This window comes from Phyllostomus hastatus, unplaced genomic scaffold, assembly GCF_019186645.2.
Source record: "Phyllostomus hastatus isolate PE091 unplaced genomic scaffold, TTU_PhHast_1.1 phas_contig_1048, whole genome shotgun sequence".
In the NCBI taxonomy this organism is placed as follows: Eukaryota; Metazoa; Chordata; class Mammalia; order Chiroptera; family Phyllostomidae; genus Phyllostomus; species Phyllostomus hastatus.
In genome coordinates this window covers 1,539,647-1,611,735 of record NW_025333513.1, presented here as the reverse complement: position 1 = coordinate 1,611,735, position 72,089 = coordinate 1,539,647, and the positions used below count along the sequence as shown (strand labels likewise).

Sequence of the window (72,089 nt, the reverse complement as noted above, 5' to 3'; positions counted from 1 at the left end):
TTGATTGTCGGACTTCTATGCAGTTCAATTTTCTGTCAGTATTGGCTGTTTTATTGTTTTTAAATTGTTGTTCTTCTTTTGGTTGTGTGAGGAGGCAGTGTGTCTACCTACACCTCCATCTTGGCCAGAAGTCCCAAACTTCAAATATCTTAATGACCCTGTGACCTCTGTGTAGAGAGGTATTTGAGGCAGGACAGTAAGAAGCTAGGAAAATCCCTCGGCAAGTGGAATAGGGAAACTGAGACAGACAGCTGAGCAGACTGGTCAGATACAGAAGGTCACCCCCTTGGAGTTAACGTCCTAGGCCTCAGTTGTGTTTCAGCTCCATACCCAGAAAGGCAGCAACACCAGGTGGGAGATGCCAGGACCAGCTGCAATGACTAACGACCCCCCAACCTGGCGCTGACTGATCAGTGGAGCCTGCGACCCTGAGAGAGCACACCTGGAGGACCGATGAATATTCTGCTGAAACTCTCTCCTGAGACCTTTCCTAAGATTCCTGCCTGTAGGAGAGAGAGAAAAACCTCAAGACAAAGGACCCAGCCTGCGTTCTCCCTGTCCCCTGCCACCCTCCACCCTTCCTCCCAGCATGCCTGTGCCTTCCCCTTCTCCCCTTTCTTTCCCAACAGGGACACATCTCCTAAACTCTAAGGGTCCCCAGGGACTTGCAACCAGGGGAGTAATGGGCAGCATCGGGTAGTCCCAGGCTAACCCCCCTAAACCTTTTCCCCCAAGGCCCCCTTTTCTCTGACTTCCCAGTGGGCTAAAGCAGCCCTGCCTCAGCTCATTTCTTTCCTATGACATCTCAGAAGAACCAAAGCAGCCCAGCTCTCTTGTTGCTTCTTCTGTGCCAAGCCCTTCCTTGTCCCACTGTCCCCAGCTTTAATGAACATACCCTCATAGTCACCTGGATTCCTGTTGTGAAATCTTTCCTGTGCGAAGTCAAGGACCCACACACTGCCGGCCAGCCCTAGGCAGATGCACTCAGGGCCAGATCCCTGTCTGGTAACACACTGAGCTGCACTGGAAAGCAGGTTGTTGTCATCGAGGCCGTATGGCGCCTTCTCGTGGTCTCTGCATGGGTTCAACAGAAAGGACACGTCGGCTTGCCATGTATCCTGATCAGCAAGTTAGAAAATATCCTTGATAAATATATCATTACCCCTGTGTCTGAGCATTATCTCCCACCCCACCAAAAGATGATCCCTAAGCCTGACAGTAGGGCGGTGATATAGGGTTCTCTTGGTTAAGAAGTCTTGTGTACAAGGAGACCTTTTGTACATGTACCTCCAGAGGCATCTCTGGATCCCAGCTCCCACGGAAGGCCTGAAGTTAAGAGCTATCTTTAAGTATGATCTTCCATGCATTTTCCCATCTCAAATATGGAATCCTGGAATCAAAAATTTGATCACGTTTATGCTATAAAACTGCCCAAAAGTAACAGGGGCACAGTGTTCTGTCTGATCTTCACAGTGGCACCCATGGCAAACGTGGAATGAAACAGCCATTAACCTGAAAGGCAATTTTGTTGCCATTAATCTATAGCACCTTCCCCCAAACGGGAGCCGGGAGCCAGCCATCCCTGCAGCCTGCAGAACCTGCTGTAAGATATCCCTCAGCCATGTACAGTCACCGTTTGCTAGAAGGTGCAGAATCGCGCTGTCGTAGCCACGGTAGCCATGAGTGGGTAACAGGTCATTGTCCCGCTACTAAACATTGAACCTATGCACAACCAACCAACCAGATGCTAGTGGCAGGTACCGAAGATGCTGAAGTTGCCTCATGAGCACTGACGCTGCTGCTTAAGTCTTCTGAAAATAGCTTCCAGAACGGATGACGCACCAACTCACCTGTTCAAGAAGCTCAAAATACCCCAAGCACTGTAAATGAAAAGGAAAACACTAGATATACCCTGGTGAAACAGCAGAATGTGTAAGAGAAAGAGAATATTTTAAAAGCAGCCAGGGGGGTTAAAATGCAGATTATCTTCAAAACGGGAACATGAAACTAACTGCTGGCTTCTGGCAGCGATGACGGAAGCCGGAAATAGTGTCGTGCTCTCCTGGGGCCCGTGAAAACAACTGCCGGCCTGGAGTTTTATACTCAGTGACTAGATCTTTCAAGAACGAGGACAACATTTTTAGATGAATCAAAATCAAAATCATTCACCAGCAGCTGATTTTAGAAGAAAATTCTAACAGATGCACTGGAGGCAGAAGAAAAGTAGCTCCAGATAGGAAGTCTGGGATGAAGTGAGAAGTGAAGGAAGAGTGGTGAATCCTCGGGCCGTCCAAACCACACCACTGATAAAACAACTGAGATGATCCTGTGGGGCTTAAAGATAATATATCATTAAATACCCCAAAAGAACAATATAAATTTGAGAGAGTGTAAGATGTTAAATCATTCTAAGATTTGTGCGTTATCCAAGAGTTGGGTAAAGATTTAGAAATCAGTTCAGAGACTTCTTTCCTCTTCTTTGCAAGTGATACGTTAAGGACATCAGCTAACAAACAAGTTGGTTAGATTAACTTCCTTTCCTTAAGAACAGAGATTTCCTTTTCAGAATTCATGTAATTTACTAATTAACATGACAGGCAGCACTGTAGAAACCTGAAGTTGCCTATGTGGTTGTACGGAGCTGGATCTCACCGGTGACAGGCAGGGCCTTGACCCCTGTGACTGACTCTGCAGCACAGCTGCACTGGGTCGCTGACAGAGGAGTCACCCTGGGGCCCTGGAAACCTGAGTGTCTCAGAGAAAGTGTTGTCTTGTTTTGCCTTCCAAGTGCCCTTCCCTTGCCCCCGGCTTCTGAGGAGTTTTAGAAAGTCAGGTTCTGGCCTTGGCAATAGGAAATAAGAGAAACAAGCTGAGACGTGCTGTGCCTGAGACTCCGGAGGCCACTGGGAGCATTTAGCCAGGGAGGTAATAAAAAGTGTGGGGCACAGAGCTCAAAACAGTCTGGAGAGAGGATATTTTATTGGAAAATAAATCTTTTATACGCCATAGAATGAAAGACAATGGAGTAAAATGAGAAAGCAGCATAATTATTGCTAGGTTTTAAAAATACATTTTGTTTGTATTTTGAGAGAGGCAAGCTAAAGATTTAAATTCTTTCAAAAATACTTCTGGCTGCAGGAAGGGGCTATGAGAGTGTGGGTGTCTTATCTGAAAGGATATTCTCTCCAGCGATCAGCCACACTTCCCTCTGGAAAAGCACACTCGCAGCTGCAGGACAAGCCTCTGTGTCCTACAGCACACATCCCCAAGATGCTTAAGTTATTGCAATGGGTATGTGTCATTGTACTTTTATGATCAAACCGCCATTAACAGAATCATATAGAATGAATTAGGGAAGAAATATTAATAAATATAACAGAACCCAAGATAATAAGATCACTGTGCACATCTTTAGTTCTAAAATTTCTGGGGACCAAGAAAATTGGAAAATATGATGGATTATGAACTTTCTCTTATCTCTCAAGGAAAGCATATTCGTTTTTCAAGAGGTACTTCTACACTTCCAGTTAAAATTTCATAAATGTAGGCTCTCCACTCCTGATGTTCCACAGACAACTGCATCTTCCTGCGCAGTGCCAGCCTCAACCCTGAGACACGGTGCTGAAGGTAGGAGTAAATGGATTTGGCTGTATTGGGCGCCTGGTCACCAGGACTGCTTTTCTCTCTGGAAAAGTGGTTGTTTGGCATTATTAGTCCATGCTATTATTGCCACCCAGGAGGTCAATGACCCCTTCATTGACCACGACTACATGGTCTACATGTTCCAGTATGATTGTCCTCATGGCAAGTTCAAAGGCACAGTCAATGCCGAGAATGGGAAGCTTGTCATCAATGGAAAGTCTGTCTCCATCTTCCAGGAGAGAGATCCTGCCAATATCAAGTGGGGTGATGCTGGTGCTGAGTATGTTGTGGAGTCCACTGGTGTCTTCACCACCATGGAGAAGACTGGGGCTCACTTGAAGGGAGGAGCCAAGAAGGTCATCATCTCTGCCCCTTCTGAGGATGCCCCCATGTTTGTGATGGGTGTGAACCATGACAAGTATGATAACTCCATGAGGACTGTCAGCAATGCCTCCTTCACCACCAACAGCTTGGCCACCTGGCCAAGGTCATCCATGTCAACTTCAGCATCATGGAGGGACTCATGACCACAGTCTATACCATCACTATCACCCAGAAGACCGGGGATGGCCCCTTTGCGAAGCTGTGGTGTGATGGCTGAGGGGCTGCCCAAAACATCATCCCTGTTTCCACTGGCACTGCCAAGGCTGTGAGCAAGTTCGCCCCTGAGCTGAACAGGAAGCTCACTGGCATGGCCTTCTGTGTGCCCACCCCCAATGTGTCAGTTGTGGATCTGACCTGCCATCTGGAGAAAGCTGCCAAATACAGTGACATCAAGGAGATGGTGAAGCAGGTGTCAGAGGGCCCCCACAAGGCCATTCTGGGCTATACTGAGGACCAGTTGTCTCCTGTGACCACAACAGTGACACCCACTCCTCCTCCTTCAATGCTGGGGCTTTGCATTGCCCTCAATGACCACTTTGCCAAGCTCATTTCCTGGTATGACAATGAATTTGGCTATAGCAAGAGGGTGGCAGACCTCACGGTCCAGATGGCCTCCAAGGAATAAGAGCCCCCTGGACCACCAGCCCCACAACAGGAAGAGAGGCCCTCAGCTGCTGGGGAGTCCTTGCCCCAGATCGATCCCCCAACGCACTGAGAATCTCCTGACCTCCAGTTTTCATCCTGGACCCCTCTGAGGAGGTGAGGGGCTTAAGAAGCCCTGCCTTGTCATGCACCATCAGTAAAGTTCACTGTACACCCCCCAAATTTCATGAGTCCAAATTATAGTCATAACAAATAACATACAATTGTTGAAGAGCCACACATCTATTTTCTAGAATAGAAACATTTAGAAATGGCTATGTCTTTTATTAAGCTTTGATGAAAGACCACCATGTGAAATGAAAATGTAACTCAGCGAAGATTTGACTGAGTGCTCTATTTATCAAGCCTGAGATAAAGAGATGATTTCCTTGTACAATAATAAAACTTATTAAATATATTCAATGAATCTAAACAATTTTTTAATCAGGAAAAAGGAAATGCAACCAATACATCCTATCAGATTGGGTCTGGCCCTTAACTTCTCACTGTTCTATTACAAGATTCTGAACTCCCCAGAGAATGCCTGCTCTCTTGCAAACAGCTTTTGATGAAGCCAGTGCTGAAATTGGTGCATTACGTGAAGAGTCATACAAAGAAGCACGCTAATAATGCGATTACTGAGAGACAACTTGACATTGTGGACATTGGATGCCCAAGGAGATGAAGCTGAAGCAGAGAAGGAGGAGAAAATTAACTGGCCTTCCAACTTTCATCTGCCTCATTCTAAAATTTACACAATACACCATCTGTCAGTTACTCTGTCCCACAAATAGTTTTTTGTTTATGATTTATGACAGGTTTATGTTATTTCTATTTGACTTTCTTTATTTCTTGTGTGTTTTTTCTGTTTAATATTAAGGGAGTAGAGCCAGTTGACAATTAGGGAGTTATATTTTCATCTTGAGGTGACCAGTATGGGGATGTGGGATTCCTATACAGTTACAAATGTTTGACATAGCATTTTCTGGTACATTGTGGCTTCACAGGGGCCAGTGTTAAAATCGCTCCCATGTCTAAGCAAAGAACACTGCCTACTTCTTAGCTTGTCCTGGTGGGGAACAAAAGGGCTAATCGGCTCAGGTGGAGCTGCTGTGGGTACTTAGAGGGCCATGCTAGAAACGGGGCTGCGGACCGTGCTGTGGAACTGCGCGGGCATCTGCGGGGCACTCAGTCGCAGTGCGCACACGTCCGTGCAGCTGCAGGAGTGCTCCTTCCCTCGTGACCTGTTTACTCTGGATAAGGGCAGAAGCGGCTCACATCCCACTATTTGTAAAGGTACCTGCTGTCTGTTTGCACTGTTTTTGCTACATGCATTTTATTTGTATCCAAGTGTTTTAGGCAACCTAAGAACAAATATACAAGTGAAGATGCAGTAAAATGAATTGATAGCCATTACTTCATGTACATCAAGCACAACAGTAAAACAAAAAAGAAAACACATGTATTTAACTTCTTAGGGTTTTTTTTCTTTTCCTTTCCTTTTTTTTTTTTGCTTTTGTGATTCTGTTTTGCATTGCCTAACATGCATGCATGTGCTCTAAAAATAGAGGGGAAATAACTTGAGATGATGACTAGCTTTGTTTAGTGTCTTATGAAATTTTCAGGAACCATTTTAGGATACTTGTTAAGAACACGTTTATTAAGTTCATGGGATAGGATAAAAGTTCTATGAATGGACTTTCAACTACTTTTCTATGGCTTTTCATGTCAATTAGTTTTTTGGTTCTGAAACTTCTCTAAAGGAAATTGTACATTTTTGGAAATTTATCCCTTATTCCCTCTAGACGGCTAATAGGCTTTTACCAGGTTTAAATACGAAGTTTATCAGAAGGATCCAACAGGGCAGGGGAGTGGCGGGCAGCGCTGCTCATCTGCTCCCAGACACAAAGCGGAGAGCAAGTAAAAGCGTCTGTGAGTGAGCGCGTGCGCACAGGAGAGTGTGAGGAGTGCGCAGGGAGCCGCCAGCCTGCTGGGCGCCCCGGGGATGATGGCCTGGGCCTTTTAGGCAGACCCTTACCACTGCCCAGCCCAGCACTGCTGGCAGCACAGAGTCGGGACAGCTGTAGATCAGCTCAGGACCTGCGAGCTGCTAGGGCGGTGAGAGAATACCTGGGAGGTGCAGGCTCCAGAAACAGCACGGTGGGAGCAGGCATACCCGAGGCTGAAGATCTCTGGAGGGAGTGGGGTCAGCATGCCACTGCCACTGCCCTGTGTTATAATATAGCTACGGGGCTCTTCCCAATGCCATCTGGGAAAGATTGAGAGAGAAACTTTATCTAAAACTGTTGGAGGCCCTGAAAGGAGGTGACCAGCCCTGAATGTGAGAGACTGTGTTTTGGGGGAAGGGTGGAGTGTGTGGAGAACAGGCTCCCCAGAGACCGGTGCTACAGTGTGCAGGCCACACAGAAACTCTCTTAAAAGAAGACCTGAAAGGAGATCGGAAGCTCTGCAGGCCTGGGCACGTGGGCGGGGTGCAGCGGTTTTGCTAACCAAAAAGTCAGAGGCAGAAATACACTATAAGAATGAAAGGACCCGACCTAGCATAGTTCCTGAGCAGAGCGCAGCTCAGGGTGAATTGGAGCTGAACCTCTTGTGAGAGAGTGGCAGGCTTGGTTCTGGAAGGCAGGGCCTGGGATTGGCTGCAGTCAGCCAGAGCCTTTCACAGACTCTATGTTCCCCTACCTGTGGCAATACAGGCTTGGTGGATTGTGAGATCAGGCTCAGGAGCTTCCTGCTGCATACGTTTACCCAGGGGAAAGAAGAAAAAGCGTTGGCAGGGCCCTTTGCCAGACACTATGTGCTACACTGCTCCTCGGGCCTGATTTACTAAACCCAGCAGAGCAGAGAGAATAGAGACAGGTGCAACAAGACACTTTTTTCTCCCCTGCAAAGCTGTTTAACATTCATGTCATATCCTTCAAGGTTGGGTGTAATATGGGACCAGGTTTTATAATATAGTTTATTTCATACCTCATGTATTGCTCTTCCTTTCTCTTACTCCATACTATTCCCTTTCCCCCCTTCATATTTTTGTTTTAAATTCTATTTCTCTCTTGCTGTGACTTATTTCTATTCTGCACTCTTACTCTTGCTCCCCCCTCCAGCCTCTCAAAGACATTCGTGATTGTCATGAGTGATCTCACATTCCTTCTCCTGTTCTTAAAATGCCCCTATTCTCTCCCCACCTTTGTCAATCTTTGCTCATAGGTTGTGGAGAAGGTTGCTGTTGTTACAGTTCCTCAATCTTATTTCTACATAGTGACTCTTTGCATTTCTCAAATTTCACTGTTCCCCTCTCCTACTCCATTTTGCCTTCCTCCTGACCTTTTGTTTTTTCATTTTACCCATGTTAATCTTTCCCTGTCTTAGCCAGGTTTTCTCCCATACTCTTAGAATTCCTTCTCCCTCGATCCTCTCAAAATAACTTCTCTTTCTTCCAGTCATCTCTTAAGCTCTTTTTTCTTTCCTTTTGCCCTCTTATTCCCTTCTCACCTATATAAATCTTAGGTCATTTGTTGTTGATATTTCTGTGGTGGAGCTTTTTTCTGCAATTAGGTCCATATAATTTTATATATATATATTTTGTGGTGGTTGTCTCTTCTCTCTCTCTGCATATATATATACACACACACACACTTTAAATTTCAGTTTTGACCTAGTAGTATAGGCTTCCCCTCTCTTATTCCATTCTACCTTCCCTTCTCCCTTTTTTAGTTATAAAGTAAATTTTATTTGCTTTCCCACTTTGTCTTATCTCTATTCCTTGCTTTTATTATTGCCCCTCCCTCTAACCTCTTAAAATATCCTTTCTCTGAGTTAGTCATCTCATATTCTTTTTTCCTTTCTTATAGTAGTCTTAATCTCTTTACACCTTTATTAATATTGACATATTTGCTTTTAGTAGTGTAATTGTGGGTGGGGGTTAGTTTTGCAGATGTGGGTCTGTTTCTTGGGCTGTTTGGTTTTTGTAATGGCAGCACCTGCACAACAGCATAGAAGATGTGGTGGGCAGAGTGACTCTCAGTCAGCTAGAAGGAAGAACCCACCAAAGAACAACCCAACAGGAACCCAAACCCAATTACATCCAGAGAACCAACATAAATGGCATAAAGGGCAACCCAAGAGCATCAAGTTCAGGAGATCAAGGAGACTGCACCACTGGATCTCACAGGTCTTCTACCATAGGAGATAATACCACAAAGCCAGGTAGTGAAAGCAGATCAATCTAATACACAGAAACAAACAAGAAGAGTCACCTAAAATGGGGAGAAAAAGAAACAACATCCAATTGAAAGGAAAGGAGAAATGCCCAGAAAGACTGCTAAACCAAATTGAGGCAACCAAACTATCAGATATCAAGTTCAAAATAAGGGTTATAAGGATGCTCAAGGAGCTCAGTGAGAACTTCAAAGAACTCCAGGGAAGATTCAAGGAATTTACTGAGAACTACACTGGCATGAAAAAGGACATAGAAACTATCAATAAGAGCCAGGAGGAAATGAAAAATACAATATCTGAAATGAAGAACACAGAATAAGGAATTAAAAGCAGGTTAGATGAAGCAGAGGATTGAATCAGCAAGCTGGAGGACAAGATATAAAAAAATTCCCAGACAGCAACAAAACAAAACAAAAAAGACTCAAAAAGAATAAAGAGGGTTTAAGGGAGCTGCAGGACAACGTGAAACATAATAATATCCATATAATAGAGATACCAGAGGGAGAAGATGAGGAGCAAGGGATAGAAAACCTGTTTGAAAAAGTAATGACAGAAAACTTCCTTAACTTGAGAGAAAAAGTCACACAAGTCTAGGAAGTACAGAAGGCCCCAATCAAGATGAACCCAAAGAGACCCACTTCAAAACACATCATAACTGAGAGGCAAAATTTAAAGACGAAGAGAGAATATTAAAAGCAGCAAGGGAGAAACAGGAAGTAACATACGAGGGAGCCCTGATAAGGCTAGCAGCTGACTTCTCAGTGGAAATGCTCTAAGCCAGAAGAGATTGGAAATGAATATTCCAAGTAATGAAAACCAAGGGCCTGCAACTGAGACTACTTTATCCACCAAGGCTTTCAATTAAAATGGAAGGCCAAATAAAGATCTTCCCAGACAAAAAGAAATCTAAAAGAATACACTCCACCAAACCAGCTCTGCAAGAGATGCTAAAGGGACTGCTTTAAGAAAAGGAAGAAAAAGAGTGAGATAGAGAGGAACACAGGTACAAAGGAAGTAAAATGGCAATGAATAAGTACCTATTAATAATAACCTTAAATGTAAATAGATTAAATACACCAATTAAAAGACATAAGGTAACTGAATGGATAAGAAAATATGACCCACATATATGTTGTCTACAAGAAATCCACCTCAGACCTAAAGACCTACACAGACTGAAAGTGAGGGTTGGGAAAAAATATTCCAAGCCAATGGGCAGGGAAAAAAAACTGGGGGGTAGCAATGCTTATATCAGACAAAATAGATTTCAAAACAAAGGCCATAAAAAGAAACAAAGATGGACACTTCACAATACTGAAGGGTAGAATCCATCAAGAAGACATAAACATTATAAACATATATGCACCCAGCATAGGAGCACCCAAATACATAAGGAAAATCTTGGAGGACTTCAAGAAAGGTATAGATAAAAACACACTTATAGGAGAAGATTTTAATGCCACAATGTCAACAATGGATAGATCTTTCAAACAAAGAATCAACAAGGATATTGAGGCATTGAATAACACTCTAGATCAAATAGACTTAACTGACATATACAGAACATTTCCCCCCAAAGAAGGAAAATATACATTCTTTTAAAATGCAAATGGAGCATTTTCTACTTAGATAGACTATATGATAGGACACAAAACAAGCCTCAACAAAAGCAAGAAAATTGAAAGCATTTTCTAATGTCAAGCATTTTCTAGGATCACAATGACTTGAAACTAGAAACCAACATCATAGAAAAAACTCAAAAACAGTCAAACTCATGGTGATTGAAATAACATGTTATTAAACGATGAATAGGTTAACAGTGAGATCAAGGAAGAAATCAAAAGTTTCTGGAAACAACTGAAAATAATCAAGCAACAGCCCAAAGCCTATGGGGCACAGAGAAGGCAACCCTGAGAGGGAAGTTTTTAGTAATACAGGCCTATCTAAAAAAAGAAAAAATTTCAAATAAACAACCTAACCCTACATCTACAAGAACTGGAAGAACAACTACAAAGTACAGAGGGAGTAGAAGGAAGGAAATAACAAAGATCAGAGCAGAATGAAATGACATAGAGACTAAAAGAACAATTCAAAGAATCAATAAATCCAGGAGCTGGTTCTTTGAAAAGATAAACAAAATTGACAAGCCTTTAACCAGACTCATCAAGAAAAAAGGAGAGAGGATGCAAATAAATAAAATCAGAAACAAAAGAGGAGAAATTACAATCAATATCACAATCCTTTGTATAGGATTGTAAGAAATTACTGAACAACTATATGCCAAGAAATTTGAAAACCTGGGCAAAGTGGACACATTTCTAGAAACATATCATCCAAAACTGAATCAAGAAGAAGCAGAAGCCTGATTAGACATATAACAGCTAGTAAAATTGAAGCAGTAATAAAAAAAAACTCCTGGCACACAAAAGCCCTAGACCCAACAGCTTCACAGGACAATTTTGCCAAACATTTAAGGAAGAGCTAATTCCTATTTTTCTCAAACTATTCCAAAAAATTCAAGAACACAGAAGACTCCCCGACTCTTTTTATTAGGCCTGTATCATACTAATTCCAAAACCAGATAAAGACACAATGAAGAAAAAAACTACAGGGCAATATTGCTGATGAACATAGATACTAAAATCTTCAACAAAATATTGGCAAACCAGATCCAGCAATACACTAAAAAGATCATACACCATGATCAAGTTGGATTCATCCCTGGGATGCAAGGATGGTACAATTTTTGCAAATCAGTAAATGTAATACATCACATAAACAAAATGAAAGACAAAAATCACATGATTGTATGAATAGATGCTGAAAAAGCATTTGGTAAAGTACAACATCCATTTATCATAAAAAACATTCAGCAAAGTGGGAGTAGAGGGAGCATACCTCAAAATAATAAAGTCTGTATACAAGAAACCTATAGCCGACCACCTCATACTCAATAGGCAAAAACTAAAAATTTCCCCTTTAAGATCAGGAACAAAACAAGGCTGTCCACTTTCACCACTTGTATTCAACATAGTATTGGAAGTTCTAGCCACTACAATCAGACAAAAAAAAAAAAGAAATAAAAGGCATCCAAATTGAAAAGGAGGAAGTAAAACTGCCACTGTTTGTAGATGACACTAAACTGTACATAGAAAACCCTACAGCTGTTGCTAGTGCCAGTCCTGAGGCCATTTAGCAAGAGGTATGCGGGGCTGGGGGTTCACTGAGGCCAGCTGTTGCTTGTTTGAAGGGATTTAGGAAGTTGTGAGGCTTGAACCAAGACCAACCATTCACAGGGAAAAACTACTGTTAACAGCTGTAAGGTGGGTGGAACAGAGCCTCAGAGGATCTCCAGGGCAGGAAAAACAGTGTTAGCCATGTTAATGGAGTCTCAGATATGGCACCCACCTGCCTGCTCTGTGGCTCTGCCCACCCTCTGTCTGGGACAAAGCTCTCTCCCAGCACTCGCCTTGATGCCAGCCACTTCAGTTCTGCCCTGTATGCTGCTGGGGCCATTCAAGCTACTACTCGAGGGCTGGAGCTCAGAGAGAGTGAGTCTGATAAGTTCATGTGTGGGTTCTTCAAGAAGAACTGCTTGGGGCTCCAGAATTTTCTTCCACTGACTGAATCCCCTCTGGGTTTTGTAGCCAGAAGTTATGGGGACTTATCTTCCTGGAGCTAGTACCTTGGGCTGGGGAGCCTCATGTGGGGCAGGGACTCCTCATTCCTGAGATATCCCTCCTGAATTTTTATCTACCACACATATACGTTAGACTAGCTCATTCCACATCTCTGCCCTCCTACGAGTCTGGATGGATGTGGTTTCTTTAATTCCGTAGTTGTCAGACTTCCGTTCTATTCAATTTCTGCCAGTTCTTAGCAATGGTTGTTCTATAATTTAGATGTAATTTTGATTGTTGTGTGATGAGGCAAGTCGTATTTCCCTGTGCTGCCACCTTCAGTATATGGCATTTTCTAACTTCAGAAGCCTCAATGTCCTTGACCCATCATGACATTGTGTAGCATTAATTAAGTTTTGTGCTTCCAAATCACTTTTGTTTTTAAGAATTTCTTGATACTTTTATAACCTGCCTTCAACTTTGATCCTTCATTCTTTCTATTTGTCAGGTGCAGAGGGTTACCTTTTTTAGCCTTCTGTCCTGTCACCAACCATTCTTACTTTGTGGCATGTACTTGGTAGAAGGGTTGAATGATCTTTCTGGCTTCCTTTGCTTGCATCCCACAAACTCTCTCCCTTGCCCTATTTACTGCCCTAAATCTCTCCTTAGCTGATGAGATCGTATTATCTCCCTGTAAACTCTACCTATCCTGAAATGTCTGTCATTGGCTGCCTTTAAAATCCTTCCTCTTCTTCTCTTTTTTAAATAAGGGGGCTAAGTTATATCCAAAGTCCACCCTACAGATGGTTTCCTCAGTACCTTGCAAAAACACCAAACAAAAAGACCATTTTAAAAGGGGTGTATTTTTTTTTCTTTTAGAATATAAGCTCCTCCAGGACAGGGACAACGTGTTTTTGTATGTTGTTGTGCCTAATGCACTGCAGATGCTCAATAAATATTGATGATGGGAAGCCGTGAGTCTTGATAAGGGTGAGAAACCAAAATCTCAAATATTGTTTTGTGGCTCGTTTTATTATACCCTCAGATTAATTGGGAAATATCAGCCCTTTGGGACAATTGTCCCAAACATTACATTAAAATAAAAGTGCAGTGGTGGCCTGGGGTGGTTCTTTTCGAGGAAAAAGGAGCTTATACATTTGGGACAACATCATAAGGCATCTTAATTCAGAGCTTTTTTTTAAAAAAAATTGATTTCTCCTGACCCCCAGGGCAAGGACATGATATAATCCATAGCTGAGGAGAATTAAGCTAGACTGAGGAGATAGATCTCATTGAAGAAGTTCTATGTAAAATCTGAAGCTTGTCACATTTGCCTGTTTATGTGTGTCAGTCATTTACTAAATTAGTTTGATTCTGAAATCAATTGTGATAATATTTCATTAAAAATAAATAAACAACCCTGGCTGGCATGGCTCAGTGGATTGAGTGTGGGCTGCGAACCAAAGTGTCGCAGGTTAGTTTCCAGTCAGGGTACATGCCTGGGTTGCAGGCCATAGCCCCCAGCAACCGCACATTGATGTTTCTCTCTCTCTCTCTCTCCTTCCCTTTCCTCTCTAAAAATAAATTTAAAAAGAAGCATTTAAAAAATAAATAAATAAACAATATGTTGCACGTGTATAGTTATAAAATTTAATGTGATATGAAGTAAAACCACTCAAAATATATAATTTTAAAACATAACTATTATTTTCATGTCTGAGATTACCTAAAGGTGAATTAAATTCCTAATTAATACAGTATGTGAAACCTGATTACATTTTTAAATTTCTAGAAGAGAATGGGAAAAGCAAAACAAAAGTGACATACTTCTAGTCTATTTCTGTGTGTGACAGTATTTTTCCTTCAATTGAATATAACATGTGTTTAGTGTCATATTTATTATTTTAATAATTATAGTCATAGAATTAAATGTAGTAAACTGTATAGTCTTTTATCATAGTGGATAAAATCAATTAAATGTTGTTTTAAGTAAAAAAAAAGGAAAATCAGTAAGAAATCCTAAAAAATAAATATAGTAACAAAGATAAGAAATGTTGTGCATGACAAGAAATACAGATAATAGAACTCGAAAATTAAAAGAATAAGAAGGCATGCCCTAGACAAGTGGCTGAGTTGGTTGGAATGTTGTCCCATACACCAAAATGTTGTGTGTTCAAGTCCCAGGAGGGGCACATATCTGGGTTGCAGGTTTTATCCCTGGTCAAGACGCAGCCAATCGATGTTTCTCTCTTTCTCCCTCTTCCCCTCTCTCTAAAAATCAATAAACATATCCTGGGGGTGAAAAATAAATAAATAAATAAATAAATGCAATAGATTAAAATTTAGCCATATATACAAAAATATATCTTTTAAAAAACTATAAGAATAAGAATGACATAAAAAAGAAGCATAAAAAATACAGAAGCAGTAAAATATCAAATTCATTCAAAACAATAAATGTAGCAAAAGTAACAATGTATGTTAAAAGCCTAAACATTCTCATAATAATATTGTTATAGTAGTCATGAAACTTAATGATTTAAACAAAATTCTGTCAAAATACATGAAAAATCCTGAGACGTTTGGAAATACTTGATAGGTGGATTGTGGCTTACTTTTAATACTTTTGTTGTTGTTAAGAGCCTAGATAAGTTTATTGTCATTCAAATATTCCATACAAAAAGGAAAACAACAGTTGGGTTAGGGCTTATGAAAAATTAAAAAATGCAGGTTTGTAGACAATGCTCTATTTACAATGGGAAGCAGGCTGTCCCTGATGTCACACACAGCAGCTGCACTTGCCTGATGCTCCTTTGCAGACGCAGCCTTGGGCACGTTTGGCACAGCCCAGCGGCAGCAGGCACAGCAGCTCTTCTCTCAGTCTTTGCGTTTGCGGGAGCTGGTTCAGCTGCAGGATCCACCAGTGCAGCAGGAGCATTTGGGATCCATTTCGAGCAGCAGTGAGGTGGAAGGTCCAAAGCAAGAGAAGAGGCACTCACGCTGGTGCAGGGCGTGGTGGCCTACTCTTACTTCTTCCCTGAAATTTTCTGTATGCCCACAGTCTTCTGTCATGAACAGATAAATGGGCTGAAATGTTAATATTTTCTTTTTAGTTCAAATAAATGCAAATAACTAGACACACCAAACTGCAGCCAGAAACTTTATACAATCATACATTTCTGTGGTAGGTCAAGAGAAAATGAACAAGAGAATAAGAAAAAACAAACTTTTTAAAATAGCATGACTGTAAATAATTTGAATGTAAATTATAATATAGAGTAATGTAATGTCTATGACATATTATTCTTCATAGGCAAAGGGATAAAATTTCCCCCAAGTTTTCATAAAATTCTATGTTAAACATATATTAAACTGCAATAAAAACCTCAATCAATTATAAAACAAAATGCCTACATGTTCTTTGAACATGACTTTAAAATGTACTGAGAATGTATCATAAACTTTGCATGAGAAAACACTATTTCCCCAAATTTCAATGGGTTAAATATTTAGCAAATAACTGAATGGACAACTTTACATATAACTATGTTTTATATTTAAATCTGTTTCTTATTTAATTGTAAATGCATAATCTTAAGTTTGTTTATTTTGAAAAAATTAGGGTGTAATTTGTCTGTTACAGTTTTTAAAAAAGAAAACAATGAAATTGGAAAGATTTGAAGACAAAAGTTATGATAAAACAAATTAATTATGAACATCAAAAATATAAGCTTATATAATTATTTTTATTTTTTAAATATATTTTCTTGATTATGCTATTACAATTGTCCCATTTTTCTCTCTGTTTTATTGTCTTCCACCCTGTACTGCCCCTCCCACCAGCATTCCCCCATCTTAGTTCATGTCCATGGGTCATACATACATATAAGTTCTTTGGCTTCTCCATTTCCCATACTATTCTTAACCTCCCCCTGTCTATTCTGTACCTACCAGTTATGCTTCTTATTCTCTGTACCTTTTCTCCCATTCTCCCCCTCCACCTCCCCACTGATAACCTTCCGTGTGATGTCCATTTCTGTGATTCTGTTCCTGTTCTAGTTCTTTGCTTAGTTTGTTTTTGTTTTCTTAGGTTCAATTGTTGATAGTCATAAGTTTATTATCATTATGCTACTCATATTTTTTATCTTCTTTTTCTTAGATAAGTCCCTTTAACATTTCATATACTAAGGGCTTAGTGATAATGAACTCCTTTAACTTGACCTTATCTGGGAAGCACTTTATCTGCCCTTCCATTCTAAATGAAAGCTTTGCTGGATAGAGCAATCTTGGATGTAGGTCCTTGCCTTTCACGACTTGGAATACTTCTTTCCAGCCCCTTCTTGCCTTCAAGGTCTCTTTTGAGAAATCAGCTGACAGTCTGATGGGAACTCCTTTGTAGGTGACTGTCTCCTTTTCTCTTGCTGCTTCTAGGATTCTCTCCTTCATTTTAATCTTGGGTAATGTAATTATGATATGCCTTGGTGTTTGCTTCCTTGGGTCCAACTTCTTTGGGACTCTCTGAGCTTCCTGGATTTTCTGGAAGTCTATTTCCTTGGACATATTAGGGAAGTTCTCTTTTACTATTTGTTCAAAAAAGTTTTCAATTTCTGTTCTTCCTTTTCCTCTTCTGGCACCCCTATGATTTGGATGTTGGAACATTTAAAGTTATCCCAGAACTTCCTAAGCCTCTCCTCATTTTTTTGAATTATTGTTTCTTCATTCTGTTCTGGTTGAGTGTTTATTTCTTCCTTCTGCTCTAAATCGTTGATTTGAGTTCCAGTTTCCTTCCCATCACTGTTGGTTCCCTGTACATTTTCCTTTATTTCACTTTTCATAGCCTTCACTTTTTCCTCTATTTTGTGACCATACTCAACCATTTCTGTGAGCATCCTGATTACCAGTGTTTTGAACTCTGCATCTGATAGATTGTCTATCTCTTTATCACTTAGTTGTGCTTTCTTTTCTGTATTTTTGATCTGTTCTTTCATCTGGGCCGTATTTTTTTGTCTGGGCTCAGCTGTTACATAATAAGGGGTGGAGCCTTAGGTATTGCCAGGGTGGGGCAACCCATGTGGCTAAGTTGTAGTGCTATATGTGGGGAAGGGAAGAGTGCCACTTGCTTGGTTCTTGGCTGATTTTCAGTCACTTCCCTCTCTACCCACAAGCAAACTGGGCCCCTCCAGTGCTGATTCCAAGGTGGGTGGGCATGTGCATGTTCCAGGACCCTGTGAGTCTCTCAATGAACTCTCCCACAAGGCTGGGAGTCTCTCCCTCCACTGCAACCCCTACAGGTTTCTTCAGTCAGAGGTTCTGAGGCTTTATCTTCCCACACTGAAACCCTGGGCTGCACAGTCCGTCTTGTTCCCCAGCTGTTCTTCTTGGTCCAGATCCATGAAAATGTGGGATCACCTGATCTGCCAACCACTGCCTTTCCCAGTTCCCCAGCTGCCACCTTGCCTGCTCCAGTCTTCCAGCCACCACCTTGCCAGGAGTCCTCTCTGCCCCCGCTACCCAGCTACCCGTCTCTGCTCCTCCTACCTGTCTGGATGAATGTTTCTTATTTAACTCCTTGGTTGTCAGACTTCCATATAGCTTGATTTTCTGGCAGATCTGCTTATTTTTTGTTTTTAAATTTGTCGCTGTCCTTCTTTTGATTGTGCAAGGAGGCAAAGTATATCTACTTACACCTTCTTCTTGGCCTGAAGTCAGTTATATAAGGTTTTTAAAGGTCAAACCTGGGCTAATCTGACTCTCAAGCTCGTGTTATTTTTCTTAAATATTTTATTTATTTATTTTTAGAGAGAGGGGAGAGAGAAAGAGAAACATCATAGTGAGAGAGAGACATCAACCAGTTGCCTCTCATTCATGCCCCAACAGGGAACCTGCAACCTAGGCATGCACCCTTGACTAGGATTTGAACCAGCAACCTTTCACTTTGTGGGATGAAGCCCAGCCAGTTGAGCCACAGTGGTCACGGCTGAAACTTACATAATTTTATTAACCAATGTCATCCCAATGGATTCAATTAAAAAAGTAAAAAGAAAATAATAAAGAATATAAATTGCTAGGTAATCCCTGAATATAAGAATGGCATAGGAGCCAAGCTGAAGTAGTCTGGGGAAATTAATAAAGAATAAGCTAACAAACAGAAATATATATATATATATATATATTTGATTGTATTAAATGTATGCTTAAGAAGTGTTATAACTAACACATAAGAGATTTCAGTCCTGACCAGTGTGGCTCAGTGGGTTGAACACTGGCCTGTGAACTGAAAGGTCACTGGTTCAATTCCCAGTCAGGGCACATGCCTGGGTTATGGGCCAGGTTCCCAATTGGGGGCACATGAGAGGCAACCAATTGATGTTTCTCTTCATTTCTTCCTCCTCCCTTTCCCCTCCCTCTGAAAATAAATAAACAAATAAGTATAATCTTTTAAAAAAGAGATTTCAAAGAATATAGGGAAGATCAGATAAGTTATTACATCAAAAACTTTAATGTACGAATGCTTCTGTGGTAAAATAAAATAGTCTAAATTAACAGAAGACAATAACAGAAATAGAATAGAGATATAATCATGAAATATATATATATTTTAATTTAAATTATCTCTAAGGCTCATTTCATATAGTTTTCTTTTTTCAAAATAGAAATAATTTTCATGCCATAGGAGCTACTAGGTCCAGAACACAGAACATATTTATTTTATTTATCACATAAAACTTTGGAAGGTACTAACACCAAATCACACCTAACAATGTAAGCATAGGCTTAGACTCTCTCTCTCCCTCTCTCTAGTGAGTAACTAATATATTATGCAAATTTCCAGAGTCGGCCCCATTAAAACTGTGAAACAAGAATGTATGCAAACTATTTCCAATAGTGTTAAGTATTGCACTGATAATTCTAGTTAATGACAGATACTTGGAGCAAAAGAGCAAGCAAATACCAACAAATCATAGACTTTCCTCTATATCAGGGTAACCTGTTGGAAAGTAAAATAAAATTCAATAATTTTAATATAAGTAAATTATTCCAAGGAATGCTGTAATAAGAAATATTTCAAATAATATGAAGAAATTCTACTTTAGTAAACCAAAATATGTATAATTCCAAATAAAGAACTGAAAACAGGAACTCTTGGGCAATCCTTCTGCAAATAAATCTCAATATATATCTAAAATTTCAAACATATTTTTGTTCAAGATGGTACCCAGGAATCACACACTGGACTCTTTTTTCTGTCCTAAGATTTAACTCTAATACCAAGAATCTATTTACAAGGTGATTTAATAAAGTCATGTAAAGAAAGAATATTATCTGTGGTGTGTTTGGGCAGGGTGGAAAGCTCATCATCCATGAAAATTTCAAAAGTTATTAAAAGCAAGGGATTAACACGGGCTCTCAGATGCATGAAAGGATGAAGATAAAACCTCAAATGACTTCTAGAGGTACAGCCAAAGTGAGACGCACTGAAGGCGGAAATGGAGGCCCAGGACTCCAAGCTGGGTGTTTGCAGAACATGTGTCTGCTCAGCAGCTGTGGTGACCCACCCTCCTCTCAAATGCCATTGTCATCAAAGTGGGTGGGAGGTTGAAGAGTGGCAACAACCAGACATTTATTCCCAATATGTAAAAATAAACATTTAAGTAAAAATTCATAAATACTGATATATAAATAAATGAAAAACAGTATTTTGAGGTATAACTGACATATAACACTGTATTAGTTTCAGGTACACCACATGATTTGATACTTGTAGGCATTATGAAATGATCACAATAAGTCTAGTTAACATATGTCCCCAACATAGTTACAATTTTTTTCTTGTGATGAGGACTTTTACCATCTACTCTCTTAGCAACTTTCAAATATGCAATATAGACCATAAACTACAGTCTCCATGCTGTACGTTATATTTCCATGACTTACTTATTTTATAACTGCGAGTTTGTACCTTTTGATCCCCTTCATCCATTTTGACCACCCACACCTCCTACCTCTGGCAACCAACCACCCGTATATCTGTGAGCTTTTTTTTTTTTAAGATTCCTCATATAAGTGAGATCATATGTTATTTTTTGTCTGACTTATTTCATTTAGTATAACGCCCTCAAGGTCCATCTATGTCATCACGAATTGTAAGTTTTCATTATTTTTCTTGCCTAATTGTTATGGCTAGGGTTGGTAATACTATGTTGAATAAAAGTGGACAGAGTGGGCATTCTTTTCTTATTCCTGATCTTGGAGAGCAACTTTCAGCTTTTACCATTGAATATATTAACTGTGGGCTTGTCCTGCAAGTGCTTTTTTATGTTGAGGTCAGTTCCCTCTATATCCACTTTATTGAAAGTTTCTATCATAAATGGATATTGAATTTTGTCAAATGCTTTTCTGCATCTATTGAGATGATCATATGATTTCTATTCTTCATTTTGTTAATATGGTGTATCTCACTCATTGATTTGTGGGTGTTGAACTGTCCTTGCATCTCTAGAATAAATCCCATTTGATCATGGTGTGTGATACTTTTAATGTATTATTAAATTTGGTTTGGTACTTTGTTGAGAGTTTTTGCATATGTTTATCAGGGATATTGCCTTCTAATATTTTTTTGTGGTGTCCTTGTCTGGTTTTGGTGTCAGCGTAATGCTGGCCTCATAAAATGAATTTGAAAGTATTTCTTCCTCTTTACTTTTTGGAAGAGTTTGAGAAGAACTGATTTTAATTCTTGTTTGAATGTTTGGAAGAATTCGCCAGTGAAGTCATCTTGTCCTGGACTTTTGTTTGTTGGGAAGCTTTTCCTCGTTGATTCAATCTCCTTACTAGTATCAATCTATTCAGATTTTCTATTTCCTCATGATTCAGTCTTGGAAGATTGCATATTTCTAGGAATTTGTTCATTTCTTTTAGGTTTTCCAATTTGTTGGCATATAATTGTTCTCAGAAGTCTCTCTTGAATCTGTATTTCTGTGGCTTTGGTTGTAATGTCTCCTCTTTCAGTTATGATTTCAGTTATATACATGAGTGCTCTTTTTTCTTAATGAGCCTACTTAAAATTTTATCAGTTTTATCTTTTCAAAGAACCAGGTCATAGTTTCATTGATCTTTTCTATTGTCTTTTTAGTCTTTATTTTACTTATTTCCCCTCTGATCTTCATTATTTCCTTCCTCCACTAACTTTGGGCTTCATTTGTTTTTCTTTTTGTAGTTCCTTGAGGTGTAAAGTTAGGTTACTTGAATTTTTTCATGTTTCTTCAGGTAGGCATTTATTGCTATGAACTTTCCTTTTAAAACTGCTTTTGCTTCATCACATAAATTTTGGTATGTTGTATTTCTATTTTCATTTTCTCTATTTTTAAAATTTCTCTTTGATTTTTTCATTGACCCATTGCTTATTTAGTAATATGTTGTCTAATCTTTACATATATGTGAATTTTCCAGTTTTCTGTTATAACTGATTTTTAGTTTCATACCATTCTTATTGGAAAAGATTTTTAACATGATTTCAGTCTTCTTAAATGTACTAAGTCTGTTTTGTGGCCTAACACATGATTCTGATTTATTCTACAGAATGTTTCATGTACACTTGAGAAGAATGTGTATTCTATTGCTTTTGGATGGAATATTCTGTACATGTCTGTTATGTTCAACTGGTCTAAAATGCCATTTAAGACCAATATTGTATTATTGATTTTCTATCTGGATAATCTATTCATTGATATAAATGGTGTATTAAAATCCACTACTGTTATTGTATTGCTGTCTATATTTGCATTATATATTTAGGTTAATATTTACTTTATATATTTAGATACTCTTATTGTAGGTGCAAAATATTTACAAATGTTATATTCTCTTGTTGGATTGACTGCTTTATAATTATGTAATACCCTTCTTTGTGTCTTATTACAGTATTTGTTATAAGCTATATTTGGTCTAATATAAGTATAGCTTCCCCAGCTTTCTTTTGGGTTCCATTAACACAGAACAGCTTTTTCATCCTCTTACTTTCAATCTGTGTGTGTCTTTACATCTGAAATGAGTGTCTTGTAAACAGTATGTAGATGGGTCTTCTTTAAAAAATTCATCCAGCCACTCTTTGTTTTTTTATTACAAAATTAGATCCATTTACATCAAAGTAATTGTTAATAGGTATATACTTATTGCCATTTTGCTAGTTGTTTTCTGGCAGTTTTATAGTTCTTTTCTGTTTTTTTCTTTTTTCCCTTACTCTCTTCCTGGGTGGTTTCATGACTTCTTCAGTGGTTTGCCTAAGTTCTTTTTTTCATTATCTTTTGTGTATCTACTATAGGATTTTGCTTTGTGGTTATTTCCAACAATTTTAACCTGATAACAATTTAAGTTTAATTGCATCCTGAAGCTCCATACTTTTAGCTTTCCACTCCATATTTTTCATTTTTGATGTCACATTTTATATTCTTCTATCTCGTGTATTCCTTAACTAATAATTATAGTTATTTTTACTACTTTTGTTTTTTTAATTATATTTTACTGATTATGCTATTACAGTTGTCCTGATTTTCCCCTTTTGCCCTCCTCTACACAGCACCCCCCACTCCCTCAGGCAATCCCCCACCATTGTTCATGTCCATGGGTCATACATGCAAGTTCTTTGATTACTCCCTTTCCTATACTGTACTTTACATTCTTATGGCTATTCTGTAACTACCTACTTGTACTTCTTAATCCCTCACCTCTTCACCCATTCTCCCATACTCCTTTCCATCTGGCAACCATCAGAATGCTCTTCGTATCCATGGTTCTGTCTCTGTCTTCTTGTTTACTTAGTTTGTTCTTTAGATTCAATGTAGTAGACCATCCTGCCTGGTGTGGGCCCAGCCCCCAGTGGCAAACATTTACTGCAAAGAAACTTCCTAAAAACCATCCTAAACCTTCCAAAGACCAGTGTAACAGATTCAACCACTTGTGCCTTTTCATTTGCAAATATCCCTCTTCTGTGATGTGATTACTGGCATCCTCCCCTTTGTTTTCTGTATAAGGAACCACCTAAAGTGAGCCTGCACACAGTTAATGAGGACCTTCTTGTAATTCCCAGTAAGACAATAAAAGCTCATTGGAGCAAGGGCTGAGGCTTTTGCTCCCCTTGAGAGAAAGGCCATGCTGTCCCTTTTCTTCCACCGGACTCGGTAGTCCATGTGAATGTCTCATCTCATCCATAATGACATGGACCCCACAAGGCGGGGTCCACATCAATGCAATTGTTGATAGATTTGTATTTTTTGCCATTTTATTGTTCATAGTTTTGATCTTCTTTTTCTTAAATAAATCCCATTAACATTTCATATAGTAATGGCTTGGTGATGATGAACTCCTTTAGATTTTTTTGTCGGGGAAGCTCTTTATCTGCCCTTTGATTCTAAATGATACCTTTGCTGGGTAGAGCAATCTTGGCTGTAGGTCCCTGCTTTTTATGACTCTGAATATTTCTTGCTAATCACTTCTAGCCTGCAAAGTTTCTTTTGATAAATCAGCTGACAGTCTTATGGGAACTCCCCTGTAGGTAACAGGGAACTTTTCTCTTACTGCTTTTAAGATTCTCTCTCTATCTTTAACCTTTAGCATTTTAATTGTGATGTGTCTTGGAGTGGGCCTCTTTGCATCCATCTCGTTTGGGACTCTCTGTGCTTCCTGGACTCACACGTCTATTTCCTTCACCAAAATAGGGAAGTTTTCTTTCATTATTTTTTCAAATAGATTTTCAAAAGAGATTTTATTCTTTCTCTTCTCCTTCTGTCACCCCCTATGGTGTGAATGTTTGACCCCTTGAAGGTTCAATACTAAGAGGCTGCTTATACTATCCTAATTTTTTGGATTCTTGTTTGGTCTTGTTGTTCTGATTGGTTGTTTTTTGCTTTCTTGTGTTCCATATCATTGATATGATTCTCAGCTTCATCCACTCTGCTGTTGTGTCCCTGTAAATTGTTCTTTGTTTCAATTAGTGAATCCTTAGTTTCTGACTGGATCTTTTTTATGCTGTTGAGGTCCTCACTAAGTTCCTTGAGCATCTTTATAGCCAGTGTTTTGAACTCTGCATTTGTATATTGCTCATTTCCATTTCATTCAGCTCTTTTTCAGGAGTTTGATCTGTTCTATCATTTGGGCCATGTTTCTTTGTCTCCTCATTTTGGCAGCTTCCCTGTGTTTGTTTCTATGTATTAGGTAGAGCTGCCATGACTCCCTGTCTTGGTAGTGTGGCCTAATGTAGTAGGTGTCCTGAAGGGTCCAGTGGCACAGTCTCCCCTCTCACCCAAGCTGGGTACTCAAGGTATACCCTTTGTGTGGGCTGAGTACACCCTTCTCTTATAGCTGAGCCTTAGTTGCCATTGGCAGATCAATGGGAGGGATTTACCCAGGCCAGTCAGCTGTAAGGACTAGCTGTGACCACTGACCGCCCACCCCCGCCCTCTGTGGGGTATTGCAGGGTGATTCTCTGACATGGTTTGTAGCTGTCCACTGGGTGTGCTGGCCCTGAAGTTCCAAGGTGGTGCAGGCCAAGCTCAGCCTGCACCTGTGTTTTGCCCAGGGCTACCCTGCCTGAGCTATAGAGCAGTCTGAGATAGCTGCTGCTTGTGCTGTGCTTGGAGATTCCCAGGCCAAGCCAAGCTGTGAATCTAGGTTGGCTGCTGCTAGTGCTGGGCCTGAGGCTCACTGAGGTCAGCTGTTGCTTGTTTGATAGGATTTAGGAAGTTGTGAAGTATGAGTCAAGACCCAGCATTCCTATGGAAAAGCAGCTTGGGTGGGCCCATTAGTTGGGTGTGGCAGAGTCTCTGGGGATCTTCAATGCAGGTCAGACAATGTCAGCTAGTTTGATGGAGTCTCAGATATGGCAGCAGTTTACCAGCTCAGTATGGATGGATGTGGTTTCTTTAATTTTGCAGTTGTTGGACTTTCATTCAACTTGATTTCTGATGGTTCTGAGTGATGGCTGTTCTACATTTTAGTTGTAATTTTGATGTGGTTATGTGAAGAGATGAGTCCTGTCTGTCTATACTGCCATCTTGACTGGAAGTCTACTTTTGTCTTTTAATCTTCATACTAGCTATGTAAGTGTTTAATCCACTACCTTTAGTACAAGCATACCTTATTTTATCTCACTTTGCTTTACTGCAATTCACAGATACTGGATTTTTTACAAATTAAAGGTTTGTGGCACTCTTGCATTGAGCAAATCTGTCAGCATCAAGTTGGCTAGTATTTTTAGCAATAACTTATTTTTAAATTAAGGTATGCACATTTTTAGGTGTAGTGCTATCACACACTTAATAAACTATACAATATAGTGGAAACATAACTTTTATGTGCACTGGGAAACTAAAATATTTATGTGACTTGCTTTATTGTGATATTTGCTTCTTTGTGGTGGTCTGAAATCAAACCTACAATGTCTCCAGTGTATGCCAGTATACATTTACCTTAACCAGTAAGATTTATACTTTTATATATTTTCTTATTACTAATTAGCACTCTTTCTTTACAACTTAAAAAAGTCCCTTTAATGTTTGTTGTAAGCCTGGTTTAGTGGTGATGAACTCTTTTAGATTTCACTTCTCTGGAAAACTTTTTATCTCTCCATTCTGAATGATTACTTTGCCAGGCAAACTATTTTTGGTTGGAAGTTTATTTTTTTCTTTTAGCACTTTATACATATATGGTACCATTCCCTTTTGGCTTGCAAACTTTCTGCTGAAAAATCTGCTCACAGTTTATGAGGGTATTCTTTTTTGTAACAATTTGTTTTTCTCTTGCTGCTTTTAATATTCTCTCTTTACCTTTAACTTTTGACATGTTAATTGTGTCTCAGTGTGGGTTTCTTTAGATTAATTTTATTTGGAACTCTCTGTGCTTCCTGGATTTAGACTTCTGTTTCTCCAGGTTAGGAAAGTTTTCAGCAATAACTTCTTCAAATAAACTTTCTTTCCTTCTTCTCCTTCTAGAAATCCTGTAACGAGAATATTAGACTGCTTAATGTTGTTCCATAGATCCCTACGGCTATCTTCTCTTAATTTTTTTTTCTTTTTGCTGTTCTAATGGGGTGTATTCCTCTGCCCTGTCTTCAGTTTCACTGATTTTTTTATTTGTCTATTCTACTGTTGATTCCTTTTAATGTATTTCTCAGTTCATTTTTGTATTCTTCCTCTCTATGCCTTCTATTTGGTATTTTCTTATGTTTTCTATCTCTTTGTTGAAGTTCTCACTGTGTTCATCCAGTCTTCCATGAGCAACTTTATGACCATTACTTTGAACTCTTTATCAGTTATATTTTTATCTCCATTTTAAAGGTTTTTTTCCCTGAGGATTTATCTTTGTTTATAATATGTTCCTGGTTTCCTCATTTTGCTTGACTCTCTGCATTTGTTTCTATATATTCAATAAAATAGCCATCTCTCTCAGTTTTGAAAGAGTGGCTTTGTGAAAGACAAGAACCTTAACATTCAGCTTTGCCTAGTCTTTTGGTTGTCTCTCAAATGTTTGTGATTTGACAAGAAACCATTTTATTTCTAATACCTCCCAGTTCTTGAGGATGTGCCAAGACCTGTCAGTTTCCCAAAGGGTAGGATCTCACTCAGCACCTATATTTAAATGGATTGGAAGCCAGACACTCAGACAAATACATGCATACAAATACATACAGCCCTTTGGGACCACAAGCATAAAGCCAGACCAGACAATTTGGAGGGTCTCCTGGACGACAGTCTCAAAAAACTGGGCTCCAGACAACTACTTCTTCAAACTCTCTCTGCTTGATTATCACATCCTTTTCCCTGTGTGTCTAATCCCAACTCTCTGTGTATCTAATCTCTTTCATAAAGATACTCGTGATGACACTTAGAACCCACCCAGATAATCCAAGATAAACTTTTCTTAAGATCCATAACTCCAGAATATCTTTTTGGCATGTAGAGTAATACTCACTCTTTTAGCATATAAGGTAGTATTCACAGGTTCTAGGTTTTAGGCAGTAAATATATTTAGAAAAGAGGCATTTTTTTTCTCCCACCATACCTTCCCTATAGCTAAGAATCCCAGAGGACAAATTCAGGCAAGAGTCCCAGTCAAGGGCTCTAATTGGCCAGCTTGAGTCGCATGTTCATTCTTAAGTTGATCATTGTGGCCAGGGCACAGAGAACCTCTGGTTGGTCAGCCCAGTTATACTCCTAACCTTGCCACTGGGGAGTGGGACCAGCCTTATCTAATCACATGGACCAAGTGGTATCACTATGGGATACCTTTATGGTATCACTAAGGAAGTGTTGCTCCCAATGAATGGCAGGCAAAATACACATCCTCTACAGATAAGAGGGGATTTGATGGGCATTCTAGACAGAGATACATATGAGCAAAGGCTCAGAATCAGGAGCATCAAAGCATAAGAGTAATTTTAACAACTGCCCACTTTCATTGGGTATATATGTGCCAGACACTTTGCAACATTTTGCATGTGCTAACTCATTTCTTTCTTACAACACTCCATGACAGAGATGTACTGTCATTATCCCCATTTTCATAGATGAGGAAACTGAGGCACAGAGAAATTAAGCAACTTCCCACATTTTCACGGCCAAGAAGCACAGAGACAAGATTTGAACCAAGGAAACAGGTGTCCGAGTCTATGCTTTCTTGCTGCTCTTAGTTTGGAAGGAAGACAGGGGATATATGGGAGAGAGCCCAGAAAGCTTTGTTGAGCCAGGCTGTGGAAAGAGTCAGAGGTCAGGCTGGGGCACCGGGGCTCTATTTAGATCACAAGTGCATGGGTGTTAAAGCAAGGAGTCATGTGACCCAGACAGGGCTTCAAGAGGGATGGGAGACAGGGGAGCTGAGGGAGGGACCAGCGAGTTGGCTGATGCAGTGATGGGGGCAATGGAGATGAGGGCCTGCAAGAAGGTCCAAGGGTGGAGTGAGAAGGAGGGATCACACCTGAAAGACACCTCAGGGGACAAAACAACATGTCTTAGAGATTGTAGACCTGGAGGCAGGCCCCTTGTGACACAGACAAGTTGGTTGGGAGAAGGAGGTAGTTTGAGGGCAGAGGGAGGAGGGGCTATTCCACGTGAGATTTACCGAGTTGAAGGGATGATGACAAAGTCTTTCATTAACCTCTGAGTCCCTCGTTGTTCATAGGTCACCCCTGAAGTGAGATGGGTTGGAGTACTTTCCTGAGGAGAGGGGGGCGGTAAGTGGGTGTCTTGTTTGTCTCACAGCAGCTTCCATTCCTGGGGGGCTGTGACCACCCTCCATAACATGCACTCAGCCTGGAGCACACCTCCCGCCCCTGGAGCAGTGGCCCCTTCATCTCCCTGGAAGCAGTGAGGGGCAGAATACAACTGTGTAATAAGTGCAGGGAGAGAGCAGTTCCACTGAGGGTTTCAGCAGAGGAGGCCGCTGCCTTGAGGCCACACTGTGGGGGGTCTGAGCCCCAATGCTGCTGTGCTTCCACCCAGCAAAAGTTCCCACAGGAAACCTGTGGTCAGGCTGTTTGTGTCACAACTATATCTGGACACTCTGGTTTTAAATTTGAGATTCTGGGACCCTCAACAAATGTAGCTCAGGGAGAGACAAAGACTTCAGCTTATCAGAAATGACTTTAATGACTCAGGTCTCGAGGAAGACCTGGGAATCGGTGAGGTGCACCTGCCTCTGACTTCCACACTGGACTTGACTGCTTTGGCTGCTTGTGTTGTCAGAAGCCCAGTGAGAATGTGGGTGGATCTGGGCCTGTTCTCCCAGCCCCTAAGCTGCTTTCTACTCCTCTTCTCCAGGTAAGTGCTTGCATGTATGTACACACACATACACACACAAACACACACTCACACACTCACACACTCACAGATGTGTACTTAGCTCTTCAGTCCCCTGGCCTGAGCCTATGTGGCCAGATAAAACTCCTGTGCTTACACAGCTTCCCCTGGGGCTAGTCCTCAACCAAAGGCAGCAAACCCTCACTGGCTGTAAAAGTGGGCCACGACTGCCTGTAGGGCTTCTGGGGAATCTGAAATTGGGCTCTCAGACATGTGCTTGGACTCAGCATTTATTCTATTCCTTCTGGCACTGCAGGAGCTGAAAGTTAAAGATTGTGTTTCCCAGACTCCCATGCACCTAAGGTGGTGTTAGTTTCTGAGTTAGGTTCTGATACATGGACACACATGAGATCTGGAAGGCAGACAGGAAACAGAGCCAGGCTCCTGGTCCTTTGGCTGTTTGCTGACGGCACATTAGTTTCTCTGCAGCAGTGTTCCCATGTCCTGTCACCAGCTTTGCAGGAGCCCAGAGAAGGTGCGGTGGTGACAGCAGATTCCAGACCCTGGGGTTGCAGCTGCAGCCCTGTGTTCCAGCAGGGGCCTTGATCCCTGCTGGGCAAGGGTAGGCCTCCCAGGTGGCCAGCTCAGCAGTATCGTTGCCTCATGCACTTCTATGACCTTGGGAGCACCTGATGCCGTGTCAATTCCCTCTCTACTTAAAATCACCTCCCAGCTCCTGTGTCCTGCACTGAGTGTTGATAGAAACAAACACAAATGCACTTTGTGCTGGCCATCCAGACCTTTAGCAGGGAGCTAACAGGACATAGGGGCCCTGGGACCAAAGCAGCCTTGAAGGACCCTAAAAAAGTGAAATTGAGGATACAGAGTCTTCAGGAGGTATACACACACGTGCACACTCATACATGCACACACACACCCATGCACACCCACCCACACATACACACACACTCATGTGCACACACACATGCTCACACACACACACACTCACACATGCACATGCACATGTACACTTACACATACACCCTGGGAGGAGATAGAGTGGCAACACTGTAACTGGGCAGCCTTGGGGGGTCTGGCTGCTTGCTGCCTCTGTGTATATGCATAACACGAAGATTTGTGGTGAAGGAAATAGGTTTTTATTAACAGGGTTCCCAATTTGAGGGTGCTGGGAGCATTTCTGCCCCAAGCCAACCAAGCAGACCTCTCCCGAAAAGCATAGAAAACCAGCCACCCCCAGGAAGATTAAAGTCTGAATCCATGCCTGGAAGTTCCCTATTACTGCTCATCTGTAACCCGGGGTTGTTACTCAAGTGGGTCTCGGTCTTCACAGCTCCAGGCCCTCTCTGGTGCCAGCATCAACATCGCCTCGCAGCAGCTCTCTCTTTCTCTCAGGTTTTGGGTGTGCCGCCAGGTCGCACCCTAGATGGTTGTTCAGGGGAAGCTCCATTTGTGAGGAACTTCCCAGCCCATGCCTCTTGTGCTGCTCTCAGGATGAGAGAGTGGAAGTAGTCCAGGACCTGTGTGCCATGCTGCCCTAGGTGGTGGAGTCCCAGGGGCTGGTGCGAGCAACACGCACCCCAGCATGGACCCTACCTCCAGGAGCTGGCTTCCAACCATGCAGGGCCCAAGCCCCAAGCAGTCCCAGCCTCTGCCACTCCAGCCAGTGTGGGGCAAAGCAAGAGAGCGAGGCTTCTGCCTTCCTTCTGATTTAAATGTCTTCTCCCAAAATCTCACATGTGCTGGAAGCCAGTGTGGGCATCCAGCTGTCCAACCAATGAGGGCTAATGTTGGCCATGTTTGTCTTTTTCCCCTCTTCCAGCTGCCATGCTCTGTGAGGGGGCAAAGTCTTGGACCACTCATGTTCCATACAAGCTCCCTTCTGCTGAGTCAGTCACCAGCTGCCCGGCTGCCTCAGGCAGCCTCCCTCCTCCCTCCTGGGAAGTCTGCTTTTAACCTTCAATTCTGCCTTGGGGTTTTTTTCCCCACCCCCTGCCTTCTCCAGTGATTTGGCCTGACCCCTCTGTTACACTTTCTCCTTGCCTTGTGCTTCAGTGTCTGGGATCTCTAGCCTCACATAGCCCTGTGTGGCCAGATAATGTGTTGAAATGTTAATTCATATTCTGTGTACCCTCTCATAGACCTTGGCCAGTTCATTTGGCAGCCAGGAGGACAGCTGTTGTCTCAGGGAAGGGATGACTCAGCATAAAGAGAGAAACAAGCAGTCCTTGCCTGGCTTTTGAGTTTCAACATCATAGCCCTTGAGGGGAAACAGAAATGACTCAGGTGGCTGAACAGTTCAGGAGACCGGGCTGGTGGGATGACACAGAGCAGACTCCCCACCCTTCTCCTACCTCCCCCCCACCCTACACCCAGAACTTTCTGGAAGAGGACTCAGAGAGAAACAGAAGGACAGTAAGCAGGATATAGACAGTTTGGGCCCCTGACAAAGATGAGCCCTGAGGTCACATGTGACCCTTGAGCTTGGTTTACTGTACCTATTGGGTTGCAGAGTCCCAATTCCAAATTCTTCCAATCTGATTGGCTTAGTTCACTTTTTTCAGCCAGGTCCCAAGTCAAGGTCAGTGACCAGCCCACAAGGACACAGCCTTTAGCTCCAGTGTACCTCTGGTGTAAGCCATGGCCGGGAGCTGGGCTGCCTGGATTGAGGCATGGGTACCATGCACTGGAGGCTTAGAAGGGGGCACGGTGGGGGCCCAGCAGACCCACCTCATCCCAGACATCCTGCTGCTGTCACAGACGGCAGGCCCTTCAGGGCAGGGTCTGTGGGTTGGAGGGCTTTTGTGGTTCCTTTCTCTCACTGGTGCACCATGGAGCCGCTGACACATTACTGCCAAGAGCTAGGAGTTTTGCCAGATGGAACATTTATTTGCTTTTGAACTTTTCCATGTTGCAGGAAACTGCCTTGTTAAGAACTCCAGGTATTCCAGCAGCCAATTTCATGCCCCAGTTTCTGCTGGATGCTGTGGAAGCTTGGGCCTGTCACCAGAGTACACTGCACCTCAGTTTCCTAATTTGTTTCCTCATACACATCTTTTGGGGGGCTTATGTGACATTCATCAGCATAAAAAATGCTACGAAGAAGCCCAAAGCAGACCCTGTAAATATAAACCCTGTGCTCTCAGCTTTTCTCTTTTCTGTCTCTCCCAGGTAGGGCCCCAGCCCAGGCCTCCCCCGCCCCTCCCCCAGTCCCCTCAGACCCGAGTGGAGGGAGGCAGAGCCCCCTCGCCCCTTGGCAGCCACAGTGAGGGGCCGGGCCAGCCAGGCTGGGGCAGTGAGGTGCTGCGGAGCCTTTCTCCCTGTGATGGATGGCCTGCAGGCTGGAGCCGCAGTTCCAATTTGCTCCCCATTTGGACAGCCACTTTACCCACAATTCAGCTTGTCAGGGCCACAAATCACTCTGTGCAATCTGACAAGGAGGCAGCAGGAGACCAGAGGCAGGGCACCGTGAGTCCCAGAGGATCCTGGGCTGGGGAGAGGGGCCAAGGGTTGGGGTGCTGATGATACAAGGTTGGGCTCCAGGCTGGGCCCCCTTTTCCCTCCACTCCCACCTCCTCAAGTGCCAGCCATCCCCATGGGTCCAGACGACCTGCTCTACATCCAGTTCTAACCCCTCACGCCTTCCCAGGTCCCTGCCCAGGTGTCCTTCATCCCCCCAGACAAGCACAGCAAACCCTGCGCTTGCCATCCAGCTGCCCCAAGCTGTCTTCAGCCCACTCAGGCCCTGGCTCCCCTTACACTGAGCTCCCTCCGGGCCTTCTGCTGCCTTCTGCCTCCGCCATGGGACTGGCCCGCTGCACTACCAGGTCATGAGGAGAATGAGGGCCATCCATCCATCCATCCATACATCCATTCATTCATTCTGAGAACACTGATGGAGCATCTGCTGTGTCATGACGGTGAGCAAAGCCAGTCCAGCGAGGAGGAAGACCTTCACTGACCGAGTAGAGAGGTGTGTCACCTCAAACTGAGACAGTGGCTGAGGAGGAAAGATCCCGGGAGCAAGGAGGGCGTGTAGCTGGGGGTCTGCCATGTCTGCAGTCGCTCTTCACTCCCTCCCTTTAGCGCTGCTTAGGCCCATCTCCTCCAGGAAGACTCCGCTGGTTTCCCATCTACAGGGTAGGGCAAACGTAGGTTTACAGTTGTTAATACATGAAACAAAGTTTATTCTTGTATTATTACTTATTAAGTATTGTATTATTTTCCACCCAAACAACTGTAAACCAACGTTTACACGTGCCCCCCCCCACCCCACACGTACAGCCCATCAATGGGCACTCCGTGAAGGGTCTCTACATTCGAGACTTCTCGTGGCACCTTGTCTTCCTGTTAAGCCCCCAAAGGTAGTGGCTCCCCCAATACAGTGTTCTGTCTATCCAAGTGTGTCCTGGACACCGGCAATGCCTTCTCAGGACTCGGCTAAGATGCTTTCTCCTCCCTGGCATGTGTCCTGGGCTTGGAGTTGAGCATTTGACCCACATACCTTGGGCTCAGAGGGCATAGGAGCTGCCCCCTCACCTCCACCAGGTGCCTCTGGGGCATCCAGCTTTACTCTGGATTTAAAGGTCTCCCCTCCAGTTCCTCTCCTGCCCCCCCAACCTCCCCCACCTCTGCCCTCTGCTAATGATGATGTAGAGACACAGAGAACAAGGACTCTGCTTTGATCTACAGCAGCTGCTTCTCTCTGTGATGGATTTCCCAGCCTCAGATATCACTTTCCCTGGCCTGGTCACAGTGCTCCTGGCTTCATCTCGCCGAAGGAACTGGTGCTTCTGTGCTGGGAATGAATGGGGAAGGTGACTTCCCCGTGTCCCCTCCAGGCCAGGTCCAGGGAGCAGCTGGCGGTGAGGGAGTCAGGCCCCACTGGTGGCAGGGCTGGGCGGCTGGCAGGCCTGAGTGGTCTCTGAGTGCTGACCCACCCCCCTCAGAGCCACCAGAACCTGGAGGGCTGAAGCAGAGGAAGTGCGAGGGCCTGTAAACTTCCCCCAATTGGGAGGGTCTGGGAGGCAGAGGCAGCCCATTACCTGTCCTAGTCTAGCCACAATGCCCCCATAATGAATCCTTTAGACAGCGGGCCCACTTTCAACCACTTCAGTGTCTGAACATCTGCTTTTAGACAAAAACCAAACGGACGGCAATTGTTCTGCATGGAGAAGACTCACTCTAGGATCCTCTATGAAGTGTTTTCCTGGTGAATTTCAATGAGGATTTGTGCCTGGCACTGATTTATGTTCCCAACCTTTCAGGCACTTGGGCTTGTATAAAGGGAGGACTGCCCACATCAGAGGCCTGTCTGCCGATCTGATCTCAGCAGAGACCCACCCGCCCACCAGATAGGTGGGAGGTGGGGGAGTGGGGAAGGGGCCACAGTGTCCCTCCACAGGGGCTGCACTCACATCTGCCTCCCAGAGCGAGCTCTTCTGATGCTTAGAGATCTGGGGGTTTGGACCTTGGCAATGACTCCATGCTTCAAGCAGGGGCTGAGCAAAGCTGCTTCCACTCCTGAGGCTCCTCTCCCCTCTCTTCCTTCTTTCAAGGCCCTCCCTTTTGATCTGCCCTGTGTTTTCATCTCCCTGCTCCTCTTCCTCTTCCAACAGCCCTCTCCCAAGCCTCCCTGCACCAGACAATCTCTATTCCCACCCTGGCCCAGCTCCTTTCCTCCCCGCCCCACCTAGTACTGTTTGCACAGCGGGCCCCCTGCCCTGTCGGCCTCCAGTTGGATTCCAGGCATGGTGGGAGTTTGGAGGGTGAGGGGACAACAGGGTGGGTGTTCATGGCTCCTGTGCGGCAGTTCCTCCCTGCCCGCCTCTCTGGGCACGTCCTGCCCTGGCTCCACGGTGCCAGCCCCCAGACGCATCCCTGAGGGTTGTCGAAGTCCCGTGTGCACCTTCTGCAGATTGTCCCCTGTCTGAAGGGCTGTCCGTCTGCTTCCTGACCATTCCCTTCCTCTCCTGTCCTCTTCCCCTTTCTCTAGTCCTGTCCCTTTTCTCTTTTGCCCTTCCCAGGGCTCATTCCTGCTGAGAAGGGGCTGGCTGGGCAGCACCGGGGATGACGGTGGCCCAGTCAGGCCTGGAGCCCAGGCACGGTGAGGCTCATTAACCACTTGGGATATTCCACAATTCGACTATTGTTGATTCATCCAGGGGTGCACAGGCCCAGGGGAGTGGCTTCAGGTGAGTCAAACCCTCAGGAAGCAGATTCGTAAGTAACTCCAGGGTAGCTAAGGAGGGGCCCCATATCCAGCAGGATGGACAGGTCCTGTTATTTGCCCAGGACACCCACTTCCAGAGGGTTACCTTAGGACAGCCGGAGAAATTTGGTTCCTTGCAGCATTTTCCATAAAACATTCATGTCATAAAGTGTTCCGAACAAAAGGGGTTTCATGGCCACACAGGTCAGAGAAGCTCTGTGTTCCGGAGACTCCTGACACATTCCCGTCCGGCCAAGGCTCTGAAACGTGCTGCAGTGAAGAACAGTCTGTTCCATATGGGTCCCCAAAGCTGGGTCAGGGAACCAAAATACCACCCCTGCGCCTGTGCCCACCCCCACCCCAGGCTTAGTTCCTGAGCCCGGGGTTCCACAGAACGCACTTTGGGAAACCTTGATCTCAGGCCAAGCGTGCTTGGCTCTGTGAAGAAATAAGAAAGAACGAAAGAAGAGCAGGCTTTGAGCCATGTGGATGAGGCTGGGGTCTCGGCTCTGGTTCTTAGTGCAGCCAGGTTTGGGGAGAAGCATTTACCATCTTTCAAGTATAAATTTCTTCACCTCTGAAAAAGGAAGACTCCATTGCTCCGAGGATTCAAGAGGATAGTCACTGCTTAGTGAAGACTCACTTAGATGCAAGAACAGGATTCACATTACACAAAAAAGGGGATTTACTGGAAAGATGCTGGGTGCCTGCACATCCCCGTGGCAAGGGTGCGGCGTAAGGGCCCACACCCAGGAGGTGAGTGGTCACCTTGGAGTGTCTGCTCTCCATCCTCCACATCTGCTCCTCCACAGACCGTGTCTGTGGCTTCCAGGGCTGTGGGGCCACATGTGCCCACCCCCGGCACCATGGCAGCCTCAGCTCCTGCGACTAGACTGAGAGTAGTTCCCCTCAGGGCAGATTCCAGACTTCCAGGAGAGAGAGGCTGATTGGCTCAGTGTGGCTTTGCTCCTGGCCAGGGCACTGGGCTCCTGTACAGTTGTCCCTCGCTGTGTGGAGTGAAGCCACAATATGTGAACCTCGCTATATCGAGGGCTGACTGTATACTTCACTGGTGATGACCCATATAGAATTTTATGTGTTGTTAAAATTACGTAGGTTTAAGAGTGTAGAAAGTGTTTAAGAGCATATGAAGTGTTTATAAGGGTGTGGGAAAGGTTAATAAGAGAGTGGGAAAGGTTTATAGGAGTGTGGGAAGGGTTTATAAAGCCTTAAATATATATATAAATAATAAAATAAATATAACACTGCTGCTTCGAGGACTTTCATCTATCAAGGGTGTCCCTAGAATGTACCTTCCACGATAGGCGATAGGCGAGGGATCACTGACTCACTTGGCCTATGGCCACACCCCATGGCCCATCTACTCTAGGGGCGGTTCTCGGGACACATGGCCCGGAGGACACAGGCCGAGTGGATGCCTACAGGGGTGTCTGCTACAGCACTGCAGTGCCTGGGCTCAGGGTAAGTGCTCAGTGAGTGTGGCCGGTACGACTGCGTTCCGTGCTTCTGGCTGAGAAGGGGGCAGGGTTCGGGAAGAACAAGGACTGTTGTCCATCTGCAAAAGCCCCACTCCTACCACTCGCACTTTCTTGTGCATGAAATCACCTGGACACCAGACACAGAAATGTTACCCCAACGTGGGAAAAACTGATGACTCAGGCTATCTTCAAATGCAAAACTGTTCATCCAGAGACATCAGTAGAGTAAAAAGGCAGAACACCAAGCTGAAGAAGATGTTTGCCATACATATATCCAACAAAGGGCTGGCATCCAGAATTTATACAGAACTTCTGTAAATTGGTGAGAAAAAGACAGACAATTTGATTTTTAAATTGGCAGAAAATCTGAACAGGCACTTCACAAAAGAGGATGCCAAAATGGCCAATGCATGGGAGAAAATGTGCTCAACATCATTAGTCACCAGGGAAAGGCAAGTTAAAGGGTAAGATGACACCACCTCACACCATCAGAACGGCTCAAACGAAAAAAACAGAAACGTACCAGCTGTCAGTGAGGACGGACGCGCTCGAGCTCTGCTGGTGCAGTCTAACTCGGTGCAGCCCGTTGGAAAGTCATTCGCAGGGTCTCCCTCCCGCCCACAGACAAGCACCCTCCAGAGTGCACGTGAGCACCCAGGAAATCCAAGTGAGGGGATTCACAGTGACCCTCTTTTCACTGGAGACGGCCGATGCCGGGCAACAGCACAGCAGGACACACTGTGAGGCAGTTCTGAGCTGGAGTGCAGCTTGGCCCGAGAGAAAAGAAACCAAATCTGCACGCAGCGATGTGAACGACACTCACAATGTCAAGCAGAAGAGGCCAGACACAGTATCTGCAGAGTTCCAGACACATGAAGTTCAAAATCAGGCGAGACCTGCCTGAGCTGTTGGAAGTCATGAAGGGAACCTGAAGGGTTTCTGAGGCCCTATTAATGTTCTGCTCCTTGATCTGGTGTAGATTAGACAGATGTGAAATTTGTGAAAATGCATCAAGCAATTCACTTATGGATTGTACACTTTTCTGTACTTACGTATCCACCTATAACATGTATGGGAAAATACCATGCATGGCTTTTTTTTTTATCCTCGCAGAGGATATTTTTTCATTGCTTTTATGGGGTGGGGGTGGGGGCAGAGATAAATGTGAAAGACAAACATCGGTTACCTTCTCATCTGCACCCCAACTGGGGATTGAACCCAAAACCCAGGTATGTACCCTGGCTAGGAATTGAACCTGGGACCCTTTGGTCTGCAGGACAACGCTCCAACCTACTGAGTGAGCCACGCTAGCCAGGGCTAAATGGCTTATTTTAAGGGCAGAGTCCTGTGACCCACTCTCAGAGATTCTGATCATTGGGTCCTGGGAGTCTGCATTTGAACCAGCTTTCTGAGTGGCTCTGGGGCAGGTGGGGTCTGAGCAGCAGGCTGTAAGCCTGGCCCCGGCCAGTGCTGGGAGGATGGCAGTGCTTGGCCATTCTTGGTGGTCTGTCAGCAGGTGGTGCTGGGGGATGACTGGGGGTTGGGGAAAGGGCTGGGTGTGCTAAGAAGGCAGTGTGGGGGGAAGGGCTGGAAGGGGCAGGAAAGCCATGCACCAAGGCAGGAGGGGGGAGCCACTGTTCTCCAGAGCACGTCAGTAGCAAAGATTGTGTAGACTCTCTGGAATGTCTGCGGGGGTGAGGCGGCTGAAAGGACCCTCAGAGGGCCACTCTTCCTTGGGGCGGGGTGTGGATGCCAGGAGGGCTCCAATCACTGTCGGAGTTAAGTGATGCTCTGGGCCTCTGTCCGCCTTGTTTAATTCACACTCTTTACAGCCTCAGAGGTGGGCTGAGTTCCAGTTCTGGCCCTGTCTGAGTAACTGTGACCTTGGGGGCCAGTCACCTGCCCTTCCTGGGCCATAGGTAATCTGCCATAAAACCAAGGGTGGAACTATATGACTGGGGACCTCTCTGTTCACCTGGCCACCTCCAAGCAGCTCTCCCTCACTCCAAGTTGAGATCTCTACCCTCACACCTCTTGGAAGGTGCTGCCATTGACAGCACTGCCCATGGACGCTCTGGTTGGGTCAGGTTCAGGTCTATTTCCTCCCCACTCCCCACCCCTTTAGCAGATCACGAGCTCCTGGAGGACAGGGCTGGGCTCTATGCATCTTTGTGCAGAGCACCCCACAGTGTCAGGCACAATAACTGCTGAAATGAAACCTCTCAGGGTCTTCCTGTCCTGGCATGCTGGGGTTCTGGTTCCTTCCTTTCTGGGGATAGTTCAAGGATGCACAGGAGCCCAGGGGCAAGGGGGTCCACCATGCCATTCCATCTCCAGCTGGCCTGTGATGTGATGTGACTCTCAGTGAGTAAGGGGATCCAAAGAGGTATGCCCACGCCCCACCCCACGTCTTGCCTGGAGCTCTGGCAGGCAGGCAGGCACGCAGGCAGGCGGGTGGGTGTTCTGGCTGTCTCCCTGCTGAGTTCATTAGAGAGTGAGTTATTAATTCCTGGCTTGGGCAGGGCAGCCTGGGCTCTGGGTGCCCCTTGGAGCAGACAGGGGCAGGCCTGTGCTAATTGAAGGCTTAATTACTCTTCCCAGAGGAGGCTGCAGCCGGTGCCTTCCCTCTGCCATCTGGCCGTTTGTCTTCTCCTGGCAGGTCCCCTCTGCCAGCCCAGGGAACGCTGGCTGCCCCGCCCCCCGCCCCTGCCCGGCCCTGACACTGCCGGCTCCCAGCCTGGGTCTCCACCTGCACCCTCCCCACCGCAGGGGGCTCTCTCTGGTTCCTTTGCCAGGTCCTATGCTCTAGGGTCGCTCCTCATGCGTCGGCCTCCAGGGTTATTCCAAGCTTTGGATGTCTCCACACAGGCCCTGGGGTCTCGCCGGCTACATGGAGGGGTCCACCATGATGTTGCAGAGGTGGGCAGGGCTGAACATTTTTATTGGTCTTCTGGGTCATTCCTAAGGACCCGGTATCGATCTGCACGGCCCACCACTGTTTGTGTGAATAAGACATCTGTGCAGGCCAGATTCCAGAACTGAGGGGGTGGTCCTGAGGGGCTTGCTGGTTACACAGGCAGGTGGGGGAGAGAAGGGCTGCCCAGAGGTGACTTCCCAGAGATGGGGGGTGGGAAGGGCAGGGAGACAGAGGAGGGAAGCAAGGCCAATGGGCTCCTACAATGAGCCAGGCATCCCTCATCCCATCCTAACACTGAGCAACCTTCTGAGGTAGCTGCGTGGCCCCACTGCACAGATGGGGACATGCAGGCGCAGGGTAGCCAGCTCATTTGATCCATATCAACCGATGGCTCCTGTGGGTTCGTAATGGCCATTCTGGGGCAGGGGAAATTTTTAAGTTCTTCTCCAGGTATGAGGACTAGAAACTAGCATTCCACCATCTGTGATCTTGTGCAGTTTCCTGCTTTATTTCTTCCTTCTCACCAGCTCTGCCACCCAGCCCCCACAGAGTCAGACAAGGGGGTATGGAGCAGTGAGGCAGCCCTGGGCAGACTGTCAGGGGACCTGGGCTCTTGCCTGTTCTGCCACTAGCCGGATGGGTGCCTCCGGCTTCTCCTTGGGAAAGACGAGCAATCACTAGGCTGCTGGCTTCTGCAGATGCTGTTGGCATCACGAGGCCGCCATCCAAGGCATGCCCCCAGAGTTGTCAGCATCGCTGGCCTAAGGAGCCCACTGCCCTGCCCCTGCCCCCCTGCACCTTCCAGGCCTCCTTTTATCCACTCCACGAGTACACTTAGGGCTTCAGGGACCTGGGCTCCAGCCTCAACTCTGCAACTCACTCTGTGTGACCTTAAACCTAACCCCTCTGAACCTCACACTGCCTACCCAGGGCAGGGCCGGGGTAGAGATGGGCCGAGGCAGGGCTTTCTGCCATTGGGTACTCACAGGTCTACAGGCAGGGCTGGACTGCTGAGGGCTGACTTAGGTTGCTTTAGAGACTGAAATTTAAATTGGGATTGGGTAGAACCAAGCTTGCTCTCAGCTCAAAGTTAGAAGGGTTGGGACTTGCATTCTGAGTGCTGCTTGCTGGGACCAGGGTCAGGAACGAGTTTGGTTGGGTCTGCTGTGCAAAGGCCAAGGCTGGAGCTGTAACACCGGGAGGGAGAGAGAGAGGGCAGGAGGAGTGTGAGCTCCGGTTCTGGCTCTGCCCTGACCCCTGTGAGGCCCTGGGCTGGTCATTTTGTCTCTCGGCCTCAGCCTTCTCTGTGAACCAGGGTGGTCACTCTGTCCTGTGTCCTCACAGTCTCACTAGCCATCGGGCCAGGAGCAGTTCCCACATTAGGCTGACTGCCGAAGGTCTGTGTTGCCCTCTTCATTACAACGAGCACAGGAGAGAAACAGTGCACAATCACCATGACACGCAGCAAGGCGCTTGAGCTAGAAAGTGTGTGAGGTTTATATTGTGTCAGGCATTGGGTTTCTCCTGCTTTCTCTGAAAGACAAGCCCCCTTCAGTTCAGTTGCACCCCCGCATAGCAGGAGTTTGTCTGCACAAGTTTCAGGCTGCCGACTTTGTGGCTTTTCCAGTTTTCCTGAGCCCTAGAGCTGGGGGAAGGAAACTGGAGCTGCCTCAGTCTCTGGAGGGGGAGCAGAGAGGACCCTCCACCCACCACCACCATCTCCCAGCCTCCTTGGTCCCCCACCCAGGGCTTCTAGAGACCTTTCTGCTGCAGCTGTTAAATGAGACCTTTGCGGAGTCCAACTCAGAGAGCCTGGCTCTACCTGGTGAGTGCTGGGCAGGGCGACTCCAGGCCCTCTGCTGCCTTTGCTGGAGCGGCTTCGAGACCCAGGACTGTGGTCCCCAGGTGAAGGGGACAGCTGAGCTGGCTGCCTGTTTCTCCCTCCCAGCTCAAGGCATGCCAATAGCATGTGCTTGTTACTCAAGGGCCGGCTGAGCCGTGTCAGAGCCTGTCAGCCTCTTAAGGCCACTTTCGGGGGCAGGTGACTCTGGAGCTCCACTGACAGAAGCCGTGAAGAGGGGCAGGTCCTTCCTTTTCGGCCTTGAGTCCAAGGTGTAAGTTGCATCCTGACTACCCCCAGCCCCCATTCTCCCCTCTGCACGAGGCTTTAGACCTGCCCCGTCCCCTGATAGGGACGTGGTGATGTGACCCAGAGGTTAATGTGGAAATGACCTTCTTGCCTTATCTGGAGGTCTCTGAATCACTTCCATCTGCTTGGAGTATTTTGATATTGTCACTCAGAGCGATGGCTCTAAGAGCTCACTCTCAGAGGCCAGCACACTCACCCCATGCCTGCCGACAGGCATTGCTGTGTCCCTGGAACGCACTGCAGCCTCCAGTTCCAGGGTCTTTCCACTTCAGCTCCTCTGCATGGAATGTGGACGCTGCCCATATCCATCCCCGTCTGTCCTCAGGGGCCTCAGAGGCGGGAGCTGGCCTCCCCACATCCACAAAGCCGGCCATGGCCCTTGGGGACCAGGGCTGGTGGGAATGGGTGGAGCTGGGTCCTGTACAGTGAGGCAAGCGCAGCCACAGGCCTGGCTTCAGCACCAGCCGCACAGGGCTCTGGAACATAGACACCGACCCCGCCCGGCGCCAAGTACTTGCCGTGTGTCAGGAAGGCGGGCCTCGGCACCCTTTGCCCTGTTACCTCAGTTTCCACATCTGTGATGACAATGGGTCCCAGAGCCCCTTCTGGCCCTGACATTCTGAGTCAACATCAGCTAGGATCTGACCTATTAACTGAGGCACAGAATGGGAAGGACCATTGGAGGCGGGGAGAGGATGTTTAGGTGGAAGGTTTGGGGCTCAGAGGGGACAGGGTTGGTAAGAGGCACGAGGTGGGGTCAGGAACATACTCTGCCCTCCTCAATTCTGTGTTTGGGGCCACTGGAATGTCTCTTGCCCTTTTTCCCAGGGTGAGTGTCTCCTACTCTTAGGAGCCTGGGGTGTGCCCTGAGAAGACAGTAGGGGGCGCTGGTGCCCTTGTGAACCTGGCTGAATTTACACTCTGGGAAGGGGTAGATTGGGGAGATGTCCAAGTCCTGCTTTTTAGGTGCGGTGGACCTGGGCTGACTAGCCAGGCTGTTGAGTGAGAGGCAAGCACAGCAGGGTCTCCCTACCAGGCCCTGCCGCCTGTGGGGACCCCTCACCACAGCACCTATGGGAAGGACCTTGACTCATCCCGGCTGACTGGAGGTACCGGCCAGAGACCACTTCTGGTGGGAATGAAGGATCCATCCTGAGGCTCAAGGAGGTTCAGACAGAGCAAGGGAGGTATGGTGTGTGAGGCTGTCACTTACCAGGGATTGACTTGCTCTACCTTGTTGCTGGGGCATTAACGTTTTGATGCCACTGTCCCACACCCCTGCACTGTGTCTGGACGGGGGCCTTGGGAGGCACACTGGTCCAGCAGGCCTTTTACATCTCTCCTCCCGATTCTGAGGTTTTTAAAAAAGATTTTATTTATTTTTAGACAGAGGGGAAGGAAGGGAGAAAGAGAGGGAGAGAAATATCAATGTGTGATTGCCTCTCACATGCCCCCTAGTGGGGACCTGGCCCACAACCCAGGCATGTGCCCTGACTGGGAATTGAACTGGTGATATGGTGGTTCACAGCTCATGCTCAATCCACTGAACCACACCAGCCAGGGCTCAAATTTGAGATCTTTAAAATCACAAACTGGGGCTCACAAATTGAAAAGGGATTTTTGTTCTGCCTTTGAGCTGATGCAGTCTAGGAGACAAAATCTGGGTGCCCAGTGTTGGCACTTCCAGGACACTTCAAGGGTTATGGGGACAAGAGCTGGGATACTAAGAGACATGCCTATCCTCGAAGATGCAGCACCTTGTCCACTGGACCTGGCTCCCAGCCTTGATGGCCCTCACTGCTGTGGAGGAGAGGGTGGCCCTCCCCACTGCAGATAAACATGAGGAGCAGACGCCCCTGAGGGCACCCTCCTGGATGGAGCCAAGCCAGGCTGTGGGCCTGCCCCTCTGCGTTGGAGCCAATAATGGCTGGGTGCCCACTGAGCCCTACTGCTGACAGCTCTGGCATGGGGCTCCTCGCAGCCTCCTGGCCCAGCACTCTGTCTGCGGGGCCGAGCCTGGGGTTTGAGCACCTGGCTGGAGTCCCTCTCTGTGGAACCCTCCTCTCCCTCCAAGTCAGGGCCTGATGTCTCAGCTGCCTCACTCTGGCCTGGGAGGTGCTGCCACCAAGCCTTCCACGCAGAGTCTCCAAACACAGTGAGGCTCTGAGGCCAGAGCACCTGGGTCTGAGCCCTGGCACTGTTCCTTGGAGCTGAGGGTTTAGGGGCCTCAGTTTCCTCATTTGTAAGATGGACAGCATAAGAGAACCAACTGCCCCGGGTTGTTGTGAGGACTCCAGGTGGTAATGCAGGCGAGGCCCTTGGGGGACGCCAGCATACTGCATTGTGCCCACTACATTTTAGTTTTTACTTTTAGAGGACCTGATGGTAGGAAGAGAAGTACAGAATTTGAAGTCAGGCCAACCTGGATTCAGTTCCTGGCTCTGACACTTGCTGACCTTGGCCAGCTCATTTAACCTCAGTTTTCTCATCTGTGAAATGGGGTTTAAAGAAGTAGATACCCATTTCCTTAGGTTCTGATGGGATTTGAGGGGTCCATGTCTGTAACTTGGCTCTGGGTTTAGCACATAGCTAGTGTTCATTACCAGCTTCTACCCTCCTCCCTCCCATCTTCAAACCCAAGCCAGAATCTGAACACAGCCTCACCTGGCCCTCCTTTGCCACTGTGCATCTGCCCAAGTTACTATCTGGTCCATATGTTCCACTGTGCTTGTCACTGTTGGGCTCCACAGGTCAAGGCCGCCCCTGCCATGGCTGGCAGATGGCCAAGCTCCCACACTAGGCCTGACTGTACTCGTTCCCGGTGCCAGGCTCCCTGGGCTGTTTTCAAATCAGATGAGACAACAGGTGGGAAAGCTCTCTGCTGGCTGCGTGTGCCCAGAGTTAAGGTGCTGCCTGCATTCAACAAAGAGCCCGGGGGGCTTGCCTGTGGTCCCGACAGAGCCTTCTAGAAGCAGAACGTCCTTGGCACACCACCCACTCTGAGCCAGCCTGGAAGCGGCTCCCGGCCAGTGCTCTAGTCTCTCCGTCAGATGCTGTTTCCCCCATCTAAATGCCATTTCCCCATCTGGGTCCAAGCCTCTGCCTGCGTCTGAGGCGGCTGGAAATTTCTCAGATGTCGTTTTGATTTATGGCTCTAGTTAATTCTCAAGGAGGCCCGTGAGATGCCCTGAGCTCTGGAGCCTCAATGGGATAAATCATTTAACAGGTGGTTAAATATTCTTTAAGGTCTGAGGAGCACAGGCAGGGTACAGACTGGGGCGGGGGAGGCAGGCTGGAGGAGGCTTGGCAAATTTCTAAGCTGAAAAGGGGCAAACCGTGCAGCCATTTCAGAGCCCGTGGGAGCCATCTGTCATAAGCTGTGGCTGGAGGCACAACCTGCGGGCCTCCTCCTACCCACAGGCCCCAGAGACCCGGTGCCTAAGCATTGGCGGTGCGGGATGGGGGGAGGGCGGGAGGCAGAAGCTGCCTGCTGGGCCCCCTGCCAGCTGTGTGCTCCAGCTGTGTGGACTCCCTGTTGGGAGGCACCCATGGGACCCCAGAAGTTTCCATTTGGGAGTGAGGACTCAGATACCTCCAAACTCAGAGCCAGACACACAGGCAGCCACGAGGCATAGCTGTCTGGGCTGAGAGGTGGTGGGGAGCGCTGGGGCCCTCAAATGTGGGGTTGCACTGGGCCAGCCAAACAGAACAGAGCTGGGCTGTGACCCTGAGACCTCAGAATTCCGCAACCCCTCTTCTGCACATCTGCAGGGAGTCTGCAGCTTCAAGTCACCCTGCTGTCCTCTGTAACAGCTAGCCCTCACAACAGGCCCCACGGGCAGGGGCCGAGGGAGGTTACTGTGTTGTACAAAGGAGTGAAGAGGCTCAGAGCCCCTGAGGTCCTGCCAGAGGAGGAGGAGTACAGCTGGTCAGAGACCTAGCAGAATCCAGGACAGGGGCCAGCAGGACAGCAGCTCTCCTAGAGGGAAGGTGCCCCCGGGGGTCAGGAAGGGCCCTGGAGGTCAGCAAGCTCAAAGAGCCCATTTTATATGCAGAGACTTCGGTTCTCAAAAGGGAAGAGACTGGCCCGAGGGCAGGGAGGACAGTGCTAGAGATGGGAATGGGGTCCCAGGGAGGAGGCAGGAGGATGCATGTCTGCCCCCCAACGAGTGCCCTCCTCTCAGAGCCTCAGTTTCCTGTAAATGAAGGTTGCTGTAAGTCTAGGGAGGCTGTGGAAACAGAAGTGGCAGTAGGCCAGGTGGTCAGGAAGGGAGAAGTAGGAGACTCCTCCCCTGTCCCCTGACAGCCTGCCCTCCCTTCACAACTCCCCCTCCCCCGTGCTGAACCCTGTACTCACACATGTCACTCTCGGTCCCCCACCTCCATCTTCCAATGCAGCCCTAGGGTGCCTGGGGCAGGCTGGAGGGAGGATCCCCAAGGCTGTGAGCGGTGGACGGGACAGGCTGACCTGGGCTGGGGCTGAGCTCTGTGGGATGGGGTGCGGGGGCAGGGGGAGCGTTGCTGGGCAGAAGTGGCTTGGGCTTCAGACCACCCCCAGGACCAAGCCTGGACCTGTAGGGCCAGAGACCATCTGCAGAGAGGCAGGCCTGCTCCAGGGCATCTGGGGCTGGGGCATTCCTAAGAGTGCTTCCCGGACACCTCCCCCTGCACCCCCTCCCCACCCCTGCTCCAGCTCTGGGAGGAGGCCAGGCCAGAAACCCACAGAACAGAGGGCACAGGACCCTACAAGGATACAGCAGGCTGCCCTCACCTTCCAAGCCCACTCTACTTCCCATTAGAAAGCCACAAGGAAGGAGGTTGCTATAGTGGATAAACTGGACCCACAGCTGACAGGGGCCTCTGGGGCCACCCCTCAGGAGGTTCTGGGGCTCATGAGGCAGTTGAGGGAGAAGCCACAGTTGTAGGAGCAGCATTTGCTTTGAGGACTCGGTCAGTAGCTCCTCTCTGCTCCTACCAAGCCCTAAGTGCGTCCTGGAGCTGCCAAGGGACAGTGCTGTGGGGAGGAGATCCCTAGGCACTTGCCATGAGAGGCAAATATCACACCACAGTGCCCATGCCCACCTCTCCAGCCCACAGGAGCTAGGGCTCTGCGGTTGCCTGCTTGTGGTCTGGGGGAGTTTCTCAGAGGTATTCTCTCTCCCAGGCCCAAGTCTTGATCCCTGCACTCCTGCCCCCCGCCCCATACATACACCCTGGGTTACATGACACAGGGCTGGGTCCTGGTAGGTGCCCCACAGGTATTTAACCCCTATGTCAGAGCATGCCACCTAGTCCAGAAGTGCTCCAGTTCTGGAGAGGGCAAGGACAGGGCCCAGGGTCCCCCAACAAGCCAGGTCAAGTCCTCCTGGGCTCAGGACAGGGCTGCGGGTGGGAGTGAGAGGACGGGGTCCTTCTGGGTGTGCAGAGAGGCAGCTTCTAGAGCCCCCCGCCCTACCCCATTTTAGGCAACCCCATCCTCTGAATCATTCATTCTCTCTCACCCTCTTTCTCACTGAATAATTCACAGGAGGGCTCTAGCTTTCTGAAATATTCCTCTGGGCCCCAGAGTAGTTAACTCTCACACCAGCTCAGCAGCAGTATCAATGGCCCCTAGCACCCCATCAAACTGTGGGTTTGAAGTGGGAGAAGTGGCTGGCAGTTTGCCCAGGGAGCCCAGGGCAGGTGGGGTCTTGGTTTTAGTGCCTGGGTTCTCAGCCTGGAGCAAACTGTTGCTCCTGGATCCTGCAGCGAGAGAGAGGCCTTCGGGTTAGAAGGACTTCCAGAGGAAGGGGTTGAGGTTAAGGAGGGTCTTCAGCTTTTGGGGCTATCAGGAACTTTACACGTCTTTCTCCTTGTGTAACTGGAGGGCTCAGGGTCTAGAACAGGGAAGTCATTGACTCTAAATCTTATGGCTTGTTGGTGGCAGACAGGAGAGCCCCACTCCAGTGTCTTAATTAGGCTCCCTGCCCACTCCCTGCCTTGCCCCAGGCCCAGGAGTGTCTGTCTCCAATGGGGCTCTGAGATCCAGCAGAGACACCCCTCCATGCAGGGGTGGGTACTGGGAAGACCTAGTCTACCCTGCCCCAGACCACCCAACCCTCGGGTGCCTGAGAAGGGGTCTGTTCTAGGGGTGAGGAGTCTGGGGAGCAGGGGTACAGCAGAAGTGCCTAACATTTCTCCACCCTGGGGCTGGGGCACAGGGAGGCATAAGGAATCTCCTGACCTGAATCCCCTCACTCAGCATTTACCACTCACCTACCAGGTTCCCGAGCCCCATCCCTGTCCCCCAGGCTGGTGGGGACTGGGCCAGACATCTCTCCTCTGGGCTCCCAGCACACCCGCTGCATTAAAATGGTCCATATGCCTCAGACATGCAAGCGGCCCTGTGCTGGCACCCCCGGTGGGAACATCCGGTGCTGTCACTGAGCAGGGGCCCCACGTCAGCGCCCGCTGAGTCAGCAGTGGGTGTGGCTGGAGGACCTGATCTCACTGCTTGGTGCGCACACTGGCTTGCTCTGTGACCTGGGGCAGATCACACTCTTTGGGGTTTGACTGAGCAACTGTTTTCCAAACTTTTTTGAAATGCATTTAATATCAGGACACAATACATATAATATGTGTATTTATAAAACCTAAAACTGACACAAAATTTTGTGAACAGATGCTTTCTCTTACTACTGTCTTATACTTTTGATATTTTGTATTTTCTCTCTCTTCCAAAAAAAAACAAAACAAAAAAACAGCTGGTGGTAATCCATGAGCTGATTCTCCCACTCACTGAGGCAACATGTAGTTGGAAAATACTGCCTGAGATGGTTCCAAGCTTCTCTGCAACTCAGTGTTCCTCCAGAGCCCTCCCAATGCCCCTGTGAAGACATGGATTCTGCCACCTGAGATCCCCACACACCTTGGTGTTTATTACTGACCATCCTCTGTCCTTAGCCTCATCTTGGCCGGAGACTCAGCCCAGACACAAGAATGAGGCTTGGGAAAGCTGCGGCCTGGCCTCCGGCAGTAGGGGAGAGATTGCAGTCAAGCCACTCCTGAGTGCCCAGGACAGAATTTGTGAAGCTCTGCCAGACTCTCAACTCCACCCCTAAGCCCCAGGCTCCTGCCAGCAGCCTGGCTGGGAGCCTGGTGAAGAGGCTTCTGGAAAACTCCAGCAGAGGCACTCCTGCCCTGGGTCCCAGCCCGGTGAGCTCTTCCGCCTTCCCAAGGAAGGCTCCTCTTGGGACCCCAGTGGCCAGCCCAGAACCCCTCCAAGAGGGGAAGTGCGTAGAATTAGAAATTACACTGGGAGAACAGGCATAAACCGGGTATCAGAGCAAACCGCTCTGAGTGGTGACCCACAAGGGGCCCGCCCACCAGTCCCTATCCCCATGCGCAGAAGCAGACGTGAGGCCGCCAGGTGTCTGCGTGAGCCTCAGGAGCACCACCAGGCCTCTGCACGAACCTCAGGAGCACCGCCCAAGGCCTCTGCGCAACCTCGCACCTCAACGTGGCAGATGACGGTGCTCTCAAAGCTGTAATTTCTCTTCTTTTGCAGTCCCCTTCCTCTTAACTGACCAATCCCTACTGTTGAGTTTCAAAGCGTCGGCCCACAGGTGAGCAATGATTGGTGGAGGGATGGCCATGTGACCCAGTCTTGACCAATGAGATGTGAGGGGAAGCCTACAGAGGCGTGGGCTTCCACGGAAGTTTTCTCCAGGTAGAAAGGGGGCGCTGTGTCCTGGAATCTGGCTTTGGCAGTGTTGGTGGGAGGGTGAGACCTCAGAGCTTCAGTGTTCATGGCTGACAGTGAGGAGGACGGAGCAGGAAGGATCCCCAGTCTTGGCAACATGAATCCTGAGATGTGTGGCATGACCTTCCGCAAGTCACTTAGGGCGAATTTGCTCCACAAAGGCAAGTGTGGTAGACCCCTAACATCCATTACCCCTTCCTCCCTAGGCCTTGGGTTTTCCTTTTGAAAAGGAACCAACCCTTCGCCCCTCTCAGTATGTAGGTTTGTGTAAAAGTCCCCTTACACACACACACACACACACACACACACACACACACACACACCCCCATGGGCCCCGATCTGAGCCTGGTGCATCAGCATGCTTCTCTTCCTGGTCACTGTGGTTGGGTCAGGGTGGGTATGTGACCTCTTAGGACCCATGAGGCTCAGTTACTGGGCTTCTACTAGGACTTCTGGGGATCCTAGGCTGGGGCTTTTAGGATCTGGCAGCCATTTTGCACCCTAGAAAGGACCTGGGTACATATGGGACAGAAAGTCTGAACCCTGATGATGACATTTGGGTGTCCCACAGTCGGTCCTACCCCAGGATGTCCCAGTGCTGTCAGTCAGTAAATACCACAATACACCTTCAGGGAGAGGGCTAAGCAATGGAGTGCTAGTAAATATTTAGCAACAGGCTTTCCAGTGGGAAGTCCTGATGGGTAGTGTTTGCCAATTCCCACAGCACAAATACTCCTACCCTGGCTGATTCATGCTACCAACTGGATGCTATTGAACATGGAGTTGGGAAGAGATGCACACAATTGGCTCTTGAAAATCCATGCAGACTAGCTCCTGCACACTCTTGGGTTTAAGCCACCTGGTCAGGTTTTCTGTCATTTATAACCAGAATAATTTGACCTCCATACCCAGTCTTGCTGTTCTAAGAGGGAACTCTGCCATTAGGCTTGGGCTCCCCACTGAGCCCGTGCAGTTGTCTGGTGTCTCTCTCTGTTCATTGGAATGTGGGACACCTGTGATTTCTTCAAGCTGTGCTCTGCTTCCCTGGGGGCTCTTGGGGAGGCTGTGAGCCCCTCACAGCCCCTCTACAGGCTGGCCAGCAGCTCTGCCTCCCCTCCCCACCTGCACCAGATATCAGCTCCTCTTTGAGTTCAGCTCTGACACATGGCAGGAAAAGCTGGGCCGTCAGGAAGCTTCTGCTCTCTGCCTCCTCTACCTGGAATCTGGCTGCCATGTTTTGTTTTGGCTGCTTGTGAGGAGAGTGTGTAGGGAGGTGAGGACCCCGGCAGAAGGAATGCAGTGGAAGAGCTCAAGCAGTTGTCCTGCCATGTGGGGCAGAAACAGCACCTCCCTCTCCCGATGGTTGGGAGGAAATGAGATCACTCACGCAGAGTGCTCAGGTGTGAGCCTCGTGTGTGTGGTTCTCCGTTTCTCTGTTCCTGCCTGCCATTGTCATCACTGTGAAGCTGTCATGTCCCTGCACCCTCCCCACAAAAACCACCCTGCTCCTCCTGAAGCTTCCTCATCTCATAGATGGCGGCTCTATTGTTCTGGTCAAACCTGACCCTTGGAGCTGTCCTTGACTCCTCTCTCACCCCACACACGCCCAATCGGTCAGCTAGCCAGCCAGCCCCACTTCAAAATGTAAGTGGGCCTGACCACTTCTCACCGCCTCCACTGTGCCCCACTCTGATCCTGCTGCTCCCTGTCTCTGCTGGGGGCAGCAGCAGCCTGGCCTCTCTGCTCCTGCCCTTGCCCCTGACTCTAGGGAGTGCTCTTGTGAAACCCAAGTCAGACCACACCCCTCTGCTCCAAATCCTGCAGTGGCTCCTGTTCACTCAGAGTCCAACTCAAAGGGCCCCTCAGGATCTGCTCCACCCTCACCCCTCATTGTTCGTCAGCCATACCAACTGCACTCCCATGGCTGGGACTTTGAGGGTGCTGCTCCATCTGTCTGGAACCTTCTCCCCCAAGCTGGATCCCTTGAGATCACCTTCTCGGGAGGCTCTCTCTGCATCCCTGATCACTCTAGCTCTGTCCCACCTACTCTGTTCCCGCGGTACTGACCACCATCTCCTATCTGTGTTTGATAAATCATCTGCCTAATGTTCTCTTCTCCCCCGTGGTTCCAGGGGGCAGAGCCACCAAGTCACTCACCTCTCCCAGACTACACATTCCTGGCTGCTCTGGAAGAGGCAGGCCTGGGACCTGTTGCCTTCATTGCTGTATTCCCAGTGCCTAGTCCAGAGCTCGGCCTAGACGAGGGGTTCTGTGCACACACATTTGACTGGCCAACTGCATGGCTCCCTCAGAATAGGTTTACTGCAGTTGCTCCTAAGTGAGTCTCAGGTTTGGAGTGGGCTCACTCTACCAGGCACTCTGTACCAGCTACTGCCTGCCTTGTAGAGGGGTCCCAAGAAGCAGGGAGGGAAGCACGGCCCCTGCCCTTCAGGAGCTGCACTCCGCCTGGTACGTCTCATACTGTGATCTGCGGATAACTTGGCAGATCATGTGCCAGGGATTGGTCCCCACACCAGGGCTTGTGGAGGATGCAGGACCCTGTGAGCACAGGAGGCGGGTGTGAGCCCCAGGCCCAGCTGATTGCACTTCTTACACCTTCCCCAAGTTCACATTCATCTTCTTATCATGCCTCTGCCTCCACTGTCCCTGGTCACATCTTTACTGTCTCCTTCTGGAGTGTTCCAGCATCCTCCCCGCCAGCAGCACCCCTTCAATCAGTTATTCCTACAGCATCCAGAGTCCCCTTTGTAAAACACAAGCTGAACCCACTGTCCTGCATAAAGCACCTCCACCGCCCACAGCAGAGCCTTGCCTGGTGGCCCATAGGTTGAACACAGGCTGCAGCGTGATCTGTCAGGATCTCCTTGGCACTGGCCTGCACAGTATTCCTGGGAGATTTAATTGTTTGTCTTTTAAAATCAGGAGATTTCACACATGAATCCGGGTTTCTGGCTTTATTTAAAAACAACAACAACAACAACAAACAAATGTGGCCCCATTGGGCCCAAATCTCTGCAGGCAACAGAGCAAAGGGGCTGAGCAGGGGAGGCTCCCGTTAGTGCCTGTGTGCTCACTGGGCCACAGTGCCCACCACTCCCTGTCACTCAGCATCATTGGGATTTCTCTGCTCTTTTATACATGCCTACTTTCTTTGACTTTTAATTTTTTAAAATTTTTTATTTAATTTATTTAAAGAGAAGGGAGAGAGGTAGAGAGACAGGAATCAATTTGTTGTTCCACTTATTTATGCATGCATTGGTGGATTCTTGTATGTGTCCTGACAGGGATTGAACCCACAACCCTGGTGTGTCAGGACAATGCTCTAATCAGTTGAGCTACCCAGATAGGGCTCATATCTACTTTCTTTGGAATTTGAGTTTGTGATCCTTGGTCCAGAGAATGAGGTCCAACTCCAACTCCTTCCAAGTGTACCAGGTCTTCTGTGACAGGTCCTTCCTCACACCTCTGCCTTCATCACCTGCTGCTCCTGGTTTGCTCCTTCGACTCAAATGAGAAGGGACTGCTCACAGCTTCCTGCAATCACAGTGACATACTTTTTTGCACCTTTGCATCTCCCATTCTCAGCTAGGTTCAACTCATCTTCTTTTCCTCTTACTCATCTTTTGAGGTTCAACCATAGTGGTTGCCTGGGCTGGGGGCTGGGAGATACCAACTGGAAAGGGCAAGAGGGGACTTCCTGAGGTGATGGAAACCTGCTATATCTTGACTGGGAGTGTTGGTTACACAGGTAGGTGCATTTGTCAAAATTCATTGAACTGTTGACTCAAAATGGGTGCATAATCTCTTATAAGTTACACTCCAATGAAGTAAATTTAAACTAAATCTCAGCCCCATGTCTTCACCTTCAGGAAGCCATCCTGGATGCCCAGGCTGGGATAAGCATCCTCTGGGAAGCTCCAGAAGGCCCTGAACCACCTCTGCCTCATCACTTTCCACTAATTACAAATGCCCAATTGTGGCTGCCACCTGTGGTCTGCTGCCCATTTCCTGTGACCATCAGGCCCCTGCAAGGTGCCGGGCATGCCGTAGGCACCCTGGCATTGACTCTGGGGGTGGGGGAGGGAGCAAGGCATAAGCTTGAGCTTGTCCCCTCTCTTGGGCTTTAAGATAAGAGTCTCCAGAGGCAACAAACTTTGGTTCATACCCCTACACCTGGGTTCTGCCACTAATTCACTGTGTGACCTCAGGCAGCTCAGGAGAGGTGCTAATGCTGGAATGTAGCCCACAGACACAGTGAGGTTTCAAGGATTCCATGCACTTAGCACTGTCCTCTGTCCTCTCAGTGCCAGACCCATTCTAGAGGCTTTTCTTACACTAACTAATGCAAGCCTGACACGCTGCTGTGTTACCCATATTGTACAGGGGAGGAAACTGAGGCACAAGGTGGATAAGCACCTTGCCCAGGGCTGCGTTGATGGAGGAGGCCGTCTGACGCCAGTGGGGCATGTAGCCCTTCTACTGTGCCTGGTAAATGTCAGCTGCTGTTTGTACTGTGTCTTTATTTCTCCCTCCTCTCCTCCTTAAAGAGCCATCTCGTCTTTAAGGTCATGGTGACAGTTAGTGGGAAGCTTGCAAATGCAAGATCTTTTCACTCTCCACAGAGTATCTGGATAGAAAACAGGCTGGGTCCTCTTGCCAGGCAAATGCCCACGTTGTGTTGACAGGAACCAGGCAGATTAACTACGCAGGATTCAGCTCAATTCACAAACATTTAGCCAACACCCACGATGTGCCAGGCAGTATGCTGGCATCAGGGAGCAGCAGAGGGCTGGGAAGATGGAGAAGGCTGCAGGCCAGCCTGAAGGGGCACAGGAGTGTCCAGGAGGCCTGTGGGCCTGGGTATGAGAGTTGCAGCAGGCTTCACCCCCACCCCAGGAGCCAGGTTTCTTAGTTTAACCACCATCCGGTCTAGGCTTTAGGGGTTTGGAGGTGATGTTTGTCATTCTCTTTGGTCACTCATGCCCTAAGAAGTTGGGGGTGCCCTCCACCCTGTCTCCCACTATGGAGTCTCAACACTTACTTTCCCACACTCCCTTGCAGCCAGGGCACAGTCCTGTGACCCACATTCTACTGAGCAGAAGCTAGGACCCGAGAGGCAGGAACTTGAGCAATCTGTTGAGGTGACAGTGGCTGCAGGCATACTTGTTTCCCAGGGTCCATGGTGGCAGAAGCTTTGGTGTCATATACTCAGACATGGTGGGGTGAGGTGGGATGCTGTGATGGCAGAGGGGTCTCTGTTTTGCAGTGTAATTTTGGACAATGTTCCTTGTTGGATAGCTCGCAAACCTGGTCTCTGCCCCGCCCTCCCCGCCCCCGTGACTCTGACTTACCACTTACCCCATAATGTATTGCTTTTCTGCTTCAACTACTTGGCAATGGCTGTGCGGTGGTAACTAGGAACTTGGGCTGACACGTTCAGTCTTCGTGGCCTTCGTCACACAACCACCTTACCCAGAGCCACTGTCCAAGTTACACTGAGGAGCCAGGGAGCCTGCAGACAAAACGGAGATTGTGCAGTGGAGACTGCTGGTGGCAGCTGCAGTTCCGCATTGGTTTGGGATCATTCTGGTTCCCATTCTTTGGAGCCTACAGACTCAGTCCGTGTCCCTCTCCCCAGACTATTAGTGTGGCTCTGGGAAACTCAAAGACCTACCTAAAAGAAATGGGGTCCTTTATGTAGAATAGAATGTGCTGCCTCCAGCACACCTGTTCGTGTTTAAAAACTATAGTCCTGAAAGCTGCAGATATCTAGCAAAATGGCAATTTTTTTTTCCTAAAAATGATCCAGAATTACCATGGCCATTACAAAGAAAAATCCAAATAGATAAACTCACTTAAAAGCAATGACTCTTAAATCAACAAACCAAATGGGACACTTATTTTAAATTAGTATGCAGCAGCTTCAAAAAGGCTCATGATCAGAAATTTGACCAAATTGGAAGGTGCTATTCAAAGCCTGATAAGATTTTGTGGGCCTTCTCCCTAAGTTAAATGTACGAAGAGGAAAAAAACATTCCAAGGAAGTGGATGGAGTGTCAGTCCTTTGATATTTAGGTGGCAGTTCAATTCTTTGAGGAATTGAAAGCAATCTCCTTTGTTTTATAAATCCAGTATTAAAGGAGCAGAGGTATGGCTCCATAAAGTATTCACAGTCCACCAATCCTTTTTAGCAATCCCAAAACTACCCCTATATATCTTGGGCCCTGAGAACGAAGGTTCTTCTTGAAGGAACTTTCATTTTTCCTTATGCCTTTGAGATACTTACAATAAATATAACACATACTTCAGGGAGGTAACTCTTATCAAAAGGCGAACAAAATGGGCAAAGATGGGAAATTTAAGGGAATGGAAAATCATATATCTTTTCAAATATTAGTCTATCTATGTATGTGTGTGTGTACCTGTATATGAGATCTGTCCAGAAAAAGCCCAACCACTATTAATGTAATGAGAACAGTTTGAGTGACATTGACGTAACCTAGCAATCAAGGAGAGTGGGCTGGAATGTGCGTGCATGAACAATGATGACTTCACTGTACTAGTCAGTGGGGGCATTAGATGCTGTTGAGTGAGCATGTGTACTGGGTGCCATCACATTCAAAATGAGCAAGTAGAACAACAAATCTGTATCAAATTTTGTGTTAAGATTGAACATTTGTCCACATAAACTATTTGGATGATTCAGAAGGCCACAGCTATGGGCAACTGGTGATGAGCAGCTTCATCACAACACACCCGCTCATGCACCACATCTTGTGCAGAGTTTTATGGTGAAATATCAAATCACCCAGGGGACACAGTCTCCCTACAGCCCAGATTTGACGCCCTCTGACTTCCGGCTTTTCCCAAAACTAAAATCACCTTTGAAAGGGAAGAGATTTCAGACCATCGGAAAGATTCAGAAAAATACAGTGGGGCAGCTGATGGCAATTGGGAGGACAGTGTGAGGTTCCAAGATGCCTACTTTGAAGGGGACTAAGGCATCACTATCTTATGTACAATATATCTTGTATCTTCTTCAATAAATGTCTCTAGTTTTCATAGTACCTGGCTGGATACTTTCTGGACAGACTTTGCATATATTATAGATGTGGGGTATTTTTCTTTTTTAATGATATTTTATTGATTATGCTATTACAGTTGTCCCAATTTCCCCTCCTTTGCCCCCATCTACCTAACACCTCCCACTTCCCTCAGACAACCTCCACACCATTATTCATGTCCATGAGTCATGCATACAATGTATTTTTGGACCATAAGATGCACCTAGGTTTTAGAGGAGGAAAATAGGAAAAAAATTTTTGAAGCAAAAAATGTGGTAAAATATTTAATAACATAAATAACATAATATTTCACCAATGTAAATGTAAACAGAACTCAACAGCACCATTAACACTCATTATTCCTCCCAAATTTGGTGGGGGGAGTACATCTTACAGTCCAAAAAATACAGTAAGTTCTTGTGCTAGTCCATTTCCTACACTGTACCTGACATTCCTCTGGCTATTTTGTAACTACCTATTTGTACTTCTTACTCGCCTCACCTCTTCACCCATTCCTATACACCCTCCTCCCACCTGGCAACCATCAAAACCCTTTCCAAACCCATGATTCTGTCTCCGTTCTTGTTTGCTCAGTTTGTTTTTTAGATTTAGTTGTTGATAGATTGGTATTTATTGCCATTTTATTGTTCATAGTTTTGATCTTATTGTTTTTCTTAAATAAGTCCCTTTAACATTTCACATAATAATGCTTTTGTGATGATGAACTCCTTAGTTTCTTCTTGTCGGGGAAGCTCTTTATCTGCCCTTTGATTCTAAAGATATCTTTGCTGGGTAGAGCAATCTTGGCTGTAGGTCCCTGCTTTTTATGACTCTGAATATTTCTTACTAATCACTTCTAGCCTACGAAATTTCTTTTGATAAATCAGCTGACAGTCTTATGGGAACTCCCCTGTAGGTAACAGGGAACTTTTCTCTTACTGCTTTTAAGATTTTCTCTTTATTTTTAATCTTTGACATTTTAATTATGATGTGTCTTGGAGTGGACCTCTTGGCATCCATCTTGTTTGGAACTTTCTGTGCTTCTTGGATTTGCATATCTATTTCCTTCACCAAAATAGGGAAGTTTTCTTTCATTATTTTTTCAAATAGATTTTCAATTTTTTGCCCTTTCTCTTCTCTTTCAGAGACCCCTATGATGCAAAGGTTGGAATGCTTGAAGTTGTCCCACAAGCTGCTTACACTGTCCTTGTTTTTTTGGATTCTTTTTTCTTCTTGTTGTTCTGATTGGTTGTTTTTTGCTTCCTTATGTTCCATACCATGGATTTGATTTTCAGCTTCATCCACTCTACTGTTGTTTCCCTATAAATTGTTCTTTTTTTCATTCAGTTAGTGAATCCTTCTTTCTGATTGGATCTTTTTTATGCTGCTGAGGTCCTCACTAAGTTCTCTGAGCATCCTTATAACCAGTGTTTTGAACTCTGCTTCTGACAGATTGCTTATCCATTTTGTTTTTTCTGGAGTTTTTATCTGTTTTTTCATTTGGACCATGTTTGTCTCCTCATTTTGGTAGCCTCCCTGTGTTTGTTTCTATGTATTAGGTAGAGTTGTTAAGACTCCCTGTCTTGGTAGCATGGCCTATATGTAATAAGTGTCCTATAGGGTCCAGTGGTACAGCTTCCCTTATCACCCAAGCTGGGTACTTGAGGTATATATACCCTTTGTGTTGCCTGAGTACACCCTTCTGTTGTAGTTGAGCCTTGATTGCTATTGGCAGGTCAATGGGAGGGATTTACCCAGGCCAGGCAGCATCAAGGACTGGCTGTGACCACTGACCACCAACCTCTACCCTCTGTGGAGGATCAGCTGTGCAGAGGCCAGGTGGTGGTGCTCCAACATGGTCTGTAGCTGTCCACTGGGTGCTCTGTGGTTTCCCAGGCAGTGAAGGCCAAATTCAGCTCCTACCTATGTTTTACCCAGGGCCACCCTGCCTGGGCTATAAAGCAATCTGAGATGCTGTTGCTTGTGCTGGGCTTGGGGATTCTCTAGTGAAGCCAAACTGTAAATATTGGCTGGCTGTTGCTAGTGCTGTGCCTGGGGCCACTTAGCAAGAGGTATGGGGTGAGGGCATGCTGAGGATGGCTGTCACTTATTTGGGAGGATTTAGGAAGTTGTGAAGCATGAGCCAAGACCAGCCATTCATATGGAAAAGCCTCTATTAACAGCTTGGGTGGGTCCATACACTGTGTTGGACAGAGTCTTAGGGCATCTCCAGGGCAGGGCAAGCAGTGTTGGCCAGGTTGGTGGAGACTCAGATATGGCACCTGCCTGCCAGCTCTGTGGCTCTGTGGGGTGAGGGTTCAGAAAAGGGACATTAGCCTTTCTTTCTGGGAGAAATCTGAACCCAGCTTTGGCCTTGATGCCAGATTCTTCACTTTTTCCCTGTATGCCACTTATGCCTTTCAAGCTGCTCCCTCAAAGGCAGTGAATATGAGTATGTCAGTTCATGTGTGGGTTCTTTCAGAGGAACTGCTTGGGACTCCAGAAGTTTGTTCTACTGACTGAGAGTCTCCACTGGTTTTTGCAGCCAGAAGTTATGGGGACTTATCTTCCTGTCACTGGAACCCTGGGCTGGGGGACCTGGTGTGGGATGGGACTCCTCGCTCCTGAGACATCCCTCCTGAATATTTATCTACCACACATGGATGTGGACCAGCCTGTTTTACGTCTCCACCCCTCCTGCAGTCTGGATGGATGTGGTTTCTTTAATAGTTGTCAGGCTTCCTTTCAACTTGATTTCTGACCGTTCTGAGTGATGGTTGTTCTATAATTTAGTTGTAACTTTGATGTGGTTGTGCGAGGAGGTGAACCATGTTTACCTGTGCTGCCATCTTGACTAGAAGTCTGCATTGATGAGTAGTATTTTTCTATTTCTGGATGTCATGGCCAAAATTAGTTTGTAAAACAGCTTTATTCAATTGGGTTAAAGGTACAAACTCAGAAATATAGAGACCAACCAAAACATGTTTTTAAATTCACATGATTTAAGATAATCTTCAGTAAATAAAGGCTAGTGTGTCAGTTTAATTAAACTAAATATGTCTTTAGAGTTATTAATGTTGAATATAATGCAGATAAATAATTTAATTCTACCTGGGTTTATTTTAAAAAGTTCATGTAATTGTAATTGTCACTGGAATGGGTCCAAGCCCAGGAAAGTCCTGCCCTGGAATGCTCCTGGATGAGCAGGTTCTTGAATCAAAAAAATTCAAGACTTGAGTCAGGTGAAAGTGAGAGTAAGTTTACTAAAGCTTAGGGTAAAGAAAATGGACTTCTGGCTAAGATGGAGGCAGGGGTAGATACACTGGGCCTCCTCACACAACCAAAAGAAGGACAACCACAAATTTAAAAACAAAAATAACCAGAACTTTCAGAAAATTGAACTGTATAGAAGCCTGACAACCAAGGAGTTAAAGAAGAAACATTCATCCAGACCGGTAGGAGGGGTGGAGATGGGCAGCCGGGGTGGAGAGGACTCGTGGCAAGATGGCAGCTGGAGGACTGGGAAAGGCAAGGTGGCAGCAGGTGGACCAAGCAGTCCACATTCATGTGCAGATAAACCAAGAGGAACAACTGGGGAGTGAGACAGACCATGAAACCCAGGGTTCCAGCCCAGGGAAATAAAGCTTCAAAACCTCTGACTGAAAAAACCTGTGGGGATTGAGGCAGCAGGAGAAACTCCCAGTCTCACAGGAGAGTTTGTTGGAGTCCCACAGGGTCCTAGAATGTACACAAACCCACCCATTGGAGAATCAGCACCAGAAGGGCCAAATTTGCTTGTGGGTAGTGGGGGAAGTGATTGAAAGCTGGCTGAGAGCCAAGCAAGCAGCATTGTTCCCTCTTGGACCCCTCCCCACATATAGCACCACAGAACAGCAAAGTGAGTTGCCACGCCCTGGTGAATACCTAAGGCTCTGCCCCTTACTATGTAACAGGCACACCAAGACAAAGAAATATGGCCCAAATGAAAGAACAGATCAAAACTTGAGAGAAATAACTAAGTGACAAAGGACAGCTAACCTATCAGATGCAGAGTTAAAAAAACTGGTAATCAGGATGCTCACAGAAATGGTTGAGTATGGTCACAAAATAGAGGAAAAAGTGAAGGCTATGAAATGTGAAATAAAGGAAAATGTACAGGGAACCAACAGGGACAGTAAGGAAACCAAGACTTAAATCAACAGTTTGGAGCAGAAGAAAGAAACATTCAACCAGGACAGAATGAAGATATAAGAATTCAAAAAAAATGAGAGGCTTAGGAAACTCCAGGACAACTTTAAACATTCCAACATATGAATCATAGGGGTGTCAAAAGGAGAACAGGAAGAGCAAGAAATTGAAAACTTATCTGAACAAATAATGAAGGAGAACTTCCCCAATCTGGCAAAGGAAATAGACTTTCAGGAAGTCCAGGAACCTTAGAGAGTCCCAAAGAAGTTGAACCCAAGGAAGCACACATCAAAACACATCATAATTACATTACCCAAAGATAAGGAGGAACCTTAAAAGCATCAAGAGAAAAGGAGACAGTTACCTACAAAGCAGTTCGCATAAGACAATCAGCTGATTTCTCAACAACTGACCCTGAAAACATAAACAAACTTAAGTAAACAACTAGAACAGGAACAGAATCACAGAAATGGAGTTCCCATGGAGAGTCATCAGCAGGGAGGGAGCAGGGGGAGAATGGGGGAAGAGATACAGGGAATAAGAAGCATAAATGGTAGGCACAAAATAGACGGGGGGAGGTTAAGAATAGTATAGGAAATGGAGAAGCCCAAGAACTTATATATACGACCATGGAAATGAACTAAGGTGGGGGGATGATGGTGGAAGGGGAGGTGCAGGTCAGAGGGGCATAAAGGGGAGAAAAAAATGGGACACCTGTAATAGCATAATCAATAAAATATATTTTTTTAAAAAAGGAAGTGAAAGTACACACCTGAGGAAAGGGCTCCCAAGTATGCTCAAAGGAACGCCAGGACTGGCATTTTGTCTTGAATGGTCTTTATCTGTTTTGTGTACATAAGAAAACTAGGAGGCTTGTCTCAGCAGAGGATCTCAGCAGAATATTCATTAGATTTCCAGGTGTGTCGTTCAGCATGCTGATGTATCAAAATAAGGGTATAGTGCGGTCAGAGGTCATTTTCTAGTTAGTTTGATCTTGGATTAATCTGGCTCTAATTGTTTAATTGTTGTTGTTATCTTTCGGAGTAAAGTGACTTAAACCAACTGCTTTTCAATATCTTTGGTTAGGGAGGATAGAGGTTTGTGATTCTGGTAATTGCTCAGCTGTTCCAGCTGTTTGTTCAGCCATTTGTCTCAGTTTCCTCATTCCACTTGCCAGGGAATTGTCCTAGTTTCTTACTAACCTGCCTTGCTTTCCCCTGAGACTTCCACCACTGAAACCTTTAGGGGTGATGAGGGCATGAGGGTACATCTTCAGTAGCTGTTTACCGCTAACAAGAACCTTGGGCCCCACCTAAATAGGGCACGGGAGTCGCTCTCTGCCTGATGTATGGGCAGAAAAGGGAGTGGGACCCAAGACTGGAACAGAGAGGCTATTGGTTAATTTTTCTAAATTAGGGGTGGGCTGGAATCCCCAAAGTGTCCTCGTCTTGATATGGGATTTCTGTGTCCTAGAAGTGGCAAATTTGACAAGAATTTTAAAAAGGCATGAGCCAAGATGAGGAGGAGAAGGGTAATTACTAAAGATCCAAGAAGGGGCAAAAAGCAGATAATGGAGGGGAGAACAGACTTTATAGCATCCCAGAGTGAGGGGCAGCGGGTTTTCCTTTCCAAAGTTATGCAGCCAGGTGGCCTGGTCAAAGATTTTTTGACATCCTCGTCCACTTGACCTAAAGAGTTTGTGTGGATGCAGCAGGTTTTATTGATGACTGTGCACATCCCACCGCCTTCTGCTATTGGTAATCAGGGGCTGATCTGTCATTTAACACAGCATTAACAAGAGAATCTAGAGACTGTTGTAAGGTTTTAGACAAACCAGTACTTTTTGCTAGAGCAGCATTACTGTCTGTTAAATTTCTTAAAGTGGCTTCACGAGAGGCAAATCCTCCCCTATGCCAGCTCCAATGAGACCGATGGCCCTCTTACTTTGAGGGTGAGTGGCATTATGAACCATGACAGAAATCCCTTGGGAGTTAGGAAAACCTAAGGTGCACTGGCCGTGAAACTGTGTATTGTTGACACGTGGAAAGGCTAGAGCAAGTAATGGCTATTGGAACTTAGTATAGGGTCTGCCATTATAAGGTAAACTATTTTGGGGGTGTCCACAATATCCAGAAGGGGTGCCCGCCCACTGGGGATGTGTTGATGAAAACCAGGCCCATAAGGCTGGCCCCCAGCTGGTGTCTCCCCTGCAGTTAGGGGAGGGGGGGCCTCCTCTTAGGAGGTGGTCCCTCAGCCCTGTGGGGGCTCTATGTGCTATGGGCATCTGGTAAAGGAGCTTCTGGTTGATACCATTTTTCTTTGCCAGTAGCTGCAGGTGCTCTGGAGGCCACCTTGAGAATCAGCACCCGAGATAGCTGATAGGCCGTGTGGCCCAGCGGGCACCAGTGCATCTCATTAGGGGCACAGGAAACATTGCTAGAGAAGTCTTTGGATATATCGGAGATGGGATAGAACTATCTTTTTCAGGCTCACTGACACATCCATTGGATGTAACACAATGACAAAAGGGTTCTTAGGGTCTTGCATAAGAGCAAGACTGTACTGACCAGTTACTAGTCTGAGTAGTGATGGAGGTGACATTGGTGCAAGGAAAACCACCGGGAACTGGAGGCAGGCTCACTAAAAAGGGACTGGACTTTTAAAATCCCTTCAGGGACTCTGATAATAGAGTTGGATTCAAGCTGAGGACTGTGGTTTGAAACTGAGGTGGCAGGGTTGTAACGATTGGTTGTCTGTGGCAGGTCCAGCAATTGGAAAGGTGATTTCTGGTAGTAATAATATTGGAAAAGTTTGTCCTGGCTGGGTGGCTAGGTTGGTTGCAGGGTCTTTCCATACACCAAAATGTTGCAGATTTGATTCCCCATCAGGGCACGTACCTAGGTCACAGGTTCCATAGTTGGTTGGGGCGTGTCTGGGAGGCAACCGATGGATGTTTCTCTCCTTCTCTCCCCCTTCCTTGCTCTCTAAAATTAACCAACATGGCCTCTGGTGAGGAATTTTCGTAAAAAGGAAAAGTTTATTAGTATATTTGTCTCCCATTCTCCTGGAGGGACCCTGGGTACAATAGGGTCAGGGAAACAAGAAATATGTACATTGTTGCTTAAAATTTAAATAATCTTGAGTGGAGTGGAGGACGTGGGATCTTATCCAATGAGAATTAAATCCAGCAAGGATGGAATGATTCTTTTCCTGGAGGAGGAGTCTGGGCCAGAAGTATGAGAAAGACGATTGCAACGAAGCCTGTCCGCCACGCTACCTCTCTGTGACAGGGTTCTTGTTCCTTGGAGAGAAGTTGGAGGTCCTGGGTGGGTGCACCGGAGAAAGTCACAGGTGTGGTTCCTGGGAGGACACGTAAGAAATGGGTTTGGGTGGAGATGAGTAGACCCAAATGGTTATTCCAGTGAGAGTTACTGCTGCCGGGGTGCTTAGCAGGACCTGAGATGGCCCTTCCAGCTGTGTTGTAGCTGGGAGTCAGGACAGCTGTCCTTCCAGGTGTTTACACGGACCATGTCTCCGAGTTTAGCTTGTCTGTGTGCGCAGTCTTTACCTGGGGCCGGTGGAATTTCATTTTCATGTTTGTGTAATGTCTTTTGTACCCGTCCTAGGTGAATGGTATAAGGTGTGAGCTGGAGGGTTTCCTCATCTGCTCACAGGTCAGATTTGAGAAAGGGGCTGCCTTAGGTGAGTCCAAAGGGGCTAACTTGTCATTTTCATTCAGGGACAGCCCTTGTTCTTGGGGGACCTGCAGGCGACACCCCCAGGATTCTGAGGTTTCTTGGCGTGGCTTGGCTAGAGTCCTTCCTAGGGTTTGATTAGCTCTTTCTTCCTTACCCAAGGATTGAGGTCTCATGACGATTCCAAGTGATAGTTGATCCCTAGAGCTTGAGCCAGCCGTTGTGTGATTTGGGCTGCAAAAAGTTGTCACTCTGTATGCTTCTTGGTAGTCCAAACCTAGGGGAGAGTTCTTGTAGTAGTTATGTGGCCACCTTAACAGCTTTTTTCTGTTCTGGCAGGAAAGGCCCCGATCCATCTAGTGAAAGCATCTACAAATATTAGTAAATATTACATCTAGCCCCAGAGGGACTCTGAGCGCAGTCACTCAGCCAAGCTGGCCCAGGGTATGTGCCCTGCATTATATTAAGAGGGGAGGAAGAGGAAGGTGAGGAAGGTGACTGCAGGGGTTATTTTTGGAGCAGAGTGCATAGCCTCAGGTCTCATGAAAACCAGTTATTGCTTTTATAGTTTCACAAACTCCCTGAACTACAAACGACTGGGACATGCGGGCTGCAAGTGCATCCCTCCCCAAGTGGGTGTCATCATGGGGCGTTTTGTTGTATTCCCACTTTAAGCTCCGAGGTAATAACAGTCTATCATCTCTCCATATCCGGCTGAAGGGTCTCTGGGGAACCCGTTCTGTAGGGCCCAAGAGGCCTCCTCCTTGATGTACAGGGGCTCCAGGGGCTGCGGGAGGTTGGGGAGCTGAGCTGCCTGCAGGGTGGCTGGTGAAGCCTGGGCTGCTGTCTTAGGGGCCTGGTCAGCCAGTGTATTGGGTATTGTCTTTAGTTACATCCATGTCCCCTTCTGGTGGCCCCTGCAGCGTATTACAGCTGCCAGGAGTTCTCAAGTTTCTTGATGGTGTTTCATGGGGGGACTTCTAGCTGTTAAATGTCCTCTTTCTTTCCAAACAGCAGCATGGGCATGTGAAACCCGTACTTTGAGTCAGTATAGATGTTAACCCGGAGGTTGTCCCTAATTGTGAGGTCCTAGGGAGTGCTTGGAGTTCCAGGTTTTGCCTCTATTGTTTCCTGAAGGCCAACAATGGCATATCCCACCTCTCTGATGCCGTTGTGCATAAAACTGCTGCCTTTCGTAAACCATTCTGCTTCAGGGCTGGGTGAAGGTTTACTGTCCTTTAGGTCATGCCTGCTAGAATATACTGTTCGATAACTTCTATGCAATGGTGTGTGACTTAGGTTTCTCACTTTCTTGGGAGGGGAGTAGCAGAACTGGGAGTTTGGCAAACCTTTAGGGTTAACACAGGAGAATCTAGGAGGAGAGACTGGTATTTACTTAGCCTTCCCCCTGCGAGCCATGAGCCACAGATGTCCCTTTAATTCAAACACAACTTGTACTTGATGGGGAGGGGCGTCTGCACTGCAGTGGCTGCCCTAGAGGAAGTTCACTGGCCCCTCCCACTGGGAGAGCAGTGGCGGCTCTGGCTCATACACAGTGTGGTCAGCCGGTTGCTACAGCATCTAGTTATTTTGAAAAGAAAGCTATGGACCTGCCGTTGAACCCAGTTCTTGGGTGAGGACTCCAAGTGCTACTCATGTTTCTCTGCTACATACAAGGTGAAAGGTTTTTCTAAATTTGGCATCCTAAGGCGGTGCACTGCTTAGTTAGGCTTTTAATGCCTACAAGGCACGGTGACATTCAGGGGTTCAGTCTACAGGTCCTCTGTTGTCCCCTGCCAGAGCTTCATATAGAGGTCTAGCAGTTAACCCAACACCTGGCACCCAGAGGTGACAGGAGCCAGCTATTCCTAAAAAGCCTCAATACTGCCGCTTATTTTGTGAGACTCTGAGGGCCAGTACGGCCTGTTTTCTTTAGGGTGACAGAGTCCAGGCACCTGGGGCCAGTAGGTACCCCAGATATTGGGCCTGTTGGGAGGTTATTTGGGCCTTTTTGAGAGAGACTCTATGTCCTCTATCTGCGAGGAAGTTTAATACCAGAGCGGAGTTTTTATCTGAGTCCTTTCTATTAGTATTAGAAATTAGTAAATCATCAGTATATTATAGGAGAGTCCCGTTTTGCCAAGTGGACTCCCTCAGTACCTCCCTCAATACCTCAGTACCTCCCACAGTACCTTGACTGGAGCATTTCCAAACAAATGTCCCCAAAGCCCCGAGGAAGCGGAGTCCGTGTATATTGGCAAGTCTCCCTAGTTCGGGGCTTGTGCATTCCCGTGTGAACAGGCAGGTGCTGGGAGTCAGAACGAAGGGGTGGGCGGAAGAAGGCTTCCTTTAAATCTAATACAGTAAAATGGTTGGCTTCTCCTGGGATTTGAGTTCAGATAGTGGAGGGGTTTGGAACTGTAAGGTGTCCCAGAATTACAGCCTCATTTACTGCTCTACGGTCCTGTACAAACCATTTGGCCTTTGTCCTGGAAGGACAGGCATGTTGCGTGGGGACTGGCAGGGCTGAGAAGCCCATGTTTAAATGTCGTTCCATGAGAGGTTTGGTCCCTGTAATGCCCTCCAGTCTGAGAGGGTGCCACCTCTTGGTAGGGTACCCTGGTTTTAGGGATGTCCCGAAAGAGGTACATCGTTGCCTGGTATTTCAGTTTCCCATACCTAGGGGTTGACTTGGTCAAGGACAGATTTTGGAACATTATTAATTTTGGGTTCAGGGTGAGAGGTTAGCTTGGCCATCAGGCATAACAGCGAGGGTTCATTATCCCTCTGTGGCTGATATTCCCAGGACCATGGCAGCTTCTAGACTGGACAAGATGTCCCTTCCTAATGAGGGCACAGGGCCACGAGACAGACACGACTGAAAGTGAGATTCCTGAGGGAGCAGCCGAGGTGGGAGGATGCCTACTCACCTGGCGATCAGACAGGTTGGGGAGAACACTGCTCTGGCGAGTGAGTCAGAGCAGAGTGAGCAGCCCCCATACCTGATGGAAATGTAAGGGCCTTACCACCCTGTCAAGGGTCACCCAGGGCTCCTCTGGCGTGATGGCTGGGTGTTCGGTGGGGGCAGTGGGAGGCCTCTGGCACTGTCAGTCCTGGGCAGTTTTGGCCATCATTAGTTGGGAGGCAGCAGGTTCCCCATGGAGCCCGGGACTCTCATCCTTGTGGAGGGGCGAAGCCCCCGAGGCCAGTCTGGGCACCCTTCACGTGTCCTCCTCGTCCGCAGGAACAGCGTCACTGCTTAGGTGTTCGTTGAAGCCAGGAGCTGGGGAACCCTGAGGCAGCAGAGAACCTAAAGCTGCAGCTGATGAGTGACACTTTTGTCTGGATCAGGCAGTCCTTTGTTCCTTCTCCATCCTGTCTTCGTGGTTAACAACACCGAAGGCTGCGGGTACGAGTTGCTCAGTGGGTGTCTGGGGTCCCAAGACTAGTTTTAGTAATTTTCTTCTGATGTCTGGGGCTGCTTGTTGGATTAAATGCATCCCCAGAAGGGCTGGGCTCTCATTGGACTCAGGGTTGGTATTCGTGTACTTTTGTAAAGCTGCTATAAATGCCCCTGAAATAGGGTGGGGTTTTCATACTCTCCCTGAGTAACCTCATTTACTTTATCATAATTAAAGGCTTAACAGTGCATTTTTGCATCCCTAATTGAGACAGTTTATCAGGTGGGACCAGCAGTCCCTTCCCTCTTGTCCTTCATCTGACCGCATTCGATAGGCCCAGTTAGGGCTCGATCAGGGACCGCATCTCCCCCGGCCCGTGTCTGTGATGTTGAGCCTGTTGAGCCTGTTGAGCCTGGTGCCCGGCTCATTCATCAGCATAAGCCCTTGCAGCTCTGTTAAATGCTGTTTCTTGAACTGCAGTTGCACCAATGGGAGAGGACAGTCTGTAAATCATTCCAAGTCAGGTCATAGGTCCATTAAGTGATTAAGCCCTTCTGCAAATTTGTCAGGGTCCTCAGAAAATCAGCTGAATTTTTCTTTGCAGAGGGCCAGGTCAGACACAGAGAAGGGAGCATGTACTACATGATTCCCCCACAAGGCTCTCCATTTACTGCTTTCCTCAGAGGTAACCCGTTAGGGTTTGGGCGTTACCGAGTTCTGCTCCTTGTAGCGGCTGGACTACAAACAGGGGCGGGTGCTGGCGGTTCTGTAGTGGCGGAGGGGTTGTGAGGCTGTGAGGCTACTTTGGGGGACAGGAAGGCTGGAGGCAGGCTATTCCAGCCGTGGGTGGGGTTTTGTTTGATCTCCTAGGAGCAGGGGCTCCATGTCTTGGTGGGACTGAGAGAAAGTTGTCTTCTAATCCATCTAACCCAGATACTGTGGCAATACACATTCCACAAAACTCTCTTAAGTCCTTATCCTGCTTAAGGACCATAAACATCTCCGAACATAAGGTATTTCACTCCATTTACCTTCATTTCTGCAAAACAAGTCTAGATGGAGAATAGTAGTGTAACTCAAGAGATCCATTTATAGGCCAGACTTCCCCACCCCTGAGTTTGTGTTGAGGCCAGGTGTACAAAGGAAGGTAAGGCAGTTTTTCTTTTGATGGCCCAGTTATGAAGGAGACACCCCAGGGGGGAACCGGGGGATGCTTTAGGCACCGCCCATTGCATCTCTCTTTATTTGGACAATACAACTGATGAGTGATTATGAGACCTACGTACCAGGACGTAGGGCTTCAGGCGAAACGTCAGTCCAGTGAAGGAACCAGTCCCAATGAAAAGTGGCCTGGTCAGCAAGAAAGACAAATCTGAAGAGGGCACAGGAAGTGATTAGGGAGGGACCCACCAGACAGTGGAAAGGTAAGGGCTCCGGAGAATTTCCTGGAGGAGCATGAGTTTCTCTTCTGACCAAGCAGAGCTGGGGAGCACAGCATGTAGACAGCAGCCAGAAGGAAAAGCGCAGGGACAGAAGCTAAGGTGCGACACAACAAGAAGGACGTCTCCAGATGGGATGAAGCGGACACTCCAAGTAGAGGAGCAGGAGTCACAGTGTGAGTCACAACAGCTGTGTCTTCCCCGAGCCGGATGGATGCGCCTGGAGTCTCTGAAGCAAGTCAGAGAAGTCAGGTCCCCTATAGCAGAGGCAGAACTCTGAAAAGAAAGTGCATCTATAGAAAGCTGGAAAAAAAACAAGGGCACTGCATTTGGGGGTCAGCGGTGATCGGGCTCTAACTCACCGTGGACCCTGTCGCCCAGGAACCACCTGGGGACCATCGTGTGGGCAGGTTCCCCGAGCCTTGAGGATAGACTTACCCGTGGTCATAGTGTAGACAAGGCCCCAGATGGTGGGTTTGCCTTGCTTCTGGTAGGGGACTTCCCCCACCCCGACCATGAGAAGCAACAGAGAAGTCAAATTAGAGAGTAAAGAAGAAAAAAGTCCTGCCAAGTCTCCCACAGAGAATGCAACTGGAACGGGCCTGGCTGAGGCAAGGCTGCCCCGGCATGGGCCAGGACAAGCTGGTTCTTGACTCATGCAGGAAAAAACATTCAAGACTTGAGTCCAGGTGCAAGTGACAGTGGGTTTATCAAAGTTTAGAATAAAGAAAGCAAAAATACATGCCTGGGGAAAGGGGTGCAGGCATGCCTAAGGAGAGCGCACACTGGTGTCCTGTGTCTAAAGGTTTTTATCTGTTTGCTATAGGTGAGAATTTTAGGGGGGTGGTCCCAGGGGAGGCTCTCAACACAATATTCATTGGATTTCCAGGTGTGTCATTTAGTATGCTGATGCATGAAAATGAGTACATAGTGGGATCAGGGGTCATTCTCTGGTTAGCTTTTATCTTTATTTTGTATCAATAAAAAATATATCCTTGGGTTCTTTGGGGTTTTTTGTTGTTGTCATCTATCTTTCTGACTAAGGTGATTTACAGTAACTGCTCTTATGCGTCTTTGGTTAGGGAGGATGAGTCCTGCAATGAACTTAGCCATTTTAGCCATTTGTTCAGCCATTTGTCTGTTTCCTCATTCCGGGGAATTTTCCTAGCTTCTTATTAACCTGCCTGAGTAGCCGCACAGAAACTCCACTTCTTTCTTTTTTTTTTTCTAATCCTTACTCAAGGATATATATTTTTTATTGATTTGAGAGAGAGAAAAGGGGGGAGAAGGAGAGAGAGAAAGATACATCAATGTGAGAGAGAAACATCGATCAGTTGCCTCCCTCCCGTACCTACCCTGACCGGGATCAAACCTGCAACCTAGGTATGTGCCCTGACCAGGGACTGACCCCATAACCTTTTGATGGACGATGCTCCAATCAAGTGAGCTACCCAGCCAGGGTGAAACCCTATTTCTTTAACATAACCCTTTCTGCTTTCTGTTCTTCTGTTCCTTTCCTTAATCATTAAGCCTTTAGGATATCAGGTTCTGGTAGGTGTTGAACTGTCTTAAGAACAAAGCCTTAAACCCTGGCTGGCGTGGCTCAGTGGATTGGGTGCTGGCCTGCAAACCAAAGGATCACTGGTTAGATTCCTAGTCAGGGCACATATACCTGGGTTGCAGGCCAGGCCCCCAGATGGGGTCTTGGGTGAGGCAATCACACATGGATGTTTCTCTTCCTTTATTTCTTCCTCCCTTCCCTTCCCTTTAAAATAAATAAATTAATAAAATCTTTAAAAAAAGAAAAGAGCAAAACCTCATCTCTGTTGACTACAGAAACAGAGTTTTGGCCAAGCTAAAGATAGTATCTTAAGTTCCCTTAGTGTTGCAGCTGTATGCCCATGAACGCAGGAGGACCCTATGGACCACACCTCCCAAAACCAGACATTTTCCACAGCTGACATCAGGACCTGATACAATGATCAACTACTCCCTACCCTGGCCCCAACCAATCAGTAGAGCTCAGGACCCCATCTCCTTTAGCCATCATGACCACTGATGCATTTCCCTGTATAACCTATTTTCTGGAAACGATCAGGGGGCCAGGGTTTTGGGCGCTAGCTTACCTGGGACTCCTGATGAGGTACCATTTCCTCAGCTAATAAACCTCCACTTTCTTTGCAGCAAACTCCTGTTTGCATTTCATTGGGCTTTGATGGACACAGGTGACCAGGCCTCTTTAGTCTGGTAACATGGTCTCTCTTTCAAAATCTGTCAGTAAAAAATATGTTGGTGTTGAGACAGGCTGAGCCTCTCCTAACAGGATTGGAGTTTCCGTCAGTTGCCCCTCACACCCCTCGCCCAATCAGCAGCCCAATAGAATGGCACTCGTAACCAAAAGGTACTGTTTTATGGGGCAAAGAGACTTTCTCAAC

General features: G+C 46.8%; 2 pseudogenes; one reads left to right on the top strand and one right to left on the bottom strand.

Annotated features, from left to right (window-relative positions):
- Positions 1–3,755: 3,755 nt before the first annotated feature.
- Positions 3,756–4,651, top strand: LOC123816504 (annotated as a pseudogene).
- Positions 4,652–15,306: 10,655 nt separating this feature from the next.
- Positions 15,307–15,476, bottom strand: LOC123816093 (annotated as a pseudogene).
- Between the last annotated feature and the right edge of the window lie 56,613 nt (positions 15,477–72,089).